Source organism: Anthonomus grandis, chromosome 21 (genome assembly GCF_022605725.1).
Source record: "Anthonomus grandis grandis chromosome 21, icAntGran1.3, whole genome shotgun sequence".
Classification (NCBI taxonomy): Eukaryota; Metazoa; Arthropoda; class Insecta; order Coleoptera; family Curculionidae; genus Anthonomus; species Anthonomus grandis.
In genome coordinates this window covers 1,791,603-1,863,691 of record NC_065566.1, presented here as the reverse complement: position 1 = coordinate 1,863,691, position 72,089 = coordinate 1,791,603, and the positions used below count along the sequence as shown (strand labels likewise).

The following is a 72,089-nucleotide window of genomic DNA, read 5'->3' as shown; positions in this document are numbered from 1 at the left end:
GTATTTGAATAGAATTGATTGTGTGTTTATTTTACTGATTTTTTTTGTCCTCTATTTTAGAGGCCCCTCTCCTTTTTCTCATCCTCTCCTCTATTCTTTGGTCTCTTCCTATTAGCTACCCACAGACGAGTGTTCATACTGTCATTCTTTACTTCAACATTCTTTCCTTTCATAAATCTGAATGGAAAATAAAACTGTAGTTGTCCACTAATTGAAAAACTTATTGGGCGATCTTTCCTCTCAAACTTTCATGCAAGTCTATCATTTCATATTTGACATGGATAATAATCTCTTCATAGTCCACTAACAAAAAATACTGTGACGCCTCAATTTTATAAGCAAAATCGATTTCGCTGGAATGAATGTCAGTTAGTGGTCAGAAATATCACTTTCCTTACAATTTATCGTTCTATTCCATCCTTTTACTGAAACGAAGAGGATTGGTGTTTCCTTTCAAGATTATTATAAGTTGCAAGGGTCACTATTCGATTTTCTTCTTAGTGCTAAACTAAAAATGAAGACTAAAAGAACAATAATTGCGTGTGTTAGACTTGCTAGTGAGTTTCTCTTCAAAAAAAAAGAAGAAGGAAATGGTCAAAATCTTGGCTACTTCAGCGTGAAGTTTACAGTCACATGAGCCTCCTGCGGGAGTTGCACAGTCTCTTGGCGCTATAACTCCGGAAACATGTAAAGCAATTTACCAAGTTCTACATAAGGAGTATCTAAAAGTAAGTAAAACTACATCCATTTTATTCATAATGTTTCATTTTTGTGTAAGTCCCTAGAAACATTAGTATAGAAATCCTTTAAATTTGGGGAAAAGAAATCTTGCATTTCTGTGGCGGTAGCCGCAGTATTAGAAAGTGTTTGTATTTGTGAGGTACCATTAAAAATTTCATTTTGTGTTTCTGTGGTATTTGGACTGAATGGTATTACTGGCGATGAAGGAGAATTGATCATAGTTTATGAATACTGAGATGTTGTGGACTGTACAGATGAACGTTCGCAAGGGTGATATGTCCGTGAAGCATTAGTCAAATCTGTAGGTTCATCTAGTTTATTCATTATAGCTCTATTCACCACTTTTGTCATCAGCGTTTTGGCATACATTTTTTGTTCCAACTTCGTAACTTTTTCGAATTTGGCAGCGATGTACTGAGCTAACGCTTCACTTTTAGTTGGTGTGGCTGTGAGGGCTTCTGTACATTTTTGAATGAATATTTTTCTTTCTCTTCCTTCATTGACTTTCTGTTTCTTACCAGTAACATGCCCGTTTTCTTCAGTATATTTCCTTTTCCCTTTTTCGACAACTGATGGTGTGTTCATCACCTTAAAAAAAGAAAATCAAATTCCTATTTATTTGAATGAGAAAACATCATAGTCTTTACTTATTTATTATGTATATAAACAACTTTACTGCGGCCTTTTGCCTTACTGCTCATTTCAGATAATTTTGTGGACCTTACAATTACATTTCTTAGTTAACTAGTTCTTATTAATTTAAGGTTTCGACAAATTTCTGTCTAGAACACAAAATTTAAGTAAAAAAATCTATAGGTATAGTTTTTCTTATTCTCCATCGTCTTGACTCCGGTCACCTAATGGGTTTACCAGGGCCCCGTATCGGTCCTAAATCAATTAATTAGGGGTAAATAAGGGCCTGGTACGTACTTTAACCTACCTGCCACAATACCAGAAAATATCGGTGTTCGAGAAAATAACAGGCAATACGACGGAGTCTATCATATTATTATGAAAATGTAAATACGTTAATTATTCTGCTAGTTTTTGTACAATTTTATTAGTATTGTGTAGTTAAAGTTGATTCGTAGGGTTTCTTTAGGGTTCTACTTACGTTTGGTTTATTATTTTCATCTATAGTGTTTAGTTTTTAGGTAGTTCATCTTGTTCGAGAGCCCCATTTTGGCCCCAATTTAGGTTATTTAGGTTATATTATTGTAAATCCCTGTAGTTCTAATTTTCTAGAATTTGTATACTTGCTTGCTTTGACTGTCAGTATTCTCCTAAAATTATTGGTCTCTTTGGGCAAAAACAATGAAGATAATTCTAAATATTTCGAAACTGTTCCATCGGGTTTTAAAAAGGACGCGCTTCGTGACAAATCATTCAGTTTTAATTGTTTAGTCAGTTTTTACCTTGGAAACAATTAAACGACAGTCAAAGCGAGTTAGGTTAGTGTTTTTGACGTTGACAATAAAAGTGTGTTCCCGAATTTCGTTACAATTGGTGTCAGAAGTAAAGGATATTTGGAAGCTCATTTTAGTGGATGCCTTTAACAAGAAGTCAGGCCAAGATGGAGACCGAGAAATTGATGGAGCTGCTATTAAGGAAGTTTGACGAGCAAAAAGTAGAACAAGAAGAACGAGACCGTAAACAGAAGGAAGAACAAGAACAACGAGACCGTAAACAGAAGGAAGAACAAGAAGAACGAGACCGTAAACAGAAGGAAGAACAAGAACAACGAGACCGTAAACAGAAGGAAGAACAAGAAGAACGAGACCGCAAATAAGAAGAACGAGACCGTAAACAGAAGAAAGAACAAGAAGAACGAGACCGTAAACAGAAGGTAGAACAAGAAGAACGAGACCGTAAACTGAAGGAAGAACAAGAAGAACGAGACCGCAAACAAGAAGAGCGAGACAAGAAACAGGAAGATTTACTAAAGACAATTAAATCTGACCTGAAGAAGGAAAATGAAGACCTGATAAGGACCATGAAAGATGACCTAAAGAAAGAAAATGAAGACCTGATTCGAACCATGAAAGATGACTTACTTAATTTAAAAAATAATCTTAAAAAGGAGCAGGAGGAACGAGACAGAAAACAAGAGGAACGAGTTTTACAACTTAAAGAAGATCTGGAGAAGAATCAGAAACAATTAATGACTAACTTTGAAGCAACAGTAGAAGAAGAATTGGGGCAAGTACAAAAAAAGATCCAAGAACTAGAGATGAAAGTAAAACGGACTCCTCTTCATCCCGATCCTGGAATGCAAACAATGATGAAAGTAAAGCCACCAAAATTCGACGGCAAAGAAGCTTGGAGTACCTATTTGAATCAATTTGAGGCCGCTGCTAGGGGAAATCGCTGGGATAACGAAGAAAAGGCAATCAATCTTAAGCTAAGCCTTAGAGGAGAAGCTACAGAAATATTAAGAATGGTGCCATCTGAGGATCAGCTCAATTTCGACGTACTGGTGCGTACCTTAGAGATGAGATACGGTGAAGCCCATCTACAACAAGTGTACCAGGCTCAATTGAAATCTAGAAGACAACAACCCGAGGAAGGACTCCAACAGTTTGAGGCCGATGTTGCTCGATTAGTAAATCTGGCTTACCCTTCAGCCCCAACAGAGTTCCGAGAACAAATTTCTATAAATTGTTTTATTGACGGAGTTCGAGATCCAGATACTAACCACGCTCTAAGGATGGCTCATCATAAAAGTATATCAGAAGCTTTGGCCCATGGACTAGAGTATGAGGCAGCTTTTCAAGCAACTAGAAGGCAGACACGAATAAGACAAATCAGAACTTCGGAAAGTGATCTCGAAGACCGCCTAAAGAAGCTTGAATCATTATTAGCGAGGAAACCTAAAAGACCATTGCAATGCTGGAATTGCAATGAGGAGGGGCACCTTAAACGTCAATGCCCCAAGCCTTTAAGAGATCCAAGGAACCAGGAAAACTTCAACTTCAAGCTGGCTGGGTGCTACCAAGCCCCACGTATAAGACTAAACCGGCTGCCACATCCTGGAGAGAGCTTGGTAGTACCGGGAAAAATATGCGGCCGTGAATGTGAGATGGTAGTGGATACAGGATCAAGTCATACTATCGTGAAGCCGAACATCGTAGCACACTGTAGGCTCTCAGCACCACCCAATTTAATTCTGGAGTCTGCAAATGGAAAAAGGATCCCGATTCTTGGATTGCACGAAGCTACAGTCACCATTGGCTTAACAACATTCCAACAGCCAGTACTAGTGGCAGAAATCATGGATGATGTCATATTAGGATTAGATGTTATGAATGCTCAGCAGTTTAAAATGGATGTATATAACCGGATATTGACGACGAGAAATGAAGAGATTTTTATGCACCACCTATATGAAGATAAAGTAAATACCAGAGTCGTTAAGTTATTCAAGGATGTTACTATACCAGGAAATTCAGAGGTGGTGGTTTATGCTACAACTGGAGGAAAAGAGGGAGAAACTGTTTTGATTGAGCCCATGGAAAAATGCAAACTATATGGTCAAGGAATTTTTCCAGCCAAGACGTTAACTACGCAGAAGAAATCTACTATTTTGGTTCGAATGGTAAATTTAAAAGGATATGATCAACACCTGAAACAAGGAGAGAACATTGGCGTATGCTCTGAAGTAGTGGCAGTCATGAAAAATGCTGATAGAAGTCGTTATTTAAACAGACCTTTTCCTGTATGTTTACAAAACCTATTTGAAGAATCTTCTGCCAATTTAACCATGGACCAGTGTAGTAAATTGCGACGTCTTCTTGAAGAAAATCAAGATGTGTTTTCCTTGCACGATAAAGACCTGGGAAGAACTGATTTGGTGCAGCATCGAATTAACACTGGAGACAATACTCCGATTAAACAAGCACCTCGAAGAATTCCGATAGCTAAACAAGGAGAAGTTTCCTCAATGCTTCAAGAAATGAGGACACAAGGAGTGATAGAGCCTTCTCAGAGTCCTTGGACATCTCCAGTTGTGCTAGTGAAGAAAAAGGATGGATCCACTAGATTTTGTGTAGACTATCGGCGACTGAATGATATTACCAAGAAAGACAGTTATCCCCTACCAAGAATTGACGACACCCTGGACACGCTATCAGGTTCACAATGGTTCTCAACACTCGATCTAAAGAGTGGATACTGGCAGGTAAATATGCACCCAGAAGATAAGGAAAAGACCGCATTCTCGACTGGAACAGGACTTTGGCAGTTTACAGTAATGCCCTTTGGACTCTGCAATGCTCCAGCTACCTTTGAGAGACTTATGGACACAGTTTTACGTGGAATGACTTGGGAATCATGTTTAGTTTATCTGGATGACGTTATCATACTGGGGAAAACATTTGAAGATCATTTGAAGAATATTCAAAAGGTATTTGTTAAACTGCGAGAGGCCAACCTGAAGCTAAGTCCTAAAAAATGTTGCTTATTTCAAAAAGAAGTTCGATACCTTGGCCATGTAATATCAGAAAAAGGTGTCAAGACTGATCCAGATAAAGTAGAGGCGATCGAAAAATGGCCACGACCCACTGACAAACACCAGTTAAGAAGCTTTCTGGGCCTTTGTACCTATTACAGAAGATTTGTAAGAAATTTCGCTAATCTTGCAAAGCCTCTACATAAGCTCACGGAGGACAAAGTGGTATTTAGTTGGTCAACAGACTGTGAAGAAGCATTTCAACAGTTAAAGAGAGCACTTTGCACATCTCCAATTTTAACATATCCGATTCCTGGACAAACTTTTATTTTGGATACCGATGCGAGTAATGTTGGAATTGGGGCCGTTCTATCACAAAAATATGAAGATGGCGAGCAAGTAATAGCTTATTTCAGTAAAACATTATCAAAACCAGAAAGAAACTATTGTGTCACTAGACGAGAGCTATTGTCAGCAGTAAAAGCTATTGAACATTTCCATAAATATTTGTATGGTCAACGATTTATCCTTAGAACCGACCATGCTTCGTTGAAATGGCTGTTTCAGTTTAAAAACCCCGAAGGACAAATAGCAAGGTGGCTTCAACGATTACAAGAGTATGACTTTACAATAGAACATAGGAAAGGCGCATATCACCAAAATGCCGATGCTTTATCGAGAAGACCCTGTATTGAAACATGTCAACATTGTTTTAAAAAGGAATCAAAACAGCATCCAGAGATATTTACTTGTAATCGTATTGGCCTTCACAGTTCTAAAGAGTGGGATGTAGCTAGTTTAATCCAAGATCAGTGTGATGACCCAGTATTTGGTCTTATTTACGAACTGAAATCTCGAGAAATTTCAAAACCAGAATGGAAAGACATTTCTGACAAATCTCCAGAACTTAAAGCTTATTGGTCTCAATGGAATTCATTGGTTATAAAAGATGGAGTATTAAAAAGAGTCTGGGAGAGCGTAGATGGAAAAGAAAAGACATATCTGACAGTCCTTCCTCGAAAACGTATTCCGGAAGTTCTTGAAGCTGTTCATGGCGGTGTCGGCGGAGGACATTTTGGAGTTAGTAAGACCTTGGCAAAAGTGAGAGAACGGTTTTACTGGCTGAACAGTCATCAAGATGTTGAACGCTGGTGCCGACAGTGTGAGCAGTGTTCGTCAAGCAAGGGCCCAAAAACCCGGACAAGAGGAAAGAGGATGCAGTATCTTGTTGGTGCACCTTTTGAACGAATTGCCATAGACGTAGCAGGACCCTTTCCTACTAGTAGCTCCGGAAACCGATATGCTCTTGTTGCTATGGATTACTTTAGTAAGTGGCCCGAGGTTTATCCGATTCCAAACCAAGAAGCAACGACAGTAGCTGAAGTGCTGTTCCAGAACTGGATTTGTCGATTTGGTGTACCCAGAGAGATACATTCAGACCAAGGAAGGAACTTTGAGTCACAAATATTCCAACAAGTATGCCAGTTGCTGGGAATCAATAAGACCCGTACAACCCCACTACACCCTCAGTCTGATGGAATGGTTGAAAGATTTAACCGCACATTTGAAACCTATTTAAGGATGGTAGTAAACTCTAAGCAAACCGACTGGGATACCTGTATACAACCATTCCTATTGGCATATCGTTCTTCTATCCACAAGTCAACTGGAAAAAGCCCGGCAAAAGTTGTCTACGGTGATGAACTTCGTTTACCTTTGGACATTATTACTGGAAGACCCCATAAGTCTGAAACCCTGGAGGAGTACGTCGACCATTTACAAGAGCGTTTACAAATTGTTCACGAACAAGCACGGGATAAACTTCATCTAGAAAGTAACAGAATGAAATCACGTTATGACATAAAGGCAAATTCTACCGGTTTTAATCCTGGGGATAAAGTCTGGTTATACAATCCACGGAGGACGAAGGGCAAGTCACCAAAGCTCCAGAAGGATTGGGAAGGTCCATTCAATGTGGTCACCAGAATCAACGACGTGGTGTACCGTATCCAGCGACATCCGACAGCAAAGATGAAAATTGTAAACATCGTCCGGCTGGCGCCCTATCATGACTCAGGTGGTCCCATGTTTGATCGGGACGATCAAACTTGAGAGGGGAGCAGTATTATGAAAATGTAAATACGTTAATTATTCTGCTAGTTTTTGTACAATTTTATTAGTATTGTGTAGTTAAAGTTGATTCGTAGGGTTTCTTTAGGGTTCTACTTACGTTTGGTTTATTATTTTCATCTATAGTGTTTAGTTTTTAGGTAGTTCATCTTGTTCGAGAGCCCCATTTTGGCCCCAATTTAGGTTATTTAGGTTATATTATTGTAAATCCCTGTAGTTCTAATTTTCTAGAATTTGTATACTTGCTTGCTTTGACTGTCAGTATTCTCCTAAAATTATTGGTCTCTTTGGGCAAAAACAATGAAGATAATTCTAAATATTTCGAAACTGTTCCATCGGGTTTTAAAAAGGACGCGCTTCGTGACAAATCATTCAGTTTTAATTGTTTAGTCAGTTTTTACCTTGGAAACAATTAAACGACAGTCAAAGCGAGTTAGGTTAGTGTTTTTGACGTTGACAATAAAAGTGTGTTCCCGAATTTCGTTACAATATTATTTGCTAATACCTGTGGTAGTTACCCCGGCTCTGACGCCCGGTTATGAATTACCAAATTAAAACTGACCAAAGCTATCGTAAATGCATTAGGTGGCTGAAGTCAAGACGATAGAGGGTGAGACAAAGTATACCAAATGTGGTAATATGTCAAATGTCCCATGTTCTATAAAAATTAAATTCAGATGGGTGACGCCGAATTTTTTTTCAGTTTCCGAAAACTAGACATGAATGGAAGCAGATTGGACAACGATTCGACTCCCGTTGGAAGTTTCCTAATTGCGGTGGTTCAATCGATGGAAAGCATATTATAGAATAACATGTCCATCAAAATCTGGCGCTTTTTACTATAACCACACAAAATTTTCTAGCATAGTTTTGATGGCTTTGGTAAACGCTGACTATGAATTTATATATGTAGATATAGGTAAAAATGGGAGAAACTCTGACGGCGGCATTTTGAAGTACACCAATTTCTACGACAAATTAATGAAGGATCAACTGAATTTGCCAGGTAAAGACGAAAATACAAAAAAACTGAATTTTGTATTTTTGGGAAATGAAGCATTTGCTCTGCACGAACACGTCCTGAAACCATTCAGTCAATTCGAACTTACAAAGGAAAAAAGGATTTTCGATTATCGGTTGGCAAGGGCTAGGAATGTAATTGAAAACGTTTTCGGAGTTATTACCTCCAGATTTAGGTTGCTACATACTGCTATTTCATTACAACCAGAAAAAGCTTAGTATGTCATAATGGCGATATGCGTCTTACATAATTTATTACGTCGTAGAAGTAAGTCGTACTTCAATTCGACTATTGTAGATACAGTAAATAGAATTATTCATGCTATCAGGCAAGACGGTGAATGGCGTAAGGATAACGTGGATTTGCATGGATTGCAGAAAACGCGAAGTAGGAAAGATTTGCTGAATGGGAAAAAATGCCGGGAAGAATATCTTTAATTCTTTAATGGATATGGAAGCGTCATCAGGCCAGAACAAATGCATCAGAAGAGTAGAGCTTGAATTCTTTTAAAATGGAGTACTTATTATTAATAATATATATCATATTTACCTCATTTGTTTCTTCTATTCCTTCATTATCTTCTATTCCCCCAGTATCTTCATTTACTTTTTGATTAGCTTCCTGACTTTCACCAACTTCAGTCAGATTTGGAGTTACGGACGTAATATTATCGATACTCTCTGTTGGTCATTCTTGGTCTATTAGGAACATCATTAAGTTAAAGTACCACAAATGTGATTTGTAGATTTCCTCAGTTCCTTTGCCGGATCGCTTCGACTTTTCAACCTTAAAATGACATTAATATCAATTTCTTTAATAATTAAGTGCATACTTGGCCAAAAATGGCACATTTTGAATTTAATAAATAAATCAATAAATACATTTTTCGACCAATTTAACGACCTCGCAGCTCTAACCGTTTCGGAAATAGCAATAGTGGTATCAATTAAAAAGGACATCCTGTACATATTGACGTACCACTTTGGAGTTATTATTAGTGAATAACAAGTTTATTAGGATCTTACCTTGAAATCACCCAGAATATCTACTTAATAGTTTTTATTACAAAACGAGACAAAATAAAGTCGAATAGGTACTTACCTTTTTTAGTTCCTTTCGGAAAGATCCTCTTAGTGACTGATTTTTTTATTTTACGGTCTTTTGGTCGGCTTCGGTATCAAACTTCTTCCAAATTTTAAGTAACTCGTCGTAAGCATGATTCTTTAAATTCCTGTTGTTCTAAATTTCTTTATTTTTGATTTGCCACAACTGGGGTAGTTCACGGTATTTTTCAATAAATTCCTTCAAAATACTCTTGGGGTATTTCGGATGTCGTATTTTTCGCAACTTTCATCGACTATGGAGCTTTGTGCATTATCGTCCTCCATAGTAGTAGTTATATACGAGTAGGTACGTACAAATAAATATGTGATAAACCAATTCAAAATGAAAATAATACTTGAGGTGACACGCCAAGATACAACAAAAGTACCTAAAATAAACCCGTCAAGACAAGTAATAACACACTAACTAAAACGCCAGTCATCACTTCAAGACGGCGGGATTTGCCGACAGGAAAATTTTGAGCGTCGGCCCGTCATCTCAAATCTCACTAACCGGCATTCATTCCTTCGCAATTAGTATTTCCTTGCGGAATGAATGTTGGTGTATGGGTGGCTATTCTCTGATTTCTTCTGGTCATCTCAACACTGTTGGCAACCGGCTGAAGTGAGCCTCAACACAGCCTGGACTGAGCATTGTACTGTGGCTCTGCGATTTTGGATTGGAACTTGCCTGAAATCGACTTGCCTATGTGGTCGTTACCCTGGTTGTAGCTGACTGGTTCCAGAGCTGTCGAGTTAAGCACCTTAGCCAAAATACACAAGAGATTAGAGGACACGCAAGTTTTTGCACATTTTATTTTATTATTCTTTTATTGAACGGTTTGATTTAGGGTTGGTGGTTGATTTATTAATTTGAATTTTATGGGTTTATTTTCTTTTATGTAAAACAAAAACGTTAAGAGGTTCTTGCTAGGTCTATTAATATTAACCTAAGGGTTTTCATTTGAGTCGAGCATCGACATAATTGATTTTGACACTGAGCCTGGATCACCTTGTAAGGGGATCGGCTATTTTTGCTACAAATAACCTATTTAGTCATAATGTTGGTTAATAGGTTTTATTGCACCAACATACCATTAATAGGCTTTCAAATTCGAACCTTACTATTTAAAAGTTTTATTTAGATTAATGTGACTCGACTAGAGTTTGTAAAAGGTATTTAGGGCCAGTAAGGTATTGTGAATTAGGCTCCAAACATATACTTCTTGTAAACAACACGTGATCACCTTTTGGATTTTCCCCTTAAACAGTAGTTCAGTGCGGTTTTGTTTTTTTTTTACTAATTCCTCGCCTTAAGCATACCTCAAGTAACTCTTAATTCTTTTATCAATTTTTTTTATTTATTTAAAATTACTACAGTATAACATTTTGAATAATTATCTAAATTTAAATATCTCAGTGGTATTTAATTTTTTTCTATATAAGTGGAAGTGACTATGTAAATTCTTGGATGATTATATCAATCTGGTGGACCTATGGATTGTTATTTGAGTTATTCCCAAATTATTTTCAGCTTTTAGGATCTAGGTACAAGCATAAATATAGGTCATCATTTTCTTGATTAATATTTTCTTTGGGGGCTTATATTACCATTATAATATATCAGGGTTTGGTGTAAAATATTTAAATCAAGTGGCGCTCTTATTAAAATTTCTGCCACTACCTTCTCCACTGTCTAAAAGCTGGCGGCCACCAAATCTCTGAATCTTTTAAAACAAAATTTGCTTGTCTAGACTTAGTAATTTTTTTGTGGTTGGATAGTAGGTATGACTCATACGGGTTGGAAATAAATTGGTTTGAACTGAGTTACGCGCTACACAATTACCTTAAGTATTTTCGGACTTTCTCGATCAACTCTTTTTAATCAAAAATTATACAAAGTAAATTTAAGGGATGTGATTGTTGTTTGTGCTTTCGATTAACGATATATTAAAGTTCAATTTCTCATTAAATATATATTTATACCTAAATATAAAAATTTAACATTATGTATGCACATTTAGAATTTTGTTAGTTTTAGGTTGTAGCGTTTTTTAATAAAACCGTTATAATTATTTTTACCTTTTATCAAATTAGGCATTTTGTTAAAAATCTTGTCTAGTTATTTTTGCAAATAATAATAAAAACAACATTTTGCATTATTAGATTTATAACATCTCATGTAATCGATATTTTTAATTTTAAATATATCGTATGCTTGTACTGTTTTACAATATTTGTGTTTTAATAAAAATTTCTTCTCCATACGTACCTCAAGTAAATGTTTGTTCTAGCAGGATATTTAGTATGGTTTGAAACTAGTTTGCTGTATATCCAAAAATCTGGTTCCGAATTTATATCTGCCAGAACCTCTTTTTTACATGGTATGAAATAATTGACATTTGAATGACACATGGAAATTTGACAAACTGATATTTTGCAACTCGTAACGGCTAATGCTTGTTGGTTAGATTATGTTAATTATGTTGAACATTTTTAGATGAGAACATCTAACGTATAAATTTTTTCAATAAAAATATAAATTTTGCTATATAACTGTGACACAACAGTAAGATACAATAACTTCAAGGCAGCATTCGTTTTTTGCTTCATGTGGCCTTGGAGTATATATATATATATATATATATATATATATATATATATATATATATATATATATATATATATATATATATATATATATATATATATATATATATATATATATATATATATATATATATAATATAAAATAAAATATTTTTTAATAACTAAAATATTTTATATATAATCTCTATCATATTCACATAATTCATCGAATGACTAGTTCATAGTCACTTAATCCATTATTTGAATTTAAACTTTAAGACATTTTGAATTTTTTTTTACTAACAAAAGAGGATATTTATATACCCAATAATGTAAAATTACACACAATTTTGTTGAATTCTTTAAGAGTTAAATTCCAGCCCCACTTTACTAAAATTTTTTTTGGTGATCTTCAATGCGGATTGCTTGCTATTTTAATCTTAGGCTTGATTACAAAGTCCATCGCATCTGTACGTAACTATTTTGTAATTATATTTTTTTTTACCAAATTGCAAGTATATTTATTTATGATTGTCTAAATAACAAACAAAAAAAGAAAAATGTCCTGATATAAAGGTTACGCATGTCCTAAAACGGAATCTAGAAAATCCTTGAGAATTCTTTCGGTGGTCTGAAAACAATTTTCAAACTGAAATTTCTTGTTGCTGGAACAGCTACTTTTGCTAGAACGCTTACTTTTCTGGAATTTTATGTATTGTTCGAATCTCTGCTAGAGAAAACAGTGTGAGCAGTGTTCATTAAGCAATGACCCAAGAACCCAGACAAGAGGAAAGATGATGCAGTATCTTGTTGGTGCACCCTTTGAACGAATTGCCATAGACATAGCAGGACCCTTTCCTACTAGCTCCAGAAACCGATATGCTCTTGTTGCTATGGATTATTTTAGTAAGTAAGATTCCAAACGAAGACGACAGTAACTGAAGTGCTGTTCCAGAACTGGATTTGTCGATTTTGTGTACCCAGAGAGATACATTCAGACCAAGGACGGAACTTTGAGTCACAAATATTCCAACAAATATGCCAGTTGCTGGGAATCAATAAGACCCGTACAACCCCTCTACACCCTCGGTCTGATGGAATGGTTGAAAGATTTAGCCGCACATTTGAAACCTATTTGAGGATGGTGGTAAACTCTAAGCAAACTGACTGGGATTCTTGTATACAACCATTCCTATTGGCATATCGTTCTTCTAACCACAAGTCAACTGGAAAAAGCCCGGCAAAAGTTGTCTTCGGTGATGAACTTCGTTTACTTTTGGACATTATTAATGGAAGACCCCATAAGTCTGAATCCCTTGAGGAGTACGTTGACCATTTACAAGAACAAGCATTTTTCAAATGTAGGTTTGTTCTAAAAAACAACAGTGCAGTTAGGCCCATGAAAAAAAAACTAAAAGTGACTAACTGGTCTGACTAATTATTTATAGACTGATTGTAAGTCACCAAAAAATATCTTGTGAGGGTCTTTAAAACACATGTTATTAAAACGGCATAAACATGTTTATATGTCATACTTTTAGAATTCTTGAACACTTTACCATCTGCCATCGAAAAGAAATTATGACATTTCAATTCTTCGCCATCAAGTAGTTCTTCTTCTTTATCATGTGATTCTTCCAGTAGCAGCGAGTCCTATATACCCCATAGAGAAAAAGAATCAGAAAGCGATATAGAAGGAGATTCAAACGGGCACATGAACACAAAAAACGAGCTAGATATTATACCTGCTTACAGTGATGTAGATTTAAAGCAAGTCAAGATGGTAAACAGAAAAAACTTGGAAAAATTAAAACTGCCTTTCTTGCAAAGCTAGGTTTAACAAAAAGAATGATCGATTGGGTTAATAAAAATCACATACCAAAGTATGCTGTACAAGAAGTGTAATTCATTTTTCTCAAGTTTTAATTTTAAGTAGTTTGTTTATACATTTTCGTACTATTTTTTTTGTATGTATTACTAGGATTTTTTTTTTGCAAAATATTAAAATTTATCTTAATTTGTTTCAAGTTTTGTCCGTATATTTATAATTTGGTAAAAAATCATATGCCAAACTTAACGAAAAGCCAAAACTAACATTATATCTTTACGATATGTTATCTTAAGGTTGTAATTGGTAAATTTATTTTTAACAAAGCAGCATTATTTTGACTTAATAAAAATCAATATCAAACGCGTCATAAGTCTAGTTTTTAATATTGCAATATTATCTTTTAACATTTTTCGGATTTTTATAGTTATTGTTCAATATTATTATTATTAATTCATTTAAATTTCCGAAGAAATTTATTATTATGCTTTTTAGTTTCTAATAAAAATCAATTAAACATTTAAATAATCGATTTTGAAAAATGCCTATTTTTCAGTTATGCATTGAGCGATATAATTAATTTTTAAAATTTCGTTTGTGAAGGGTAGTCCTTTATTTGTATAAAAAAATAAAACAATTAACCATATATTTTATCAAGAATTTTTTTTAAATTGTATAAACAGATCTTATTAAATGTCGTTACAACGATTCCAAAAAATATTTTAATTATTTAAAAATTATTAAATTAAGACATTTTGTCATTGAACCTTAAAAAAAAATAACAATAAATATCGGTGTAATAGCGTCTTATTAAAATTAAATAATAACTAAATATTTTTTCTTCGATATTTCAGGCTACGAATAAGATATCGGATGCGGTTTTCACTGGCCTATTTTGCTATCATTTCACTACATTTTTGTCAAAAAAAAGTCATTATTGCATTTAATTTCTTAGAGAATTTTGCAGTTTTCCGTTATTAGATCAAAAAACGTGCTCTGTAGTCATTACTAGACATATCACAGATAAGACGGATTTGATAGAGCAATAAATGTTTTTCCAACGAGACTAAGTTTGTTGAAATCCATTTAGTTATTACAGCTGTTTATTTTTAAAAAAATTAATTACCCCCACCACTTTATTTTAATAGATACGTCACAAAGTGTTAAACAAAAATTACTCGAGTAAAGCTAAGCTTTAGAAAGCATATATTTTTTCGTAACATTTACTGGATAGATTTCAGTAAAAAATCATTTAAAAAGTTTAAGATGGCGGTTACGCCCTCTGGCAACCAATCTTGCAAAATCTAAAAATATTTTCCACTATATTTTTTTGACCACTTAAGTCATACAATTTTTTACTGCAAGTCTCTACGACGAATAGTTTCCAAAATACAGCACTTTGCATTCTTATCTGGTCACCCTGTACAAATAATAAAGAATATTTGGATGAATTTTAAAAATTTTGAAAATACTTTTATAAACCCTAATTTTGGAAATTTTAATTTAAAAAATAAGGCTTCGTTTTGTCACTTACGTAGTTTGTATAACAACAATTAGGCCAATTAACAAAAAAAGCATTCGGATTAAATGATAAAACACTGTTCCGAAATAGTCTTAAAAGGCAAAATGTTAATTTAGTTGAAAATGTACTTCACGATTCCACATCAGTCCTTCAAGGTTTCATTTCTTCATAAAAAAGAATGATACTGTACGCCTTTTATTCTGAAAGTGACTCAAAAATTGAATTTATAAAAAAAATTGTCGAGTGGCTTGATGTATGGAACAACATTACCAATTGTGTAAGTCTTACAAGGGATACATATAAGGCATTAAGCAGAAGTAATGAATCATATATACTTCCAGGAAAATTTCAAACCGACAACCTCGAAAAGAGATTTGGTAGGTATTGAAATCTCTCATGACCAGTTTTTGTCTGTCTTTGGCTTCCGTTAAAATCAAATATATTTTTTTTCATCTCTGTGCTATTTTTGAATATAATAATATCGAGCAACTCTTTTTTATCTCAAGATAATCACAAATAAATTTTAGCTGAACTATTACTACTTTAAAGGCAAATAAATTTTGTATTGATTTCAATGCTGCTAATAAAAAAATGTATCATATGGCCTCTTTAATATTCAGTAATATAATATTAAATAATTACACTAAAAACAAAAATAGTTAGGTACCATGATCTTTTTAAAAAAAGTGAGAAAAAAAGAAAACTGTCTGCTTTTCTCTAGAATTGTTTCTTCAATTTATAAATAAGTTACTGGTCAAGGTACCTTGTGTTTTTTAAAAACTACTACTCCCTACTTACTTTGGATATAAATTCTATAAATATTAAATACTGTAGCGGGGTTCTTTACGTACTTGCCGTATGTCCACCTTCTAACCTTTGACATCGCAGGGTATCCGTCAACCCCCCCTCAATATTTCTTTGTACAGTTGTAGGAGAAAAGCTGACATGCCTCGTGTGCCACTCTAAGTAATAAAAGGAGCTTAGAGTCGCCTCTAGCCTCTCGCGTAAGCCTTTAAACAGTGGAGAAACCAGGTAGATATTGAAAGTAAACTGTCCAGTTACAATAAGATCTTATTGCTCTTAATCTTTATTATTACAAATACTAGTAATTAGGTAACAGGTTTGGTTGCTTAAAAACTAAATGAACAAAAGTGTCCTTAAAATCTAACAATCCCCCATTACCAATTTTTATGATCAGGCCCAGGCAGTCATTTGGGAAAATGTACCGGAAAATTCGACACTCTATTAATGACGCAAAATAGTATGATTTAAGGGACAGGGTTATGATGTTTTGTACAAGCGGTTACGGATGTCATTCGTGAAGCAACGCCGGAAACTCCACACAATTAAGCGAAGCGATCTTAATCAATCGCTTAGCATTTATCTTTGCTCTGTTGAAATACGCATAGTAATTATGACATCACGGTCTTCGTTATTACTTGGCTCTCACCACTTTGAGAAGCCAAGTAATAATTAATAAACGCGGCTATTGCCTGCCCTACAAAACACGAAGAAAGATAGTGTCCAGGCACCAGTTAATAATATTTCGCATCTGTGGCTTGCCTTACAAAACAAGAGGAAAAACAAACGACCACACTTTTAAAGGTTCATAAAGCGGAACGGAATCAATATAAATATTCTAATAGCAAATCACAGACAAAAACTCAGAGTGGCAAAATAAAATACCGCCGTCTTCCAAGCATGTAAAATTGGAAACTAAAATACCGTAACGCGGATAATTTTACGATTATTTTATTAATATAACCCGCTTACTACCTGCCCTACAAAACACGAAGAAAAATGGGGCCCAAACAACAGTTTCAAAATTAAATAAAACGGAACGGAACGATATCAATAGCAACAGATTCGATAAAGATCTTAATACGCGAGCTTGGAAGCGGCCGGTCAACTGTCAACAGGGCTCTTACCTAACCCAATTCACACTGTCAACGTCAATACAAAGTTTTAATATAAATATTGAAAATTTAACAGTATTGAAATACGGAAGTTACTGGTACTTCGCTCGAAAGGTATGGTACGACCTTACTGCGACGAAAGTGTCACCTTGGTAGACCTGGAACCTTTTTATACCCATCGCAGCAATTTGGATGCCGACGACTCACGAACATCCTCGGAATCACTCGTTGGATAAAAATGCAATTGGGAAAACTTAATGAAAATAGAGTTTTTCCTCATGACAACGGTACGGATTTATAGGCTATGACCTTATATGGTAAACAAACTTAGTTTTAGCTCTCAAAACCGGGTATATCTAGGTGAAAACAGCGGGACAAAAGCTGTTCACATGTGTACAAGAAAACTGGATTTTCAGGAAAACCGCGGAAAACCGAATCATGATTTATATTATCTTTTGCCAATCAAGGCATGACCCTTCATTATAACAGGCTTTCCAAGGTAGGTAAACCTTGAAATTTGCATAATAGAACATGTAAACAATGCAACAGCATGAAAATAACCGGAAAACTGGCAGCATAGTGATGAAAAACCTCTCAGTTTTAGACATTTGTGTTGTATCTAAGAACTATCCTAAGAACAACCAGGGCTGAAAACAATGAAGGCCAGGGACTACAACATACTCAACGAAGAATTAGGTATAACCTATAAGAAATCGAACCTTTCCATAGTACTATCTGGCTAGAAACCTCTTTAAGTTGGTTTCTTTATGTATATTTACGATTACAAGCCCGTCATGACTTACAGGTAAAGCTTAAAATGTACCTTTTGGTTTTGTAAATTATAAAATTAGAGGCTAAATGTTAACGGAGCAAAATTATCTAAGATTTCTTATAAAATACTGCCTGGGCTTGCCCTTATTGCTATAAAATAAAGACAAAATCTTGTAACTTTGTTACAATACATTAATTTTGTTATTTTTAGGAGCAAATATATATAACAGAGTCGAGAAGCCAACAATTTGGAAAGATTGTGTACACCAATGCATAACAATTCATAGAGAAGTCATCAAGAAATCATAAGGGGGCGGTACACCAAAATTAGGAGTTGTTGGCTCCTTCATGAATATAAATATGATGATAGTTCAATATGTTATATTTTCTCTACACCAATAATAAAATAACTGATTTATCTCACTGGTGTTACAACTCTTCCTCTTAAATAATGTTCAATAATAATAATCTGTTAAATACCTAATATTTATTCCTCTTGCTATCAATATACTCATCTAAATGTAATTATATTTACGCCTTGCTCTCATGATCACACTGTAGTACATCATCCGCTGGAACGGCGCACGAACCGGTATCAAAGCCAAAAATCGATAACCCCCTGCTAATACCCACACTACGCCGGCAACCCTAAGTTTTTATTTTCGTGCGCTTGAATACGGTTGTATCGTCCGGTTCCCGGTTCTATTTGTTCGTAATAAGTGAAAATGCCTAATCGACGCCATCGTCATATTTCTTTATCATCTTCAGACAGTGAGTCCTCCGACAGCCTTCGTAAGAAATGCAGAATTAGAAGATTAAAAAGGAAAATACATGAATTGGAAAAGGAAAATATATCTCCGAGCGCCATAAAACACAGTAAACGTCGTCGCCGCCGCTCACCCTCGAGTTCGACCCCTTCTTCTACCTGCTCGAGGCAAGGAAATTCTAAAAATAGAAAGGATCGAGGAGGAGGAATCTTGCTCCGATTCCGAAGCGGAAAAACCCAGCTTGCCCAACAGATGGGCGAAGGAATCGGTAAAGAAATTTCGACGCTTGAGAAGAGTGATATCTGACACTTCATCAGAAGATGAACGTAAGTGGCTACTCTTGAATAAGGGAGGCATTTCTTATATCCCTAGCAATTTTGATTAAAATTGACTAGAAGATCATGAATATGATACTGCACAATCATGATCATGATTGCTGCTAAAATGCTGTATTATTCACCTTATTTTGGTTTTTCAGATTCTCCTGCAGAGGGTACCTCGACGAAGGTTTTTAATGAAAATATCCTTAATATTTTAAGAATGGATAAGGAAAAGGATTGTTTTTCCGCCTCAATTCAAGCAGACGTAGCACAGCAATGGGAGCTTTTGTTAAGAAAAGGTCTTAATGAAATTGACAGACAAAATATTTTGGATAAATATAAAATTCCTAGGAACTGTACTGCTGCCATTCCTCCTAAATTAAACCCGGAAGTTAAAGCAGCTGTGAATGACACGGCGTTAAAACGTGACCTTAGGTTGGAAAAGGTTCAATCCCAGATGGGATTTGGCTTAGCTGCTCTTTCCAAGGCTATTACTTCTCTCATGTCAGTGGAAGGTGAAATGAATGTAGAGGCCATAGAGGCAATTTGTGATGGGGCTAAACTTTTAGCTGATATCCACCATGACCAGTCTGTTTCTAGGCAGAATGTAATCTGTACATCTTTAGACAAACATTTGAAATCAGTTATTGAAGGCGAAGTCATCTTCTTTAAAAGGCCTATTAGAATGGATACAAAAAATTTAAGGGCAGCCTCCCAGAAGGCACACAACTCTGGGAGGATATTATTAGACCCCCCGGAGCAACTACAAAGGAAAGATGTCGGGTTCCAGACCTCTGCAGTCGTACAGCAGAAGAAACCAGTACATGAACAAGAAGGAAGAGGAGAGGGGTCGACCACGCCGATTTTAGATATAACGGGGGTAAGTGAAGTGTTACATGCTGGAAGATTATCAACATTTCAAAAACAATGGATAGAAACCACTCAAGATCCAGTAAGATTATCATGGGTCGAGGGTTATAAGTTACCTTTTAGTAAACCAGTCAGACAAGAGATGTCTTATTGTTCAAATAAAAGCTGGTCTGCTTCAGATAGACAACATATTCGACTAGAATTATTTAGGCTGCTAAAAATCGGAGTTATAAGAAAGCGTAAGCCTTGTAAAGGCCAGTTTCTATCCAGAATTTTTCTAAACTCTAAACACAATGGTAAAAAACGTTTAATTTTAAATTTAAAAAATTTAAATAGCTTTCTGATGACTCAGCATTTTAAAATGGAAGATCGCAGATGTGTGCAAAAATTTTTGTATCCCAATTCATATATGGCATCTATAGATTTAAAAGACGCATATCATCTCATAAAAGTAGCCAAATGCCATAGAAAGTATTTAAGGTTTAAATTTGAAAATCATATTTATGAGTATACATGTTTACCTTTTGGTCTTTGTAGTGCCCCTATGGTTTTTACAAAGCTGTTAAAACCCGTACTCCATTTATTAAGATCAAAAAATCTTCTATCAGTAGTCTATTTAGATGATTTTTTACTAATTGGTGATTCATACCATGACTGTTTATATAATGTTAAAACGTCTCGACAAGTATTGGAAAAATTGGGGTTTATAGTCAATATCGAAAAGTCTAGTTTTACACCTAGTAAATCATGTAGATTTTTGGGTTTTGTATATAAATACCTCTAAAAAGACCATTGAACTTCCTTTAGATAAACGCCAAGAATTGCTTAATTGGATCAATAACATTTTGGATATTAAAAGTTGTTCTATTCAATACTTTTCTAGATTTGTAGGCAAAATAGTTGCAGCCTCTCCAGCACTTAAATATGGAAAAATGTACTACAAAAATTTTGAGCGTGCAAAGTATTTAGCCTTGGAAAAATCCGAAGGGTCATATAAAAGTAAAATGCAAATTCCTAAGTTCATTCTAAATGACCTGATGTGGTGGAAATCTAATGTTCTTTCTGCTAGCAACTCTATTAAACCTATCCAAAATTATGTAATGGAAATATATTCAGATGCTTCTCAAAAAGGGTGGGGGGCATATTGTGAAGGTAAAAGAGCAAATGGCCAGTGGAGTACTGTGGAGAAACATTGGCATATTAACAGTTTAGAACTGTTAGCAGCCTTCTTCAGCTTAAGTTGTTTTGCGCGTGAAGGTAAAAATAGCAATATTTTATTACATATTGATAATAAAACAGCCTTATCATGTGTTAATCGTATGGGGAGCATTAGATTTCCAAGGCTTAATGAAGTTGCACAAAAAATTTGGAAGTGGTGTGAAAATCGAATAATTTTGTAGTAGCAACCTATATACAATCAAAACTTAATAAAGAGGCAGATTCTGAATCAAGAAAAGATAATTCGGACATAGAATATGAACTATCTTCACCAGCCTTTAATCTAATTTGTAAAAACTTAGGAATTCCGTCTCTTGATCTTTTCGCTAGTAGACTTAATGCAAAATGTAATTCATTCATCTCTTGGCATTGGGATCCCGATGCTTTAACATATGACGCGTTTACCCTTTCTTGGGGCAATCAGTCTGGTTGTTATGCGTTTCCTCCATTTGCGTTAATTCCGAAAGTATTAGAAAAATTAATATGTGATAGGGCGACAGCTATCGTAGTCGTACCTTTTTGGCCGACTCAACCTTGGTTTCCGCTTTTTACTAAGTTGATTAAAGGGAAACCACTATACCTTAATCCTGATAGGCACTTATTAATTTCTGTTGATAGGAAACCGCACCCCCTATGGAGGAAGCTTTCCCTGGTGGCAGCCATATTATCGAGTGCGCCTTTAGAAGGAGAGGATTGACAAAGGAAACCATACAGATTATGATGTCATCAATCTCCCGAGCAACCATGGCACAGTATAGCAGTAGTTTGAAGCTTTGGTGGAAATTCTGCTTTACCAATAACACCAATGTATATTCTAACTGTACAAAACTTATCTTAAGGTTCTTATCTGAAATGTTCCAAGAAGGGGCAGCACACGGCTCTCTAAATTGTGCCAGGTCCGCTCTATCCTTAATTATATCATCAGAAATAGGTTCAGACCCTGAGATTAAGAGGTTTTTTAAGGGTGTTCAAAATTTGAGACCAGGCAAACCAAGATATAACTGGACTTGGAATCCATCTGTTGTGCTAACGTACTTAAGAAGCCTCTATCCAAACAAAAGTTTAACTCTACAGAACCTCACATTTAAACTTTCTACTTTATTAGCCCTAATTACTGCCCATCGGGTGCAATTTTCCTTGATTGAACTGGAAAATATTCATAAAAATCAATCAGGTTTTCAAATTTTAATTAAAGACCGAATTAAAACTAGCGGTAGGAATAAGTTACAACCAGTTTTACGTATTCCATATTATTTAAAAGATTTAACTATATGCGCCGCTACCACCTTGGATGATTATTTAGAAAAAACTTCTGTTCTAAGAGGGAATGTGTCAAAACTATTTATAACCTTTAAAAGACCTTACAGAGCGGCCAAAAGTCAATCTATCAGTCGTTGGATTAAGGTCACTCTTACAAAAAGCGGAATTAACACTGAAATATTTTCGGCACATAGTACTAGACATTCTGTGTCATACGTCGCTAGCGAAAAGTAAAGGGTTGAGTTTAGACTTAATTAAAAATACTGCAGGTTGGACTTCGGACTCAAATTCTTTTGCTAAGTTTTACAACTTACAAATAAAGAGGATTTTGCCCTTTCAGTCCTAGAAAGCAATGATCGCTAGGCTGCTTGTATATCTAGTATACTTACATACTTAGTTCGATTTTGTATAATAATTACTTAGGATTTGATTAAATATCTATATATAAATATCTATATATATATATCTATATATATATAAATATATATATATATATATATATATAACATGTGTATATATATATATATATATATATATTGTTATTATAGGTTAGAGACCCTTGCTATTTACTTATATTTGTTAATCTGTTTCGATATTTTTTGAGGAAGTAATATAATATGTTTTCAACTCTTGTGTATAGAACTATTTATGCCTATGGCAGTAAAGTATATAGATAATAAAAAAGAGAGATCTCAAATCGCTCTAAACATCTACAGTGTGATCATGAGAGCAAGGCGTGAATATAATTATAAGATTAAACGAACTTACCTAAGTGAAGTTCAATCTTAATTATGTTCACGCCTTGCTTGAGTGATCACATCCCGCCTCACCCAAATTATGTTACGCTCGTGATATCCTCGCAACCCTTGTGATCACCGATTTGAGATAAAACCTCAAATAAAAACTGAGGGTTGCCGGCGTAGTGTGTGGGTATTAGCAGGGGGTTATCGATTTTTGGCTTTGATACCGGTTCGTGCGCCGTTCCAGCGGATGATGTACTACAGTGTGATCACTCAAGCAAGGCGTGAACATAATTAAGATTGAACTTCACTTAGGTAAGTTCGTTTAATCTTATAATTTGCACTTATCATGGAAACTGGCAATATAAACTCTATAATGAAAATTGCCATTGTAGATTTTAATGAAAATCAGAGTTTATATCAACATCAGAATTAAAGATTTAAGAAACTGGCTGTTTCATAGTTAAAGATATTTATGAATTTTATCATAAAATCCATATAATATACAAATCTTACCTTCTTTTTACACTCACTCTATTACAAAACACATTTTCCTTTTTCTTATGCACGTACACTTCCATTGTGATGACTTCCTAGTGAAAAACCGGTAAATAATGTCTACTTTGCTTGCACGGTACGGTACGACTCAACTGCAACGAATGTCGGTATAGGTATTGGAATCTGAACGGCAATGAGACTCGGAATCGAAGTGGAACTCGGAATCGAATGATACCAAGTCTGATAAACTTGGTGCCTTTTATATCCTCGGCAGAAATTTAGAAACGCGATTTTTTACGAACCATCTTCAGGATTAGCATTCGGGTAAAAAAAATGCAATCAAGGAAACTCAAAAGAAATTGAGTTTTTCATCGCGAAAACGGTATGAGTGAACAAGAGGAGACATAATATGGTAAACAAACTCAATTTCAGACATCAAAACCAGATATTTTAGGTAAAAATAAGAGTAAAAATAAGTGTTGGCTACACGTGCCGAAGATAACCGGACTTTTCGGGAAAAGTATGGGAAACTATACCATAGTGTATTATGCCTACTGCACAACAAATAACGACCCTTCTATTAGGAGGCCTTTCTGAGATATGTAAGATTTAGAACTTGTATGAAAGAAGATGTAAACAGTGTATATAAAATGAAAGGAAATTTATGAAAACAACTCAAAAACATAAACTCTTGTGATGAAAAAATATTGGTCCTACTCCTAGGAATAACCAGGACTGAAAATAATGAGGATCAGGGATTACAACACAGTTGACGGAGGACTGAGTACAACCCATTAGAAATCTAACCTATATTGGGTACTAACTATCCGGTCTAGAAATCCCTTAGGTTGGTTAATGTACATAATTACAAGTCACCTATTACCCATAGTTTAAGCTTAAAATACACATCATTTTTAAGATAATTATACATTCTGGAATTAAATATTAATGGTGCAAAGCTTTTTGGTAAAATACTGCCTGGGCTGACTCAAATGCCTTTAAAAAAAGTAGAAAAACTGGTAACTTCTTTTAAAGATCAATACGATCCACGATGTATAAATAGCCAATTTGTTTGTGAGCCACACGGTTTGGCCTTCTATTGTTTTGGTAGGAATTTTTGTAAAACACCAAAACTGTTTCGATTTTTTCTGACCGCAATACGCAATTGATATACAAATATTCGGAAAAGTCAAAGCTTTAGAACACCGTCAATAACATTTTCCAATCATTTCCACCCATTTTAAGCCACTAATTCTCAAAATTAAAAAGTCAATACAGCAATTCCCATTTGTCGAAAACCACGCATTCCCATTTATGTTTTTTGTTCCAAATTGGTTGACTATTAATAAAACTATATGCTAGGTTCACACGCATAGTATTCCTAACAATCACTAGTAAAAAGAACACCATATATTAAAATTGACACTATTATTACTGTTACTTTCTTTACATAATTTCAAACCTTAACAAACCCTGTATATTATGACTACTATATAGGAAACCGATGAGCCTTTATACACTTGTATACTTATGACGTCGATTCATGATCGTGTGCTGCTATAAATCAAAATTGATCAGGTCATATTGTTTACTTCAAATATTGTGGTTATCAATAATAATTAAAAAACTTCTACAACGCAAATCGAGCCGTGGGTTAATGCTAGTTAAAAATAATATTGTCCTTATAAATAGCTTCAATATTTCGCTTTTCTTATATACGAACCTGAATATACAAAATACTAAATTTGAATAATCGGTTCTATAGGAAGAAAATTATGATCAAAAAAAGCCCCTAATACAAAATTTCACTAAAACCGGACCAATAGAGAAAAAGTTTTAATGATGGCATGATCCTAAAACTTAATATTTTAAAAATTTGTAAAAAATCAATGAGTCTTTAATAAACCTCAAATATCCAATTTCAATCTAATCAGACCAATACGAAAAATGTTATGATGATCATGTGGCTCTAAAGTCCATAATTTTTAAAATTATTGAATTCTATACTAAACAAATCCCAAATCCACAAATGCATATTTTCAAATATTTTTGAAATATCATAGAACTCCCTTAATACCAAAATCTATATTTTAATTGAAATAGATTAGTACGATCCACGGTATATAAATCCGATTATTTTTAAATGAATAAAACATAACAATTTGTTTTTGGGTCACTCGGTTTGGTCTTTTATTGTTTTGGCAAGTAAAAGGGAATTTTTTTTTTTCATCTGAACGATTTTTGAGGTTTTTCATAGAAAATGGCATTTTGCTGGAAAACGGTATTATTTGAAAAAAAAGGTCGACAGTGGCCAGATAAATTCCTGAGGATAAAACTTATTTTTGTATGTGCTGTAAGTATGCCAATATTAAGCGTCAAAGTAAAAAAACAGCAAAAACTACTCTACGTAGATAATTGTAGAGTATACTAAAAAAGAGGTTTTAAAAGGTTATACATTTTTTTTTTAAATAATATTTACTTTTTTACTGAAATAAGTAGTTTGGTGCTCCAAATATGACATTTTTCTCAAAAAACTCATTCTTTTCGCCGAAACACTTTTTTTTATAAAATGTATCTGTTAGCCTCTAGACCAGTTTGAGTTTTTACTCAATTTTGATTGCTTATAATTACTCACCCTTTATACCGATCTACCCCAAAAAGTATACAGACCTAGGTCTCCTTATAGGCATTTAGGCTAAAAACTTTCAATTAATTTGATAACGTCCAAATTGAGTTCTCGTGACAAAACGAAAAATACCAATTTTTTTGCGAATTTTTGACTTTAGGGCCCTGGCCTTTTGAGGACGAGTTTGGAACTCTTAGGTCTTGTTTTTAAAGAACCTTAAATGAAGCCATTACAGGTTCATCAAAACATAACAGGTTTTGCATTCAGGCCAAATACAATACTTTAACCAATTTTGGCAAATAAAACAGTTATTAAAATTTTAGGTGTCTACATTACTACAAATATTTGTATATAAATTTAAAAATAGGAGGGATTCAAACAAACAGTGTTCTTAAAATTTTTCTAATTAGCAACATAAAATTTGTTTGCTAATTAGCTAAGAAACCAGAGAAATTTTATTGGGTTAATTTTTTTCTTTGGTTTTTTAGCCTTATGTTTGGCACTTGTTTCAGTATAGGAACAGATCTATATCAAAAAAAGTTGCTAATATAGCATTCAGCCAATTAAGGTGCAACTATTGTGCAATAAAATAACATTGTACTTTGCACGTTATCTAACTTTTAAAAAAACATAATAAAAGGGAAACATAGCCATTTGGCTAACTTACATTATAAAAGTCTCAACTTGCATCCTTAGAGTTTGGCACATTAAATGCCAAACACCCTATGGAAAAGTATAACATAATTTTGTCTTTGCTAACTACCTACTAAATATATATAGGATGAAAAAAGGCTTAAAAATTTAATCATCAAAATCAGTCATCAAAAGAATACGCCATTTTAATCCAAAGCTTAGACAATAATCAGGTACGGCAAAAGTCGAATCAAATAAATAAATTAAGAAATAATCTTATAAATAGAAAAATAAAATTATATTTATAATAATCATAATATAATTTTCTTAAAAAAAATTAGACTAATTAAAAGCTAGTATTTTATTGTTATAAGAAACTATTATATTTGATTTCCCTTTAAAAGATTACATAAAACTTAAATACAAAAATCAACTGGCCAGTCTTTTTTAGCTTCGATTTCTCTTTGATCTCATATTTTTCTAAATTTCCAATCATTGGCATCTTTGATTGATAATAGCCTAGAACTTGTCTATTCTCCACTAACACTGGTAATATGTTTTTGTGTCACCTCAGTTTAATAAAGGTAAATCAATAATAATAGACAAAACAATACATTTAAGAAAAATAATATGCCTATATAATTACATTTCATTTGGTTACCTACATGTTAATCTTGGGTTGTTATACGGATCGTGTTTTCGTTCGTTACTTATAAGAAACCGCATAGAGGCGAAATTTTGAACGTCGCGCTTGTACGTAATTGTGCGGGACTTACTTTCTAATAATATGCAATATAAGATTTTTTACAATCACAAGATATAGAGGGTAAAATGTTAAGAATTATAATCTAAATAGTTATTCCATTTTGCCTTTAATACGCAATTGTTTTACCATTAAATATGGTACAATTAAATGTTTTTCCAAAAAGTGGATCATGTTTAGTAAATCTGGCAACATTACGTTCCTACTCCTCCTGAACGCTTGTGATTGGTTTCCCTCGCCGCACGTGTTTTTGTTATGAATTATTTCGATAGTTCATTGGACAGCGTCTTTGTCACCTGTTTACAATGCTTGCTGCCGTTTAAAAACATTGATTACAATTTTACCATTTTTCCTATTGAAGGGTGGACAGTGGCGTAGGTTTTATCGTTGATTTTTGGATTCCGTTGATTTTATATGTTATTTATTATTTTGTTTTATTTGTGGCTATTAATTAAAAAAACTGATATTAGGGTTGTGTATACCTATAAGTAGGTAGTGTAATTCTCGTAGGTTTGGAGTTTCGCTGTTTTATTACTTACATGAAATACCTAATATTTATTTTTTTAGTTTGTTTTATTATTGTCTACATATATACGAATAATAACATTTATTATAATTAATAAATTCACTGAGGGTAAGGTACGTCATAGTCAAACGAGGGAAGTGATAGCAAACGTTTACAGGTTATAATAATTTATTTAAAAAAAAGTGAAATAAATTGTGTCTCTTAAAAAAACAGTAGTTTATATTATATTTTATTACTTTTTGTATTCCAACTATGTATTCAAAATGTTGTTATTAGGATTTGCGATGAAGAAGCTGCAAATAATTCGATGAAATTGCCTCTTAAGCGTAACTTGATCGCGTTTTCCTTTATACCGGAGTCTCCGTATCATCTGTGAGAAAAATTCACAAGGAAGATGAAGAAAGGCGACAAAATAACCCTGATGAAATGTTAGCCAGTCCAGGGAAAAAACGGCCACGGAAAACTGTCGTCGAAAAAGATGAAAGTTTTCATTTTCAAATAGTTAGGCATTGTATCACCAGATTTTACCTGGAATATAAAGTGGTTCCGACAACTAGAAAGTTGTTAAGAAAATTAAAAGAAGAGGCAAATTTTTCTTATTCCAGCGAAACGCTTCGGCTTTTATTAAAGTCAAATGGCTTTTTTTGGCGTAAGTGTCAAAATAAGAGGAAAATCTTAATGGAGAGGCCCAATATTCGTTCCTGGAGATACAAATATCTTCGCGAAATACGAAAATATCGTGAAGAAGGCCGAAACATTATTTACTTGGACGAAACTTGGGTGGATAACGATTTGACGTTCAAGAAATGTTGGCAGAGCGATACGGTTACTGGTGTTTTAAAAAATATTAGTTCAACGGGTAAGCATACAAGACAAAACAGTGTGTATAAGTTACAGTCATATATTTTTTCACGGGTAAGGACCCGTTAAATTTGAAAAATATATATATTTTAAATGATATTTTAGGTCGGCCAATAATTGTTCATGCAGGTTCCGACAAGGGTTTTGTGGACAATGCCTGTATAATATTTAAAGCCGGATTGGCCACAGGTGATTACCATAGCCAAATGAATAGGGAAAATTTTACTAGATGGCTCACGGAAAAACTTCTCTCAAATATACCTGCCAATTCGGTAATAGTGTTAGACAATGCTCCTTATCATTCGGTGCAGGACGATAAAACTCCAACAAAATCCTCTTTAAAAAGAAATATAATCGCGTGGTTAACTAAGAAAGGTAGCTATAACAACTTAATTAAGCCCTTTGAACTGATAAATTATAAATTTGAATTATATAAATGTACCTACATAAGATGTACATACACGATTAGCTAATGAAAACTTTCCACCACAGTTTCTTCAGATATTTTCTTTAAAAAAAAATTGTTGATGATCTTTTTTTGACTTCAGGCGAATAAATTTATTTGGTATTTTCAATCCCTTAACTCTAACCTCCATGCGGGGGTGACTATCAACCCCAAAATCTTAAATAGGAAGGGGTGTCGAGTGATACCCTTACCATTTAAGATTTTGGGGTTGACAGTCACCTCTGCGTGGAATTAAAGTTAAGGGGTTAAAAATACCAAATAAATTTGTCCCTTGCAGTCTAATATCAATTGACAAAAAAATTTTTTTTTAAGAAAATGGCAGAAAAAAATGGGGTGGAATAAGGTTTATCCTGTATATTATTATATATTAAATATACTATATGTTATAGGTATAAGTCACGATGCAAGTGCCAGAAAATTTGATCTTTTCGATTTGGTTTTACGCCACAAACCACCTGGTGACCAAAAAAACTATATAGTAGATCGGATTATAAGGTCCCATGGGCATACTCCATTAAGAACACCGCCTTATTTATGCGAGTTAAACCCAATTGAATTAGCTTGAGCAAGACTCAAATTTTTAATAAGAACTCGGAATACTACTGGCCATTTTAACATTACAACCTTAAAGGAGGTTACTGAGGATGCTATATCCTCGATTTCCGAAAATAATTGGCAGAAATTTGCCAGCACGTCAGAACTGTGGAGGATAAATTCTGGGAAACTAACCAAATCATGGAAGAAATCGAGCCCCTTGTCATTACAATAGAAAATGAGGACAGTGACACTAATGGCAGTAGTAGTGAAGACGATAGTGAATACGAGGCTGAAGGTAAAGAAAACGAGCTCGCTTATTTCACCAGTGAAAATAAAAACATGTTTAAGTGAAGTGTGTGAGACTTACAAAAACATTAACATAAATAACAGTAAACGAAAAATTACGTAAGTTATTTACCTTATATTTTTCTCAAATTACCTTACTTTTTCGGAAATACCAAAAAGAGTGAAAATTTCGCATAAAAAAAACATAAAAATTCCCGTTACTAGTTTAACCGAACTTTTATCATTGCCAAAACATTTATGCAGTTCGTTTTTTATAATCTATACCAGGTGGCTCATTTTAGTCGACGTTTGACTTTTGTTTTGTTTTTTTAATGACCTTAATAATTACCAAAATACACGTACTACTGCAGTGACGTGGCCCCTGTGACCTTAGCAACTTTTGTTTAAACTTTGTTTTTAAATTCGGCTTAGCAACAGAGATATTTGCGTGCGACCCTGTATACAGGGTGTTCCATAATCAACGTCACAGACTATAACTTTTTTATTTTTAAGTATATTTTTTTTTATATATTTTTAATAGCTATAGAATCACTACCCAAAATTACTTAAAAAAAACTACCCCCGACAAATTCATTTTTGGGGGATGTATTTGTTGGGGGTAGTTTTTTTAAGTAATTTTAGGAAGTGCTCCTATAGCTATTAATTTTTTTTTCTAATTTTTATAGTTAAAAATAAAAAAGTTATAGCCTGTGACGTTGATTGTGGGACACCCTGTATACCAAAAAAAAGAACTTATTTCTAAAGCCATAAAACATCATACAAATGAATAATTAATTAGGAAAATTTATTTCGATAAATTTTAAAATTATTTTCCTTAAATCGAATTTAAATAGTTTCACATAATACCACACGCCACTGTCCATTTTATGAATGAAGTCGGCCATGTTGTCTTCACTACTGCATTCCTCTTACCTCAGGCCAAAGTGTTTCAGATCCGTCTGCCACACTGTAGATATTTGGCTGATATGAAATTATTAAATTTTGCTCTGATAATATAAAATAAGTCTTTTACTGGGACATTGCTGGTTATACTGAAAAGTATCATCCCATTGCTTTTATAGTATTATTATATAATTTCTCCACGAGCTTTTAATAACATCATTCGTATCATTGTAAACCAGATGTATTGTAATTTAATAGTACTAACGATGTAAGGGTCAACATTGCAGTGTCGAGCATATTTTAAGTATCTCTTTAATTTATTAGCACACTAATAAAGTTTCAAAGCAAGAAAATATTAAGAAAATATCTCGTTTTCTATCTGCGTCGTCTATTACTTTACTTTCATTATTCTAATTCGTGAATTAACTAAAGTCCAGTTCAGAGTCCTATTAGACTTAACTAGTTCTTAACTAGTTATTAGATCTTAACTAGTCCTAGTATGTCGTATTTATTGTCGCATGATATATATGTTTAAATGACAAAATTTTATATAGTTTATCTATGAAATCACTTTAAATATACATAAAACCCCATGTTTTACACTACTTTTGATTTTTCTTTCGAAAATGTCCATTTTCAGAAGAAAATAATATCAAAAAATTGACCGCGGACTAAAATCCAAGCATCTTACAAAATATTTTAAACACTTCCAGCACTCACAGTCTTCTCACCTCTTTTTAGCCAGTCTATTAAACAAAGATAAAACACCTGCGTTCTGGCGATTCCTACTTTATGCTTGGCAAGTGATTGTGTATCTCTCTCTATCTTACTGATTTTGAGGATTACGGGGCCGTAACCAAATAAATGTTTGGGCGGTTTTTGTATTACTTTCGTCGTGTTTTCAAAGAGATCTTTAAGGATGGGTCTATCACCTTTAATAGTTGGGAGGGGAGTCATGTGAGTTTGTTATTATTTGATGGGTTTTGCCGGTTTGGCTTTTTACACGTTTATGAAAGTAAAGAATTTGGTTTATATTCATCTAAATTTTTTGCAGTTTTTACTGTGAGGAAGTGTGTTTTTTAATTTGTGTTTGTGGATTTGTTTTGGTATTATACCTAAGACCTTAAAATGTTTCGACCTTGGGAAAATAGCCAAGAAAATTTGGCAAGAAAGTTTGGCAAGAAAGTTTGTGCGGGCTAATGGAGACCGTGGGCGCACAAGAAAGACAATAACATTTGTGATGAAAACAATAAGAGTGATCTGGACAGTGATTTAGACTTACATAGTTCTGATAGTTCATTGTCTAGTGTGGAGGAAGCAAAAAGAAGCTACAGGGGAAAGTCAGCAGTTTTAAAACGTAATTGTTTAAATACAGACGTCAAACAAATTTATCTAATTGTGCATAACAATCTAAGGAATGATCCTAAGTTCACAAATGATTGTAATGCTTTGCAAAAAACATCGTTTTTAACAGCGATTCCGTATAGTCCAATATGCTATTTTGTAAAAAAAGGGATTAAAGACAGAAAAAAAGGAAAGATGCAGGACAATCAAAGGGACTTGACACGGATATTGCTAAATTGCTAACGAAAGTTGTGTATTCTAAATACAAAAACAATGAAGTACTGACCAAAAAGACGGTTAAGGACACGGCAAGGAACTAACATTTGTCAGTCTCTCCTTTCGGAGATACCTGATAAAACTTGGATTTAAGCTTAAGATGGTTAACAAAAGAGCTGCTGTAATGGAACTGTCAGGTGGCGTATAGAATATTTAGAGAAAATAATTTTGGGAGGAAGAAAGATCCATATTATTTAGCTGAAACATGGTATGATAAATTTATGATTGATGTATGATTTCCGTTCTCTGGGAAAAAGTCTTGTTTTTGCCATAGTAAGAAAACCAAATTTTTATAAAGATAACAAGTTTAAAATGTTGGTTCTGACAATCAGACTTCTGATTTTTTGTCCATGATTTGACTTACAGAGACATTATAAAATCAGTTTAATTATTTTTTTTACAGTTATTACCATACTTACCAGAAGACAATTGGCAATTAATTGCCAATCAATCAGGTTACAAGAAAATATACCAAATATATTTATAATGAAATGCATATGCCATATCTTTCGCCTTAAGGTTTCCTATGCACGTCAAAAGCTACCCGAGGAAGTAGGAAAGTTAACAAGGGATAAGATATTTATATATTTATATATTTGTATACAATTTTAGACAAAAATAGAGAAACTTTTCAAAATTCCTTAAAAAAACCTTCCTTGTAAAAACTTTCAGTATTCAAATTACTATTTTCTAAAAATATTGACCCTCTTAACAAGTAAATATTTGCATTGAACAACCAACGACTGGAAAAAAAAATTTTACTGATGAATAATTTTAATTTTTTTGTTGAAGGCAATTATGAAAGTTATTAACGTTTTTGTGGTATTTATAAAAACAGAATTATACATTCTGTAAAAATAAATATATAAAAAGAATACCCACACGTATTTGCTTAGTAGATATTTGTTACGAATTACATAAAATCCGACAAGTGTTTGTCGTATTTCAAGACTTCCCAAATCTACAATTCATCAAATTCAACAGGGAATCTGTTATATTCTTATCATGCAACTAGTACAAGCTCTTCTGGCTGATTATTAAAAATGATTCAGTTTTTTCGAGAAATCCTTCATTTTGGGACATGTTAATCCTAAAATAGTGAGATGTTCTCGCTTTCAGCATCAGTTTTCAGTCAATCTTTGGGCGGGGATCATTGAAGGCAAATTAATTCGACCATTCGAGCTACTAAGAAGACTTAACGGCAATATCTTGATACTGCTTTTAATAATCGACAGATCGGAAAGGGAAGAACTATCCAATGGCTACCGCACTCATCTCACCTGAATCCCATAGACTTTTTTCTGTATTTGAAACATTTATTGTCATGCTCAGCAATAAAATTTCTTTTTTACATTATGTAGAATTAGTTGTGAGCTAAAGTGATTTTCGTACAATAAAAATGTCAATTAAAAAAAGACTTGTATCAATTATCTAGAAGTAATTCTTTGTTTAAGAATCTTCATAAAATAAATAACTTTTCCTAATAGTTAGTAACTTTTTGTAGTAAGTTTCTTTTTGCTAGCGTTCCTTGAAATGTAAGTAATTTGTAGCATAAATTTATTGAGATTTTTTTTTGACTTTAAGAAAGAAACAATCTCAATTTAAGACTATCATGTTTAAGTTAATTTTGGTGTTTATTTAAAAAAAATTAAATTGAAATAAAAAACTATAAATTGGTTTATTTTTAAAGTGTAAGATATTTACCATATGAGGCAGTAATTAATTCTTGATAATATGGTGACAAAGAATAAAAATAAATGCATAAAGACATTTTTAACCTAATATTATCTTCACTATTAATCTTTTGTACAAGTACAATAGTGTATGTAATTAGAGCCTAGAGCTGACATCTATTGCTTGGCTGCTTAATCAACAAGGATGCTGTTCCTTGCAGATATGCACGTGTGCAATAATTTCTGTCCGGATTCCAACAATTTCTAGAACTGTTTATTGTTTTTTAATATCTTTAAAATGTAGTTGATTTAACTATCAAAGCTTTGGTTGAAGAGTTGCTTTTGATAAATATAGGTTTTGTGATGTTCTTATTTAACAACTAGTAGATTATTGAGAAAAGAGCCTACACGTCCTATAGAACCCGTTATGGCCAAAATCCTACTTAATTCGAATTTGGAAGGTTCCAAACATTGGTGTTAGCTTCTCTTAATTAGTACATTACTACTGTCTTTAAATGTAAAATAAATAATAATGTAAAACTGTCTTTACAGTTTTACATATTTCTAATAGTATTAAGACCTTTTCAATAAGAGAGATTAGTTTTCTCATGCTTTTCCCTACACATGTCCTACAGAATCTAGCATTCTGAAGGCTGATGTATGATGTATGATATCTGCGGTATTTAGTAAGATTTTGTAAAAAGTTTAGTTATTTTATAGTTTATATCAATTTTGTTACTGGATAGTTTAAGATGCTTATATACTTGAGTTGATTGCACAAATCACTGCTTTAAGTGAACACATCGCAGCAAGAACCTTTTTTTCCTGCTTCTTGACTAGAATATATAAGCAAATCTTTTAATCTTATTTTTGGTCAAAGGGAAGATGAGTTTAGGCTCGCCATATCCCTGATCTTAAATGAAAGGTAGATTCCGTGTAATGAACATAGGTCCTTGGTAATCTTAATTGACAGCAAGTTAAAGTCTGAAACCTATACTAGTCATTTGTGTAGTAAGGTATCTGCTAGTTTTTATAACGTCCACATTGTAAGCATCGAGGTTAGTACGGCTCTGGCAAGAAATTTGTATTTCACTCTTGTTGAATCATATCTGAGATGGAATATATGCTTTGTAGTACAATCTTGTATTCAAGTCTGTGATTATCTTGTATTTTTATTATGGAATCTGCTCGATTAATGGATACAAAGTCCAGCCAAACGATCTTCTTCTGCCAATCCTCTACACCTCCTTGACAAAGAAGTCTGTCATTTATTACGGTAAAAAACTATTCAATCATCTACCAAACGGCATTATGCGAATTGACGACTGTGGAAAAAATGATAATTAACATTATTAAAATATATCTGGCAGGACATCTGTTTCAGTAGCAGTTTAAACTTTCATAAAACGAGGACGCTTCAATTCACGCTTACCTTCAGTTCGCCCAGGGAATAATCGTGGACGACGCATGAAACTCGAGAAGGAAAATTCGGTTGGCATTTCGCCGTGTCATTGGCGTCCATCCTTTTTTTATTAAGTTGTTTAAATCCATTATAAAATATTAGTTAACAGTTTTTATTGGGTTTTTTTTCCACAAAACATGGATATTTTTTGTTATTTATGTATCTGTTTTAGAATTTCGAGATAAAAAAATAAACTTTGAGCCTTTCCCTTTTGAGCAACGTCTGCACATCAGATAAGCGAGTCCAGTATACTATCCAGGACCCACTTATCTGATGTGCAATACTTTAATCAGAATTATATGAGAGGAAAAAAGTCTCATTTACAAGGAGAGCATCTCTCTTCCTTTTATAAGTTCTTATGGGAAGTTCACGAGCCCCGGCCATCTCTCTTTTTATCTCTGTTGCTATTTAATATTTTGAAAAAGTAAAACAGTTTTTATTGGGTTTTTTCCACAGAACATGGGTATATTTTGTTATTTATGTCTCTGTTTAAATGTCGAAGCAGCCAGTGCCAAAAACTATAAATTATATTGTACGCCTATGATTAAAATCAGATTCAAATACGAAGATATTTAAAAACAGATGCACATAGTACCTTTATAAAAAAAAACACTAACATGAAATTATAATTTTGTTATTTTCTTAAATTTAATAAATATACATTCTATTGTGCAAACAAAATTTACTGATTTTATTTCATATCTCAAAAGTTGTTGTAATAAATACTCAAGTTAAATAACATCCTAATCGTAAATATTAAATAAAATATTTAATATTTTTTCGATCATTATTGCTATAGCTTAATTAATTGAATATTTTTTCATTCTTGCATTATTTTTAGATAATCCTTTAGCTTTCTCAATAAATAAGTACTGATTTCTGCAACTTTGCATTCATTGAAGTGCGGCCTCACCAAAGGTGTCTACTTCATCTATAATTAAAATAATTAATTAAGGTTTCAAAAAATATAATTGATAAATATGATATGATTGATTAATGAATGTTTCAATCCCATGACATGACTACACACAAAAGCAAAAAAACACAATGATGAAATTACAAATACGGTAAATAAAAATAGTTATTTTGTTTAATAAATAAATTAAATTATGGAAAATCTTCCTTCCACCTTTAATAAGATCATTGAAAAACTGTGATTGACAAAAGCTATTGAGTGGGTCAGACGCTTAAAATGCTGCTTTAGAGACCTAATTGGCATTGTAATCAATTGGCTCTAATCACCAATCTCTGGAAGGGATCAGAGTATATAATTTGCAAGTTAGGTTTCCCGCAAATGATATGATAGTGACTATGATTATGATGTTTCTCATCAGTCAGTACTTTTAACCAGCATTGCAAAATAACATCAATTATGATTTTCAAAAAATAAAGGACTGATTTATAGCAACTTAATTACATTTACTCACTTTTAGATGAAACCTTACCGTTGTTATTATTGACACAAAGAAATCAAACAATTCAAAAAGTTTAAAACTCTTAGGTATTATGAAGTAAATGTAAAAAGTTTCTGGCTGACAGAGCTTATTATCCTATGGAGAAATATTTATTGATTCACTTTTATGACTAAACATCTTCATTTTTTATTGCATTCAAATATGTTATACATAGTTTATCATATTGAAACAATTGTCGAGAATTAATATAACAAATCGGCTGTCCACGAACTCCACCGACAAACTTTACAGTCAGATTCTTTCTTCTAAAAAATACAATAACAACAGCAACAAAGAAAACAAAAAAATAACATTAAGTGTTCTAATTCAATACATAATGTAGTTTTTTTTTAATAAGAAACAGCGAATTTTTTTACTACTGCCGAACGTTTAAACCAAAGTATGCGAGACAGCCATCATGCATGAACCAATCATTTATACATAGATGGATAGGAGTTTTCTTTATGAAATAAAATCCGCAGAGATGATTTTTGACAAATGACTAACCGCAGCAAGGCTTTGTACACTAATTCTAGGATTTTCTTTAACCGTCGCTAAAATAATTTCCGTATCATCAACGTTAATAATAAGATGTCTGCCTATCTCGGCAGTGCATCAAATAAAAAAAAATCAAGAATCCAAATTCGAATTTAAAAAACATATTATATACATTTTTTAACACCCTACAGACTCGAAAATAACGTATTTAGGCCATTTTTTTTTTCTTATTTTTAGTTAGAGAATCACCTTGTAAAGTTTGTCAATTGTCACAAAGTCTACAAAATCTCACCTAATATTTCTAAGATCAAAACAAACCAATTTAAAGCGATTTAAACTTACCTTAGTCCGAAATTATAGAATGAAAAATGTAAAAAGTGAAAGTCAATTTTTTAACGTATATGTTTAATTATATTCATGGGACTTTCGGGATGCGAAACGCGCACACGCTGCTCTTCTGCAACGTTTAAAACGTAAATTGTTTCTAAGTGCACTTTCTTATTTTTTCCTTAAATAAACAATTTCTTCGTCCTTTAAACACTTTAAATTAAAAAAATATATACTTTTAAGCACAAAATTAATTTAATTAACAATACGAATTTTGTACAAAATTTACCAAAGTTCTCCATTTTCATTCATTCATGAATACATCATTCTCTCCAGATCTCATCCATTCTTAGAATAAATTAATAGAAACAAAACATTTAAAAAGTAGAACGCAACAATATAGACTCATCGAGAATTGAACCTGGTACCACAAGATTAAAAGTATGGGTGTAAATGTTATCAACTATGTAGACCTAAATGTCATCAAAAGTTATCCAGGTGAAGATTATGTCTAAATAAATGGTAGGAAAATGATAAAAATACTAAACTAAATTATTAAAAATTAACTTGGCTTGAAAGTAAAAACGCCATTCACACACATAAGAACAGGATTCTTTTGAGCCTTTGTAATTTTCTTTTTATAGAAAAGGCCAAGCTTCTTAGCTACCTTTATACAAATATAGACATATATGAAGGAATTCAGCCTACACCACTGAAGAAATATTTTAGCCTGTTATATGTTGTAAGACCGTGACCAATGCTTTCGCCAAAGATTTACATGCCTTATTTATTCACATTAAAATTAACTCTCTGCATTAGTTCGAAGATTTTTGTGATTTATTTCCCGTGCGCTTCATTTTTTGTTGGAACAAGTGTGTGTGTGTGTGTTTTTTTAATAACATTTAAATTTTTATTGTTTTCTTCATCACTTAACATGACAACTGTACAATATATCAATTCTCTGAAAGGTTTTCAAATGCCTCATGCGGGCGATGCTGTAAGTACTAAGTAAGTAACTAACTAATAACTAAGTACGGCTATTGCAAATAATCATCTATTTATTTATAAATTGCGTTAATTGGTTTTATCACTAATTGAATTGGCAGCCGTCTTTTTGAAAAATTGTTCATTTAAAAAAATAAATATGAATCGACTTGTCCGAGCGTTTTTTAGAATAAGCCCATATATTTTTTTTATCGAACTTATTCCATTATATAATGTATATGATAGTTTCAATTTATATAAATATACACATTCTTATAATAACCTACTAAGTATAAAAACCTAATAATTAGGTCCAAGTTAAAAATACCCAATGCATATAATGCGCAAGGTTGAGTTAAATAGAATTTTTCTAATATTCAGGCAATTGAAGAGCAGAATTTCTAAAGGGTCCAAGTGCCAATTTTGACCAATTTTATATTTTGTTAGAAAAAGGTTTTAATTGTTGGCCGCAATGCATTTAAAAAGGGTCTAAGTGCCAAATCGCAAGAATGTGCTTTTGCAACGCGACGAAAGATGGCGCAAGGTCTAAGTCCCAGCATTGCGTTTAAGTTAAAAGGGTCTATGTGCCACCAATGTTGGTCTGTTTATTTAATCATTAAACTTCAGTATAACGTGGCGCTGCGATGGAAAACAGAAAACATGCTGTGGAAAATGCTGCTGGCAGAAAAAGGCAGAAAGAGAAGAAATACGGAAAGTATACTAAATGAAAGAAAAAGATTGAGGCTATCTGGAAAGCAATATACAAACTATAAAGGCATTTTAGTTTCCAAAAGAAAAACACCAACAGACAACATGGTAAGTCAACCTTAATGGATTATTTATAAACCGGTGTATCTAAATATTTTTTTGTTTGTTTTAGAAATGCAAATGTAATAATTTAAAATGTAAAGTGATCTCGGCTGCACAAAAGATGCTCCTGTTTGATGAATTCCACAAAATGGAAGATCATATTAGACAAAGTTCTTACTTATTTGGATTGATTCAAGTTGTACCGGTGAATAGACGAATGGCGAATATGAAAATCCTAGGGAAAGTCGCAGGCAATGTACAGTATACTACACCATTCCTAATGGTACTAGTAAGCATGTCCAAGTTTGTCGTAAAACATTTTCAGATATATTTGCATTGTCCCATAAAAGAGTTCAAGTCTTAGTTGAAAAGAAAAAGAAAGGGTTGTTGGTTTATGGTCTCCCCAAAATCCATAAGACCAATTTCCCATAAGACCAGTGGTTTCCTTTGTTAACTCCCCATGCTATAATCTTTCCTCTTGGTTGAATAATGTTCTCATGGAGGTGACCAACTTTAAAAGTATTTATTCGAGTAAGAATTCTGTTGATCTAACCAACAGTTTGAAAAATCATATTATCCCTTATGGATCTAAACTTATTTCCTTAGATGTAAAAAATCTTCTTCCCAGCATCCCTCCCAGATTGTTTAAAGTTAGTGAGAACTCTCCTATTAAAAACATCTTTTAGTCGTATAGTCATTGAGGGTCTTTTAGATTTACTCGATATAGTGATCAACCAACATTTTTTCCAGTTTGACAATAAAATTTTCAGGCAGGTCTCGGGTTTGGCTATGGGTTCTTGTCTTTCCCCTCTGCTAAGCGAGATTTTCATGATTCATCTAGAAAGGAAAATAGTTGAGGGTAGGTTTAGAGATTGCCTAACGATATATAAGAGGTATGTGCATGACATTTTTATAATCTGGAATGGCAGGGAGGAAGACCTACCAAATTTTCTTAGTTTCGTAAACTCCTTACACCCTAACATTTCATTCACAATCGAAGAAGAAAAACATGGTTGTTTGTCTTTTCTTGACCTTCTAGTTAAGAAATGCAACAATAAACTTATTTTTGAAATATATGGTAAGCCCACTACTACCGATAATGTAATTCAGTACTATTCAAATTCTCCCTACTCATATAAATTTGCCTCCTTTAATTCATTTTTCTATATATTGTTTAATATCCCCTTGTCAAAAGAAGCTTTCGCTAAAGAATTGAATATTATAAAATATATTGTTCTCAACAACGGATTTCCCCTTCATTTAATAGACAAAATTTATTACAAATTTTTTAAATAAATATAAATTGACCTACAATATTGTTCATAATAACGACTCAATAAGTTCTTTTAGATCCTTGACCTTTTTTGGTTCGATCTCCGTAAATTTAGTAAGATTCTTTAAATCCCTAAATGTAAAAATCGCGTTTAAGACAGTCAATAATTTAAAAAACCAATTGGTCAGTAGAGTGGATAAGGCAGGCATCCTTTCTAAATCGGGAGTTTACTCTTTAAAATGTGACGATTGCAACGCGGTATACATTGGCCAGTCTGGAAGAAAAATCTCTACACGCATTAAAGAACACGTAGCGCTTTTTGAAAAATTTAAAAATACCAATGTCAGTGATACCAAATCAGCATTTGCGAATCATTTGCTGGCCTCTACTCATAATTTTTCTCTGGGGGTGGGAGCTGAAATGCTTCATGAATGCCCTAAAGGTAAGAAGCTTGACCTTCTGGAGAAAATGGAAATTACAAAAGCTGAAAAGAGTCCTGTTCTCGTGTGTGTGAATGACGTGTTTACTTTTGAACCTAATTTAAATTTAGCTAAGTATCGTTTAACATTTTTCTTGTAGTCACTTTCTTCAATTTACATTGGCTAACGTGTTAAGTTGTTTCAGCACTAGGTCCATATAGCCGATAGGTTTTTACACTTATAACCTTGTTGTACCGGGTTCGATTCTCGTTGAGTCTATGTTGTTGCGTTCCACTTTTTAATTTTTTATTTCTTGCTTTGTACAATTGAGGCTATGAGTGCAACAACGGACTAACCCACAAAAATTCAAAATTTGTTTTATTGTGGATTCTTTACCGTCATGTCGCCATCTATCTACTGCAAAGTAGACCAAGCGACCTTTTTTACTCGTTACTAGATGGCAGCACTAAATTGGATTTGCACTATAATTTTTGAGTAAAATGTAGAGAAGCAAAATGGACTAAGCGCGGTTAGTCCGCTTTGCTGCTAAAAGTTAAACTGTTGGAGTATAGTGTTTATGTTTATAACCAATCGTTGTGTTGTTGTGTTGAATATTTCGGTTTTATTTTATTGTGTGTATTATATTTAAAGAATATGGATGCCAATGAGGATGTTACAAATGAAGGTTAGTACGCAACGACTAAATTACTATGTATAGTTTGAAATTGTAATTTAAAATAATTATACAAAAATTAGGTTAGGTTTGTAATTTAAATTTAAACTTTCTAAATTGAATAATTTTCTGTTAGTTTTGCTGTTCATAGTGTGTTCATAATAGTTTTGTATTATAGATAAAACCCATGCACTTATTATTTTTAGTAACTATGCACTCGCTAAGTTTTTTTTAGCGGGTTGGTCCACTTTTGCTCTAAAACCTTTTAAAAACAATACTTGTTTTTGTTTTATTTTCTTGTTGTTTTTATAAAAAACCAATTTGCATCGTGTTTTTTTTTGTAGACGGCTCAGAATCAGACCCATTTGCGGATTCAGGCTCCGAGTACTTGCCATCTGATGAAAATTTGGAAGAAACTAATAGAAATGAGCTGCTAGACAATGCAGAAGCTAACATCGAAGACGAAGATTCCGAACCGAGTTTCGAACAAACGACACCCAAACATTTTAAACCCAAAAAGCGTGTTCGCAATCCTGAACTATGGAAGAGAAACCTAAACAAAAAAAGAAAGTGCGCTGGACATGAATATACTACTAAATCTGGTAAAATTGTTCCAGCAAAGCTTTTTACTCCATTTCAATGCACTTGCAAAGGTAAGTGCTCTGTCTTGATTCCAGCAGAACGACAAGAGGAATTGCATAGAAATTTATATGCCTTAGAAACCTTTGACTTGCAGACTGCTTATTTATTTGCTTTGATTAAAGTAGTAAATAAGTTGCGTACCTACACTCAGAATCCCGACTCTAAGAGAGAAAAAACCAGAATTTACTATTTACCGGATATGGAAGGTGTAGAGCATAAGGTGTGCAAGCCATTCTTTCAAGCGGTTTTTCAAGTTTCTGTCGGTAGACTAGACAGACTACTAAAACTCAAGTCAATTGGTACACCACCACCATGTGACAAACGTGGAAAACATCTACCGCACAATAAAACAGCTGACGCAAAAAAAAAGTGAACTAAAGAACTTCATCGAAAAATTTCCCTGTTATGAAAGTCATTATTCCAGAGAAAAAAGTAACCACAGAAAATATCTCTCTCCAGATTTGAGTCTTGGTAAAATGTATCAGTTGTACACAGAAGAGACAAGCGATCCTCTATCATACTTTATTTTTCGAGAAACCTTTAACAAGGAATTTAATTTACACTTTCATCAGCCAATTTCGGACTCATGTAAGAAATGTGATTTATTTAATGTTAAAATAAAGGTTGCCAATGAAGTTGAAAAAAACCAGCTCGAAATTGAACAAGAACGTCATCAAAGAAAAGCTCAGAGTGCTAGAGATTGCCTAAGAAAGGACACCGAAATGGCGAAAGAAGAAAGCGCTGCGGTTATTTCTTTTGATCTAATGAAGACTTTACCCACACCTGTTCTTACAACAGGGATATGCTACTATAAAAGACAGTTATGGACTTACTGCTTTAACATTCACGAAATGGGCACCAACAACTCATTTATGTTTGTGTGGGATGAAACTATTGCCTCTAGAGGTCCCCAAGAGGTGGGATCTTGTATTTTATTTTACATAAAACATTTCGTTAAATCCAAACGACTTATTATGTATTCCGACCAATGCGGTGGTCAGAATCGTAACATTAAGCTATCGCTGCTGTGTAATTATATTACCGCATCTCCAGATTTTACCGTGGAGGAAATAGATCACAAATTCCTAGTAAGTGGTCATTCTTACTTACCATGCGATCAAGATTTCGGACTTATAGAGAAGCAAAAGAAATTCCACCCGCATATCTTTGTGCCTCAGGACTGGCATGCCGTCATAAGGCAAGCCAGAAAAAGAAATCCTTTTAGATTGATTGACATGCATAAGTTAAATTTTTTTTCTACAAAAACGCTTGAAGATAATATTACTAATAGAAAAGTTAGTCAAGCCAAAACGAAAGTGGAGTGGCTGAAAATCCAGTGGTTAAGGTTTAGGAAAGGTTTTCCTAATACCATCCAATACAAATATTCAAACCAAGAAGGAGTAGCCTTTGAAACACTTGATGTCAGTAAAAGGAAATCGGTGTCCAAGGAAATATCCGAACTCCCGCTTCTTTATCCAAATGGAAACATCATTAATGAAGCCAAGAAGAAAGACCTTCTTGAGTTAATGGCATTTATTCCCCCAATAAATCAGGAATTTTACAAAAATATAAAATCGTCTTCACAAGCAACTGGGGGTGAAATAGCTGGCTCATCTGAAGACGAAGATAACTAACAATAAAAATTCCAAGTTCGTTTTTTTGTTATTAAATGTTTTAATAGATAAATAAAGTTTTTGAAGTAAATTTGAGTAAATTATTATGATAACCCACCAATAAACTATAACTATTTTAAATGCAAAGTGGACCAACCCACATTCAAAACTCAAATTTAGGTCTTATCCAAAATAATTAAATATATTCATCAAATAGTAGTAAATCTTAACATATTCTAATTGATCAAACCACCAAATATTCTAAAACAAAGTTATTTGGCTTTAACTAATTTTCACTTATTTTTAAAAGCTAAATTCCTGCATTTCTTAATATTAGAGTTAGTCCGTTATTGCACTCATAGCCTCAATTATAACCTTAAAATTATTGTTTATTTATGTACTATGAAGTGTGTGGATGGCTTCTAAAGGTTTTTTTATTGTTTTATGTAAGTTTTTAGTTTTATTTAAGTAGTATTTTTATTTTAGGCCTGATGATGCTCTAACTAGAACGAAACACGTGTAGCCCGTTTAATTACATGTTGTGAGACCGTGACTTTGTGTTTTTGTCAATAGAGTTATAGTTTATTTAGAAAAAAATTAGAACCATTTTTTCGAAATTTTTCATGGCTATACCCCTTTCGATTTTGAAGCAGAAAAAAATATTTTTTCTTAAGTTTTTTTTACGGGAAATTGCCAACTTAGGGCTTACATTATAATTTGTCGATTATCATTTTAAGGAAAAAAATGGTACCGTAGGAAAAAACGAGTTTTCTTTTATTTTTTTTTTTCACATTTTTACTAATATCTCGACTTCTATAGCTTCGATTTAATTCGTTGGTGGTTTCTATTATTCCTTATTCTCCTCCTGTTCTTTTTATATTTTATTACAATTGCCTTTCGAAATAAAACTGAAAAATTTAAAAAATCTACGTAAAAACCCGGTTGTCTTATACATTGACTCTTATGGAACCTAATTTTTCCCTTTATATTATATGGCACTTGTATAAATCGTGGAAAATTTTGTCATAAAGCGTTTTTATTTGTTTTTAAATGGTATTTTAAATTCGGAGCTTATTTTGAAAAAATGCTCATTTTGAGCCCGGATTTTGCTTCAAAATAGAAAAATGCAAAAAATTGGTTTTCCGTTTATTTTAGAGTCAAATCGATAATAACCTTTTTTAAAGGTACTTAAAAGTAGTACATGATAGAAAGATAAAAAACCTTAATTGTTCCATAGGACCTTTGATAATTCGATATTTATGTTTCATGGTTTTCCGATTTTATGATAGCTAGAACCGATTCGTTTTAACGTACGGATACCTCGTTATATTCCTCATAACTTTTATAAAAGACAAAATGTTAGTCTTATAGTTTATTTAAAAAAAAATAAAAACCGTTTTTTCGAAATCATACCCTTTTTGATTTTGGAGCAAAAAAAATTTTTTTTCTTGGGCTTTTATCCCTCAGGATTTTCAGTTCAAGGTTTACATTGAAATTTGCTTTTTTTTCTTTGAATTTGGTATTTATGATTTATTTAGGATACAAGTAATAAATTATGACAGTATATTATACAATACCTAACTGACATTTGAGTTTCAGCCTAGGTCACGTGACTACCGTAACTTTTTTGCTATTGGTCCGGTTCTGTTGGAATGTAGTATTCAGGCTTTATTTAGGATACAATTTATATATTTTGACAGATATTTGAAATATAAGACAGTATATTGACACACAACGCGACTATATAAGAAATGATGGTTCTTTGAAGCATGATGCCCCCGACTGACCAGACCTAAGTACACCTGATAATTTTTGTTTTTTTTTTTTAAGAATTCCTTTATAGCCATTCACAGACAAGACTTCAAGGTTCCAAACTAGACCAAAAGTATAGGAGCGACTAACCACTCTTTTTGAACTGGTTTTATAGCGTCTCTGTAAGACAAATCATGGACAAAAACTCAAAAATTTTAAACTTGTTTTCTTAATAAAAACAGTGTTTTTCTTACCTTAGCAAAAAAATGATTTTTCCCAGAGAATGGAGGAAGAAGCAGTCTTTATTGTTTCACTGAAAGACAAACAGGGGCAGTAAGCTGTAAAAAACAAAATTTTAAACCTGTTTAATTAATAAAAATATGGTTTTCTTACTATGGCAAAAAAGGGACTTTTTCCCAGAGAATAGAAATCATACATTAATCATAAATGTATCGTCTAAATAATATATGGATCTTTCGTCCTCCCAAAATTTTTTAATTTTCTCCAAATATTTTATACACCACCTGTAGCGGGGTTGTTTACGTATTTGCCGTATGCGCACCCTCTAAGTAATGGAGAAACTAACAGTGGAGAAACCAGGTAGAGAATAAAAGTAGACTGTCCGGTTATAGTGAGATCTTATAGCTTTTAATCTTTATTATTACAAATACTACTAAGTAAGTAACAGGTTTAGTTGCTTAAAACTAAATGAACAAAAGTGTCCTTAAAATATAACAATCCCCATTACCAATTTCTACGGTTAAACACAGGCAGTTGTTTGGGAAAATGTATTGGAAAATTCGGCACTCTATTAATGACGCAAAATAGTATGAGTTAAGGGACGGGGTGAAGCAAAGCCGGAAACTCAACACCAATCAAGCGAAGCAATTTCAATCAATCGGTCAACATTTACCTCTGCTCTGTTGATATACGGATAGTAATTATGACATTACGGACTCGGTTATTATTTAAATCTCCACTTTGAGAAGCCAAGTAATAATTAACAAACGCGGATACTGCCTGTCCTACAAAACACGAAGAAAGATATGTGTGTGAAGCTAGCGTCCGATCAATATCCAGCAACCAAAATCGAGAACGCAGCATATGCCGGTTGCCAGCGACCAATTTATAGTCCGCGCTCCCTGTTATTTAATCAATATAATGCCCGTATTTCCTGAAATTCCCAAGGAATTTTAATAATTTTTTGTCCAGATATTAACAATGAATACCTAAATCGACTGACGATGGTCTCAAGCCTCTACAAACTAAGGTTTTGTTGTGAAAATTAATTAAAGTCAAATGGTAAAAAAATGAAAAAGGCTCTAACTCCCAAAATTCCCAAAGGATTTGGATAAAACTTTTTTTTATAAAAGATAATAAATATCTAAATTGATTTTAGATGGTTGCAAACCTCTACAAACGAAAGTTTTTTGGTAAAAAATTATTGAATTTTTAGATGTACAGGTTGTCCCATGTTGGGTACTTTTGCGGGGTATCTCCGTTATTTTTAATGTTAGCGTGATGCGGTTTTCGCAACAGTGTGCTACTTTTTCGTGAAAATAACGATGCCGTTAACAAAAATTCCAAAGCCCTCTTAGTTTTTAAGATATAGTGGCTTTTTGAAAATTCGACATTTTGGGACTCCCCTTGTATTTCGGTTATTCTTTAACTTATCGAACATGTAAAAAAACAGTTTTATAGATTTTTTTCCGTAGAATGCAGTGGCGTAGATTATTTTTTTAAATATTTACTGTTTTTGAGTTATAAGCCAAACTTATGTTTTTTTTAATGGAACACCCTGTATATATATGCACTAATAAATTTGTCTTTTTTTTACCTTTTCAAAAATATATAATGGTATGCACTTTTTTTTAAGAAACATACAAATAAATGACAATTTTGTAAAATTAAGGACATAAATTTATTAGTAGGCCATGACTCTTGTTGATAACAAAACAAAAGTCAACTAAATGTCAAATATTTATATTTTACGGTTTCTTAAGTCAAATATTTGTATTTAAGTATTTGTTTTTTTCTTTATTTAATAAATTCTTTGAAAAATGGCAGCCTATGAAAATTACGAAAAATATGATATGTTGGTATGTTTTATACAAAGTAATGAAAATTCTGAAGAATTTTTCTTTTTTGAAGTTTTGAAATTTTTCCTTTTTTAAAGAAAATTTTTTTTAATAATATGCTTTTGTCTCAATAGGTCTATTTTGATTGCATCCAATGTATTTGCAATGAATCCAATTCTTTGTTAGTGATTTGTCTAAGTTTTATCTTTTTTATTGTTATTCATGGCCTACTAATAAATTTATGTCCTTAATTTTAGAAAATTGTCATTTATTTGTATGTTTCTTAAAAAAAAGTGCATACCATTATCTATTTTTGAAAAGGTCAAAAGAAGACAAATTTATTAGTGCATATATATACAGGGTGTTTCATTAAAAAAAACATAAGTTTGGCTTATAACTCAAAAACAGTAAATATTAAGAAAAAATAATTTACGCCACTGCATTCTACGGAAAAAAATCTATAAAACAGTTTTTTTACATATTCGATAAGTTAAAGAATAACCGAAATACAAGGGGAGTCCCAAAATGTCGAATTTTCAAAAATGGCCTAAATCTTAAAAACTAAGAGGGCTTTGGAATTTTTGTTAACGGCATCGTTATTTTCACGGAAAAGTACCCCGCAAAAGTACCCAAAATGGGACACCCTGTACAAAAAAATTTTAAAAGCTATAACTTCCAAAACTCCTACAGGATTTAAATAAAACTTTTTTTTAATATTAATATTAAACATTTTAAGTGATGAGATTTAAGAAATGTTGCAAAACTCTCTATTTAAACTCATTAAATTGAGTTATTTTAACCAATCAAAAGACCATAATAATTTTCCAATTATTACGTTAAAACCACTGGCTGGATTGTTACCAGGATGCCTAGAAAGTATACCCGAGGAGGTTTCATTAATTGTATTTAAGGAAAACTTACATAGGCCTCGTTTGTAACAATGTGTGGTCTCAGTTAAGATCCTTTTGAAAATTCATCCAGGAATTTGTATATGTTGTTAGAAGCAGTTAAGTTTTTACCCACTGAACTGCCCAGCAATAAAATTCTTTGCGCACTTTGGTGTAATTTTTTTTTAATTTTGTTTTATTACACGACGGGGAATGCATTTACGCACGAACTGGGACGCACAAGGCACTCCAGGACAGTGTGGGGCTCGGTGAAGCCACTACCCACTAAACCCCTCCGTAGGCGCCGATATGTACCCATCTTAACTCCTAAAAGCCAAACTAGTTTTATACACATATGGTTATTTGGGTGGTACAATTCCTATGAATATAGGCGATCATGCATCTTATTATCTTAAGATTTTTGTGGTCCAGCCCGCAAGCAATTTTGGGCAAAGCCAGGTTTTTGAGATTACCCAAAAAGCATAATCGCCGCATATTTATAAGAGCCCTCCATATGTGTATATATTTTGGTTTTTGGAAAAATCGCGCTTTACTAATTAGGTGGAATATATAGCTGCTGTTTATTGGCTGGTCGACGCAACTACCGACTTGACCGCAATTCTTATTCAAATTGGGTACGCCAAACTTCGCTCTAGAAATAAATTCGCATTTTTTGGTCAAAATCATTTAATTTAAAATCAATTTACCTGAATTTTGCAGCTAGCCCTCTACTCATTTTGAAGTCCGCTGAGACACAGTGGGCAACACTATGTCCAGCTTCTAGGAAGTCAAAAATGTTTGCCCTACATTCTTTGATATTTTTAGTGTCAATTTTTTGTTTATTAAAGAGCAGCCAAAACTGATTCTATTCAACGTCTTTTTTCCTAGATTAAATTAATTTATTAATATAATGGAAAGCCATATCAGTGAAGAGTGAGGTATGTTTTTTTTACGTCAAGGCTGTTAGTAATACAAACAGAAACGAAAATCAGATTTTTACAGTGGAGTTCTGCTCTCAATATATTTTTTTTATTTTTAAGGCTTAAATCTGTTTTTAAACTTCTACAATTAAGTTAAGAGAAAAAGTATAATTATATATAATTATATATTTATAATTATATGTATAGACTAAAGGGATGTAGATTTGATTTTTTTGCAGCATAAAAAAAAATTTTTTGTAAAATAATAAATAATTAAAAAAGACACATTAATTGTTACAAATTTTGTTACACCTTCAAATTCGGCATGTAAATAAAAGATTATAAAATACACCCTATATCTCAGAGACACATCCCTTTTCTCTATATGTAATTATACTTTTCCTCTTAACTTTATTGTTGAAGTATAAAATTAGAAACAATCCTTAAATATGGAGAAATATATATTGCGGCCAGAACTTATGTGGGCAACTGTAAAAACTTTTGATTTTGTTTCTGATTTAGCAACAGCTAACTTCCATGACTTTTTTTAATTTGTAAAAAATGATGATTTTTAAAAAAATACTAATTGTATACATATAAACTAATGTTTTTTCCCAATTGCAATCACATTTCGAGACAATTTTTTCTTTAAAAAAAAATTTATCTCTCTTCATGAAAAAAAAGTTTAATTAAAAAATAATATAAATAACCGAATAAAATAACTTACATGATATCAGTCAAGATATACAATATAGGTAGGTATATGAGAATAAAACTTCAATTGCTTGTAACTCAAAGAAAGCCAGAGCAATAAATAGACTAAAAGATATAATACCAAATAAAATATATTCAAATTCTTTTTCTTCCCACTCATACCCCTCCATCAACTAGACCACCAATTGAGTAGGCCGATCAGATTCAAAGAAAAGGCTTCCTACCTTGTTTATTTAACAAGACTCCACCTCTTAAACATGGCGAAATCCAACCGTATTGCCAGTTTGTCTAAATTTTAATTTAATATAAATGTAACTCATATTAATTATCTATATATTAGACTTTCAATTAGTGGTATGTCATAATTTCAATGGAGTATTTACGAACGGATTTTAAACGTAGGGATTATGTTTGCTTGCACAAGTGCTTGGATTTCAAGCTACAGGGTGTTGAGATTTTAATATTTATTGCTTCTTTTTATATCTTTTTTAAGCTCTAAAACAACAATCGCTGGTAGAGCAAACCAAACTTACTTATATTAACATTTTTTTAACATGCAGTTTATCTAAATTAATCATCGAGACCGTGAATTTTACGACAAAAGTGAAAGAGGCTTTTTGTAGTTGGTATTTGATTATGTTTAAGTCAAAATCTTTTTTTTTCGAGTCAGTAGCGCAATTGTTTTTTTTTTAATTCTAATGATTAGTCAAGCCATATAATATATTCATTCTAACGCACACACAAGTGTATGTTCAATGTAGAACGTTGTAACAAATTTCTAATTTTTTTATTCCTTATTTAGTAGTTTAATAATTAGAAGTAAACAAATTGACTTGGCAATGTTGTCTTACATTGTCTTGAAGACGGTTTATAGACATCATATAAAGCAATTGAGGAGCGGGGATGCGTAGGGGTAAATGCAGTTGCTGGTGACTTGAATCTCGCCGCCGAGCAGAAATTAAAAGAAAAAAGTTTTTTGGTTTAGTGGAAATTTATTGAGCGGCTACCGACAAAGGATTACTGACAGGTCGGCAAGTGATGTGATCCAATTTGAATATTCGTGTAACTTGAATATGTATTACATTATCATAGTCTATTTGAAGGCCTTTACTGAAAGTATTCTCCTTAGTTTTAAATAAGGTCTTTTTAAGCCCATCAATCTTAGTTTTGAGGGTAATGTTTTAAAATGTGTATCTCGCCATTGAAACACTTTCGTAATATTTAATCATATTTAAAAGATATTTATTATAAAATTAAAAGCTGTATGATTTTTAATTAATATCGAAAATGTAAAAAGGACATAACAACATTGTCAGTTTTCTTAAATATAAAATTTTATTTAAATATTTAAAATTTTAATTTTCCAAGTCATAATCATAAATAGAAATAATGCTTCGAAAACAAAAACAATAGAAGTACTTAATATGATATTGTTGATATTTTTTTATTAGTGTTTTTCATTTTAAATACATATTTTATTTACATATACCAAAATAAAAGAGCAATTTAAAAAATTAAGTTAGGAAAAATTTCTTGAAGGTTATTTACGAAAGGATGACTGAAAATAATTTTAGACGAGTTTTGTCTACTTGTTTTAATTTTTTTATTTTCATCATGGCCAAGTTTTATGCTATTAAAAGCATTTTGGGGTACTCTGTACGTCATTTTCTAGGGCAAGGCAATTATTATCCTGCTTTGAAAAAAATTATAAGTTTTAATTAGAAAAACTTTATCATTTTTAATAATTGTATTCCTCCCTCTAAAATAGAAACCGTTAATAAACTATATTATTACCATGACCTTCTTTTTTTTCAGAATAGGATGCCGCGTCAAATAGAAATAGACATTAGAAGACTTATTAATGTTCTTAGAAAATTAAACAGCATGAATCTTATGAATATTTTTTAACTTTGACTTTTAATGATCCTATTTTTGAACAGTGCTGTCAACTTCTATACGGGAAAAAAGCCAAAAATCAATATAATAAAAAATTTAAAATTTTTATGGCAATTAAAAGAAATCAAAGCAAATCAAAATAAAAAGCGCATAAGCTCGTCTTTTAATAATAATAAATTAATATTTCCAAATTTCTATAATAATCCAAGTGATGAAAATCTTAAAATTCCTGAGTGTAAAAATAATGCACAAGAAGACATTTTAAACGCGGAGAAGACATTTTATTTTCAAATATCACCCTTAAAATTAAATTCATATGATGAAATGAACCCAGCCCCTGGTATTGAATTGACAGAGGAAAATTTAAAAGAAAAAGATGTCACTTTGCTAGAATCTTACCAATCTTCTGTATCTTTTCCTTGTTTTTCCCTTTTATCAAAAAAGCCTTCTAATAATTTTGCCTCAAAAATTATAAGTTTAATAGAAAACGTGAAACCATCGGTTCGAAAACTATATTTTGGAAATCCTTCAGCGGTTAATAAAATTTTACCCCTAGGAGCTAGAAACGATTTAAATCTTATTCGTTTTTAAAATACGTTTTGATCGTTGCAACACTTTGGAAGGTGATTTTTTAATGTCCTTGAAGGAATTCCAGAGCATATATTCAGGAGGCTCTAAATTAAAAGATTATTACATTGTAATACGGCGTTAATTCGAGGAATTAAATAATACCTGCGTAATTAATTTTAAGCACTGCAAAGGTAATGCGTCCAAAAATAGATTTTATATATATGCATATTGTTCCCACAGAAACTGTAAATGTTTTAAAATTTTATTAGTAAAAGTTAGAAATTCTTTTAAAGGTCAGATTTACAGTTCATCACTAGATTTTTGTCACGGAATAAAAGAAAAAAGAACATGTTACGTAAGGAAAACTGAACGAAAAATTGTAGGAGAATTATTAAAAACGTCTACCCCCTACATGTACCGAATTAAAGATGTGCTTTCGACACCGCAAACTCAAATTACTCACTTGCCCAACATTAAATCGGCAGATGTTTATCGAAAAATAAGATTGGAAAACTCGGCGGCATTAGATAGGGACCCTGATGATATTTTAGATTTAATTTTAATGGCGAGGGAAAATTCGTACATATATCGTGTATTTGAGCCATTCACAGCTTATGTTTTTAGTAAAGAACAAATAGAAGTTGAAGCACTTCAAACAAAAATTAATAATGGCAATTAATTTAAAAAATAAAAATATTGTGTTTCCAGTCCTCGAACTTATTTCGGCCAATCATAATTTCTACGCTATTGGATCATGGCTGTATGCTTTTGAAAGTTTTTGTATTAAAGAAAAATTAAGTTGTTACGGATTTTAGTTTTGCATTAATTAATGCCATTAATTACACTTGGAACCATTTAGAAAATTTAAGCGTGTACCTAAATAATATATATAACTTAATTTCGAAATGTGATAGTAATATTATTAGGCCTAAAGTTTTGATAAAAATCTGTGTGTGCCATTTCTTAAAAATTATTATTGTTAATGATATCAATTCTTCTTGTGGTGATAATAAGGAACTTAATTTTTTTTAGAAGTCTCTAATAGCAGAAATTTTTATACTTACAACAATATCAACTGTGGAAAATTGGTTTTTAACATTAATTGAAATATGTTCGCCTTTAATTACCGTTAAACATTTAGAAAAAAAATATTAAAAATTGGGGTAAAAAGAATATCTCTGAATCTGAAAGTCTAAGTAAAAGTATATCCACAGATGTTTTAAACGAAAATGATTATGTCTATAATAATTAAAAAAACCTTATATAAAAAATCATTATTTTATCAACATTTAAAAAAAAATTTATTCTTAATATGCCCAAAAATGTTAAAAATATTAATAAAAAATTTTTTCACCCAGAGATTGCTACACTTGTTTTAAAAAGATACTTACTCTGCTTACCCATGTGGTCCAATATTATCTCTGAAGACACAGATTTAAAGAAGTATAGCAATGCACCTGTCGAAGGACATTTCAAACAATTAAAGTATAATACATTGCCAGGAAAATGGCTAAAATGTTGTAGATTTTTACGTTTTACAAGAGAAATGACCTTAGGTTTGCATAAAAAAATTTTATTTGACATTGAAAAAGTTCGCTGTACTGGAAAAATTTAAAAAAAATAAACAATATCCAAATTTAGGCATGTTGCAGCAGGAAAAGTGGGGAAAAAAACAAAAATCAAGAGATCCAAGTTATTTCGGACCAAATAATCATTTTCTCAAAAATATCACGTTAAGAAGTGGAACCTATCCTAATGGCTTAATTAAAGATATAAATTACTATAAAAAAAATTCAACACTAAAAAAATACGTGGTGGGATTCTATACGGGGGCGAAACCATTCGAATATTTAGAAAATACAGATTTTCAAACTTTAGATGAAAGAAAATGGCTTTCAAATTTTTTGATTGAGATGGTTTTGTTTCTATATAGTAAAACGTCAATAGTAACTTATATTAGTTCTTTTGAAGGTTGCAGCTTATTTAATGAAAATTGCACACCGGATTTAAATTTATCTGCACCTAACTCATATTTATATGCATATTTGCAAAATAACTGCCATTGGTGTTTGGTTTTCATAAATTTTAAAAAACGCGAGTTTTCTTTTTTAAATCCTTTCGGTAGTTCAGCATCTGAAACAAATGATTATTTTTTAAAATTCTCTAAACAGTATTCTTTAAACAAATCCAAATGGAAGATAAAGGTTTACGAGCACCCGAAGAAAAGGGACAGTTTTAATTGTGGGGTATATATTTTGCTTTGGGCTGAGAAATTATTTAAGGGGAAAGACGATAATTTATTTGTGTGTTCCGAGCCTATTCATCTAGCCGAAATTATTTTTTTGGAAAATTCTTATATGTCTCAAAGATATGTTATTTGCGGAGAGACTCAATTATTATTAACTGCTAATTGGATTGAATGTGATGTTTGTAAGCGATGGTACATGACTCAATGCCTCGGAGAGGAATACATCGAAAATGATTTCGAAGCTATAACTTACAATTGTCCTCTTTGTACCGAATTTATGAATATATAAATAATCATACACCTATGATTGTTTCAAAAGTTTCAAATAAATAAGTTTTTTAAATTTATTTTTAAATTGTGAAATTATGTATAATCTTTGTCTCGCAAATTCTTTCATTATCCTTTTAAAATCTTTCTATTGTCATTAAATTCTACCTAAAAAATACATTATTTATCTTCTCAAGTAACTGACCTACTTTCCTGCAGTCTTATTGTCTAGATAGTAAGAACCATCGATATAAGTTTATGAACTTTTAGGTTTTTACCGAATTCAATACAATATTCATACAGATATTTTTATTACGCTGTATTACTCTTTTCTTGACTTGGGATAGGCAACGGTGAAGGGGAGGAAGGAGCCCTTTTGCGGTTTTTTAATCATAATAAAGTACAAAGGCTGCTCACGATTATCTTTAAGTTCTAAATTATACCTTTAAATTATTGAGTCTATCAATAATAAGCATCGAATTGTTAAGAAAACATTAAAAAAAATTACACCAAAGTGCGCAAAGAATTTTATTGCTGGACAGTTCAGTGGGTAAAAACTTAACTGCTTCTAACAACATATACAAATTCCTGGATGAATTTCCAAAAGGATCTTAACTGAGACCTCACACTGCTACAAACGGGGACTAGTTTTCCTTAAATACAATTAATGAAACCTCCTCGGGTATACTTTCTAGGCATTTCAATAATTTTTTAACAAAAAACTTTCGTTTGTAGAGGTTTGCAACCATATTAAATCGACTTAGATATTTATTATTAGTTGTATAAAAAGGTTTGATTCGAATCCTTTGGGAGTTTTGGAAGTTATAGTCGTTTATATTTTTCTACATCTAACACTTCAAAAAATTTTTACCAAAAAACCTTCGTTTGTAGAGGTTTGCAACCATGTTAAATCGATTTAGATATTTATTATTAGTTGTATAAAACAGTTTCATTCGAATCCTTTGGGAGTTTTGGGAGTTATAGTCGTTTATATTTTTCTACATTTAACACTTCAATAATTTTTTACCAAAAAACTTTCGTTTGTAGAGGTTTGCAACCATCTAAAATCAATTTGGATATTTATTATCTTTTATAAAAAAAAAGTTTTATCCAAATCCTTTGGGAATTTTGGGAGTTAGAGCCTTTTTAATTTTTTTACCATTTGACTTTTTAATTAATTTTAACAACAAAACCTTAGTTTGTAGAGGCTTGAAACCATCGTCAGTCGATTTAGGTATTTAGGTATATTGTTAATATCTGGAGAAAAAATTAAAATCCGTTGGGAATTTCAGGAGATACGGGCATTATTTTGATTAAATAACAGGGACCGCGGACTATAAATTGGTCGCTGGCAACCGGCATATGCTGCGTTCTCGATTTTGGTTGCTGAATATCGATCGGACGCTAGCTTCACATACATAAGAAAGATAGTGTCCAAGCAAGAGTTTTTATCAGTAAAATAATTAAACGGAACGGTACGGCCACGGACAGAGCAGAAAATAAAAAGTCAACAATAAAAATTATCAATTAAATATAAAATGAATCCGCAGTGAGTATTTCTATAGTTCCAAGCCAAAATGTAACTTTTCTCGTTAGGTACTTCTCTCATTCATTTAACAGGAATTAATGAAGCGTTGGTTTAATCACCCGTATATATATCCTACAAAACACGAAGAAAGATAGAGTCCAAACCACAGTTTAAAAGTTCATAAAGCGAAACGAAATCATTATGAATATTATAATAGCAAAACACAGACAAAAACTCACAGCGGACAAATAAAATACCACCGTCTTCCAAGCATGTAAAAATAGAATCTAAAATACCGTAATGCGGATAATTTTACGATTATTTTATTAATATAAATCGCTTACTACCTGACCTAGAAAACACGAAGAAAGATAGTGTCCAGCTACCAGTTATTGGTGGCAGCTGTTGCTTGCCCCACAAAACACGAAAAAAAATGGGCCCAAACAACAGTTTCAAAATAAAACAAAACGGAACGATATCAATAGTAACGGATTCGATAAATATATTAATACGCGAGCTAGGAAGCGGCCGGTCAACTGTCAACAGGAGGTTCTTCCCTAATCCAATTCACACTGTCAACGTGAAAACAAAGTTTTAATGTAAATATTGAAAATTTAACGGTATTGAAATGCGGAAAAAATACTTACGTACTTCGCTCGAAAGGTATGTATATACCTTATATATATATATACCTTACTGGAACCTTTTTATACCCATCGCAGGAATTTGGATGCTGACGACTCACGAATATCTTCGGAAACAATCGTTGGATAAAAAAGCAATTGGGAAAACTTAAGAGTTTTTTCTCATGAAAACAGTACAGATTTATAAGCTATGACCTTATTTAACAGAGCTTCCCAAGGTAGGTAAACCATGAAACTTGCATAATAAAGCATGTAAACAATGCAACAGCATGAAAGGAAAATTCATGAAAATAACCAGAAAACTGGAACAGGAAGCATAGTGATAAAAAACTAGTGATGGGATCATTCGGATGAAAAATAATCGGTCATGCGATTATCGAAATATTCGGAATGTTCCGATTATGACTGCCAAATAATCGGATAGTAAATAATCGGTAAAATGACGTGCCTTGACTGCATGCGCAAGGATTCGAACTCGAATTATCGGAGCTCGGAGACTGGATTTCGATTCGAATGCGAAAAAAATCGAAATGGAAACGATGTATTCGTTTTTCACTCAGTCGTTTAAATTTTAAATTATGGCGTCGCCTATCAAATTCTTTTGATAATAATATTAATAATGATATAAAGTTAATAATAAAATATGGACACTATTAATTTTTTTCTGGAGAATTAGGTATTTTAAATAGATTAAATTCAGATAGCATATTTTTAATTATAGCGAGTATAATAATCTTATTTATATTAAAAAAAAAAAAATCTAAATTTTAGCTTTTAATAAAGGCATAGAAATAATTAGTAACAAATTTAAATGAAAATTTCTAGAGAAAAAATATAATATTTATCAAAGTAAGAAAACAAAAATTAAAACTAGAAATGAACATAGTTTAGTTTTCTAAATAAAATTCAAGTGTTTCAGACAAATACTAAAGGAAAACAGTATTCTAAAAAAAACATCAAGAACTACTAATATACCAATGTACATATTTGTATATGTAAAATAACAAAAATGTAAACTTCAAAAACAAAGGAAATCTTCCAAAAGAAAACAGTGATAAGAATTTAAAAAATGACTTAACAAAAATGAAATTCTTGAATAAAAAAACTAGCTAATTAGTAATTATTGTGAAAAATGCGAATTTAGAAAAATAATTTTATCTACATTATTCGAGGATGTTCGGTTTCTCCTCAAACTGGTCAATTCCCCTGCTTTGGAAAACACTCTTTCTGAAGGCACCGACGTTGCTGGGATGCTCAAATATTTGGTTGCTAGCTCATACATTTCAGGCAAAACATTTTTACATTTTGCCCACCAGTCTAATGGATCTTTCTTTCTATCAAGTGGGGGCATCTCCAAATATTGCCTTATTATCAAAATAACCACACTTGTTGGCGTTGAATATGTCTTGATATTGGAAATTTTCGTGTCAAAATGTGCCCAAATATCCGGAGGAGGTTCTAGGTTTGTTGAAGTAGCAATTGTCAATGTTTCATTCTCGGTAGTCTCTGAACTGGCTATTTTTAAATTTTTCGAAGCCAAAAGTTGAGTTAATTCTTCTTAACCATTTCTGAGCATTAGTGGCATTATCTTCAGAACCGAATGCAAATTTCTTAAATCTCGGATCAACAAAGGTAGCTTTAGCTGCAATTTTGCTACTTTCATATGCCCCAAGTCTTCTAGTAACTACTTCGAAAAGTATGTCTTTAAGCCATTTGCCTATTTCGGTTTCTGGTATTATGTTCCTCAGTAAATGTTGAAAGCCATGAAATAATGGAATGACCATTGATAAAGTAGGGTATTTTTCGGCTGATAAAATAGTTGACATATTTTCTGCCGACTTCAGTACTTGAACACAGTCCTCTATTATCTTCCATTCGTTGGCAGTTAAAATTTCTGGAGCATTTGGAAGACTTGCTATTGCAATACACAAGCTGTCCTTAATTTTTAAAAGCCTCTCCAGCATAAAAAAACAGGAATTCCACCTAGTGGCAACGTCTTGCTTGACTTTTAATATTGGGGTGTTCATTTGTTGTTGTGTAGATTTTAGCTTTTCGGCGGCTAGGACGCTATGTTTGAAATGTCCAACCAGGCCCCTGCATTTTTTAAAAATATTAACTAATATTTGATTTCCTTTTAAAGCCTCATTCACACTGAGATTTAATGTCTGTGCAACACATGGATGGTGATGCATGTTAAGGAAATCTTTTACAGCACACTTTATGTTGGCCCCGTTATCAGATACCACGGTTTTAATTTTGTCATAAATACTCCACTCATTTAAAATAGTTGTTATTGCCTTACTTAAGTGCTCAGCTGTATGCGAACTTGATGCTGTAAGTAATGCTGCATCTTTAGTAGCTAAAATCCGAGAAAATAATTTGTCATCGTTTATAAAATGACAGGTGATTGTTATATATCCTATGTTATTATCGGAGGTCCACATATCCGTTGTAATTGACATGTATTTAATTTTATTTAGCACCATTTTAAGATTTGAAGCTGAGTCAGTATATGCTTTTTGTAGAATTTCGTAGGCAAATTTTTTTCTGTTGGGTGGCTTATATAATGGATTTAACTGCTTGGAATATTCTATAAATCCAATATTTTCTACTATAGATATTGGCTGAAAATCAAGAACTACCATTTTTAATAACTTTTCGTTAATTTGAGCAATTTTTGGTTCCGAAAGCTCGTCAGTAGCTCCGTAGATTTTCATTTGTTTACTTGGTCTTTTTTGAATTACAGGTTTGTTTTTATTGTCAATACCTGGTCCAGTGTCTGCTTCGATCCCCCTATTTACCGATGTGTCTTTGGAAGTTGAAGGAGCGTCATTTCTCGATTTTTTTGCGACTTCTACATTTTTGGGTTCATTCGTGGGATTATTTTCATTTTGCATTTGAATAGGGTGGATTCTAATTAAAAGTTGCATTAAATTAGTAGTGCTTACAAAATACTTTAAAACCTTTTTGCAGAGGCTACATGTTGCAGTTTTGTTGTCAGTTTTTTTAAAATAGTCCCAAACGATAGATTTTTTACTACCTGCAGGCATTTTCAATCACCTAATAAAAAAACTATCTTAAACTGCCCCGATCTATTTAATCTAACAACTAAAACACGAAATCAAACTGCACTTTTTACTTTTATACTACACCAAGCACTATTATGTTTATACCACTGACATGACTGTGCCTGTCGCCAACGTCGTCACCCGCGCCGGTCTCCAATAATTCAAACGGTTCTTAGTTTCTTTGCTGTTCGTTGAATTTTGGTTGATTTTAAACATTCGGAATAGTTCGGATTATCATCCGATTATTAAAATACTCGGGTACCGAATAATCGATTATCGAGATCATCCGATTATGCCCATCACTATAAAAAACCTCTCAGTTTTAGGCATTTGTGGTTGTTTACTATCCTAAGAACAACCAGGGCTTAAAACAATGAAGGCCAGGGACTACAACATAGTCTACGGAGAACTACGTATAACCTATAAGAAATCGAACCTTTCCATGGAGCTATCCGGCCAGAAACCTCTTTAAGTTGATTTCATATGTATATTTATGATTACAAGCCCCTCATGACTCACAGGTAAGGCTTAAAATGTACCTTTTTGTTATGTAAATTATAAAATTTAATAAAATAGACGTTAAATGGTAAAGGAGCAAAATCTAGGATTTCTTATAAAATACTGCCTAGGCTTACCCTTATTGCTATAAAATAAAGACAAAATCTTTTAACTTCATTACACACGTAACAATTCCATTACACTGGCAGCTATTTTGTTAACCATCTTAAGCTTAAATCCAAGTTTTATCAGGTATCTCCGCAAGGTTGGGACTGAGAAATATTTGTCATAAGGTTTCCGATAAGGTGTCCTTAACCATCTCTATGGTCAGAACCTCATTATTTTTGTATTTAGAATACACACCTTCCCTTAGCATTTTGGCAATATCCATGTCAAGTCCCTTTGATTTTGCTGCACCTCTCCTTTTTTTTCTATCTTTATTACCTTATTTTACAAAATAGCATATTATACTATAGGGAGCTCCTGTTAAAAATGCTGTTTTTTGCAAAGCACTAATATTATTTGTGAACTGAAGATCATTCCTTAGATTGTTATAGAAATTTAGATAAATTTGTTTGGTGTCTGTAAACTATTACTGCCTTACCTTTAAAAGTGTTTGATTTTCCCCCGTAGCTTCTACTTCTCTTGCTTTGTTTTCCTTCCTCAACACTAGAAAATGAACTATCAAAACTATGTAAGTCTAAACACTGTCCAGATCGTTATTTCTCTTCCAGCTTTGTAAATAAGGGTGTAATACACTCTTTTGAATTAATTTTTTGAATTTCAAATATCTCAGGCAGTTCATTATCCGTTTAGAGAAGTTAAAATGTACAGGAGCAACAGTTTAAACAATAAATAAATAAACAAAACAAAAATGTAAACAAACACGTTCTTATTATTTTCATCACAAATGTTTATATCTTTCTTGTGCACCCACGCTCTCCATAAGCACGCACAAACACTTTCCTCTTCATTTGCCAAACTTTTCTGTCTATTTTCCCAGGGTCGAAACATTCTAAGGTCTTTAGGTATAGTACCAAAACAAATCCACAAACACACTTCCTCAGAGTAAAAACTGCAAAAAATTTAGATGAATACAGGCCAAATTCTAAATTTTCCACTTTCATAAACGTGTAAAAAGCAAAACCGGCAAAATCCATCAAATAATAATCACCTCACATGACCCCCCTACCAACTATTAAAGGTGATAGACCCATCCAACAACTATTTTAATAGATCTCTTTAAAACTTCGACGAAAGTAATACAAAAATAGCCCAAAAATTTATTTGGGTGCGGCCCCGTAATACTCAAAATCAGTGGGATAGAGAGAGATACACAATCACTTGCACAGCCTAAAGTAGGAATCGCCAGAACGCATGTGTTTTATCTTTGTTTAATAGACTGGCTAAAAAGAGGTGAGAAGTTTCTGAGTGCTAAGAGTGTTTAAAATGTTTTGTAAGTTGCTTGGATTTTAGTCCGCGGTCAATTTTTTAATATTTTCTTGTGATATTATTTTCTTTCTAAAAAATGGACTTTTTTCAAAAGTTAAAAAAAAAGTGTAAAACATGGGGTTTTACGTATATTTAAAATAATTTCATAGATAAACTATATAAAATTTTGCCATTTATGACAATAATGTAGGCGTACGGACTAGTTAGTGCGGCATCTGCGACACATCTGAAATGGACTTTAATATTTAAAGCCAACGCCTAATTAAAAAGATTACTTATAGAGAATTTTACTTTAAAACATTTATTATTTAATTTTCCTGAAAAAAAATCTTAAGATTCTCTTAGATTAGAAAAGGTTGAAGATTTTTGTGCTATTTTATCATACATCTAAAGACATTACCATTAGGTCAATAATATCCCTATTTTACTAACACAAACATGTATTCAATAGAGGATGAATTATCCTTGTTTAATATGTACTTTTTTCGGTTTCTTAAAGAAAAATTAAATAGAAATTAACAAGTAATTAAAAATTTAATAACATTATTATCCAAAGAAACAATATATCTTTCTACAAAACAAAATAAACTCCTTGAAAATAAAATAATTTAATTTAGTATAAACATATATCACTTACATAGTATATATTTGTTGGTCTCTTATAATACTAATATTTCATGGAACTAATATTAATAAAAACTGAATTGAAAGACACATGTCTACATAAAATAAAAAGAAATAAAAAAAAATACTAGTTAAAAGAAAAACATTCATTCTGATCCATTCTGGGTGCTCAGCTCTCTTAATCTCTATACCTATGTCTCGTTTTAAGTGAACACAGAAAGGTGTATGATACGAGCATGAAATAAAATAAAAAAAATAGGCAGTGCAAACATTATAAATAAATTCACTTAATGATTCAATTTGAAAAAAAAAAGAAAAAATAAATGTTTAAATAAATATTTATCCTATTGTAAAGCCGGCAGTATCAGCGTTATTAAAATTTATTGTAGAGAACTAATAGGAACATATTCTATAACTCAAAGTCTTAATAAAATTAACATTGCCTATCTCTTTTTATGTTTTTCTCGTAATGGGTACTGAAGGAACTTCAAAATAAAGGAAAAAATCTTTTCTTACTTTGTTTATGAGAATGACCTAAAATATAAATAGTTTTGCATAAAGGATATTTACAGGAAAATTTTTATCAACTTTTTAATTGTGGAAAAGAAAATGAGAAGCTAGACATTTTGTAATATGTATTTATAATAATCAAGTTAAAAAATTAAATACTTGAAAAGTGAGACTTCTTCATTGTTGCCTGGTGGGCCGTGGATCAGTTGCTGCTCTTAACATTGCCTATCTCTTTTCATGTTTTTCTCGTAATGGGTACTGAAGGAACTTCAAAATCAAGGAAAAAATCTTTTCTTACTTTGTTTATGAGAATGACTTAAAATATAAATACTTTTACTTAAAGGATATTTACAGGAAAATTTTTATCAACTTTTTAATTGTGGAAAAGAAAATGAGCAGCCAGACATTTTGTAATATGTATTTATAATAATCAAGTTAAAAAATTAAATACTTGAAAAGTGAGACTTCTTCATTGTTGCCTGGTGGGCCGTGGATCAGTTGCTGCTCTTAATCTAAAATGATCTTTCTCACTCAATATCTAACTGTCTAATCGCTAATCAGTATTTGATGAGCTCTTATCAGCTCATTACTGAAGATTTGAGCTGGTGTTAACCGATTTTTGAAAAGTCATGTACAGAAAATCATCCTGTGTTGTGAAACGGCACTTTTAGAAAAAAAGTCATGAATTTAAAATAACATCCTTAAAACAAATAGCAAACTCAACCCACGCTCCCAGCATTCATTGAAATAAAAGACAAACTCAAATGGTGTGACAATGACAAATGATGATCAGTCAATGTCAACAACTGTCTGTCAGCTCCCTGTCAATTTTGCCAACAAGATGGCCGACATACGATTCCGATTTTCACCATACCAGCTTCATACATGGGAAACTAACTTTAGTGGCTTTACATGAGAGATCATCTTAATTATAAATACTTAACACTCACGCCCACTTTATGCGCAAGAGACGGTACCTTTTGGCCTGAGATACTTACATATTTAGTTGAGCGGAATGGGTTATGATTTCAGTTCATAACACATGGATGAAACTTGTATGGTGAAAATCGGAATCGTATATCGGCCATCTTGCTTGGCAAAATTGACAGGGAGCTGACAGACAGTTGTTGAAATTGACTGATAGAACATCATTTGTCATTGTCATACCATTTGAGTTTGTTTTTCATTTCAATGAATGCCAGCGTGGGTTGAGTTTTGCTATTTGTTTTAAGGATGTTATTTTAAATTCATGACTTTTTTTCTAAAAAGTTCTCTTTCAATATTGGGAGTAGTGTTTTAATTAATTTGCGGCAAGCAATTCCAGGTTTCTGGTAAGAAAATCTAATTTTATTTATTACTATTATGTTTTTGTATTGTCAATCTTTAGTCTTTAATAAAATCAAATTCAGTTGATTTCAATGAAGAAGTTTCACTTTTCAAGTATTTAATTTTTAACTTGATTATTATAAATACATATTACAAAATGTCTGGCCTCTCATTTTCTATTCAACAATTAAAATTTGATTGAAATTTTCCTGACCTTGATGTAAGAGTATGTATATTTTAAATGTTTCTGAGAAACAATAATAAAAGATTTTTTTAATTTCCTTCAGTTCATATTACAAGAAAAACATGGAGAGGGATATGCAATGTAAATATTATTAAGACTTTAAGCTATAGAATTTCTTCTGATCAGTTCTCCACAAATTTTAATAATGCTGATACCCCTGGCTTTACACTAGAATACATATTTATTTAAACATTTATTTTGCCTTTTTTTACATGAATTGTTTGCACTATCTATTTTTTTATTTTATTTCCTGCTCGTATCACACCACTTCCTGTGTTCACGTTTTTCTTACAACATGTTTTTTTAAGAGTTTCTTTTTATTTTATGCAAACATCTATCCTTGAATTAAGTTTTTAGTAATATTATAGTTCCAAAATATGTTGTTAGTTTTATAAGAGACCAACAAATATATTCTATGTAAGTGACATATGTTTATACTAAAAAGTTGTTTTCATTTTGAAAGAGTTTATTTTGTTTTGTCGATGGATATATTATTTCTTTCGATAATACTCTATTATAGAATTTTTAATTAATTTTAAAAATTAATATGTAGATTATAATTTAAATAATCTTAAAATCTGTTTAATTTTTCTTTAGGAAACAGATACAAGTACATATTAAATAAGAATAATTCATCCTCTATTGAATCTATGTGTTAATAAAATGAGGATATTATTAACTTAATTGGTGATATGTCGTACACTTTTGTTAGTACACTTTCATAGATTATTGCAGTAAATTAACCTATTTAGATATGTAAAATAAAGCTGAAAAGTTTTATTTTTGTTCAGATCAATATCTGATGCTAACACTTAAACAAAAAGGCTCTTTTCTCTATGAGTAACCTTTTTGATTAGGCGTTTGCTTTAAATATTACGATTAAATGATAAGATTGTCAGATCAAATAGAATGTGATTTCCCGCCTTAATTTGGCCACGCCTTTCTACCATTTCGATTGGTCCAATTAGACACGTCAAACTGTCAAGTTAGTTACAACAGTTTCCGCTGCCAAGCGAGAGACCGCTAGCTAATTTGTCAGAAGAATTTCTTTCAGTTTGTATGCAACCACCACTTCTCTATATATTTGTGTTCTGTGGTTCATAACTTTATAGTAATTGTGACTAATTTATGATATGGCTATTGTTCTTTGCAATACTACGTTGTTACCCCTAGAAAGCGACGTAAACATTTTACTGCTACTGAAAAGCAAAGTATTATAAATATATTTATAAAACGTGAAAAAGGCCACCCTACGATTTCCAAAGATTTACTCTTAAGGCGGCCTTACACTGAGGCAACTAATGGCAATTAGGCCGCATGCGGCGCGATCGCATGCTTTGATAGTTGCGCGATAGTTGCTTTGAGCCGCAGGTTATTCAACACTCGTGGTTTCAGTTGCTAGTTGCCTGCGGCACAATGTATTGGGACCAGGAAAAGACAAAGGGGGATTTGCGCGATTCAAATTATAAAACTAACCGAAAAAAGTTTAAGATATTGGAAGAATTGTCAAAAAAATATGAATGTTGTATAAAGGATCTAAAGGACAAAATAAAAAATCTGCGTACGACTTTTCATCGAAAAAGAAAAAAGAAGTCGGGGTCACGCAGAACCGAACCATGGGTGTACTTTGAATCATTGACTTTCCTTTTGCAGGTAGATGTACCAAAACAAAGTGTGTCAACTGAGGAAAATTTTGATGAGGTAGGTTTTAATTTTTAATGATTTATGTTACCAAAAAGACATTTTTCCGATTTAAACAAACCTATTCCTTATCATTTTATTATCGTTATTAGTTAAATACATGCCTAAATGTAATTGTCCTGCCAAGGAACTTTGCCTTCTGGGGTTTTAAAATACGCTTTGAATTCATCTCTGATAGACTTTAGCCCTTCTGCAGGTCTTCTAGGTAGTCTTTAAAGTGGCAGAGTACCAGAATCTCCCTGCGTAATGTTTCTCTATATTCCAGGAATAACCTGTCTGCCACAGTCAAAGCTTCCTGAAGAAGCATATCTGTAGGCCGGAGGTATACAACACTATGTCACGATATAATAAGTTGTGGTAATTAACAAAACGATAAAAAAAATACATTGTTAGAGGTAGAATAGCATTTAATATTTTAATTATATTCTTTTTTATTATCATTGATGCTTTTATTGAATACATACATTTACAATAAAAAATATAAAAAAAAATATTAATAGGATTTTGATGGACATGGTTTTATACGCCTCTAAAAAAAAAATATGAAAGTAAGAAAGGAGCTAACACCATGATGTTGAATGTTGTGAAAAGTAATTGATAAAATTCACAAATTAGCAAAGAAAAAAGCTGTTAAATTGTAACTTATTTTTTATTAAGTTATTAGTTATAAAAAAATAATACATTAAGTATTTCTTAGTCACATTCATCACTCTCAGGGTAATCATGATTACTGCTGCCATGTCTCAGGTTTGTATAAAAATCGTGACAATAGACAATATATAACTTGTATATGGCAGTAGTGCTAATAAGTCTTGATACTTCTGCTCGGTGATTGGTTTTCCTGTCTCGCTAAGCACATTAAGTTTATCTGGCAGAGTAATGTTTGGACTCCTTACATATCTCTTCAGGTTGACCATTTTAAAATTTTCATCAAATTCTGTTTTAAAATACAACATTCCAATCTCTTCCTGTCTTACCTGTAGTTGAACAGCATTTGAAATTAGTACAGCCTGTTTTTCACTGTCGACTTTTCGACAAATGAATGGAGGAATGTTTGGAATGAATGGAATGTTTTCGGATTTTCGTATAGCTCCTTAAAGTTTAGGAAGTCTTGTATTTCCATACTATGTACAACATACTTACTATGAACCTGCCTTATAAATTGTTGCCAATCCCAAGGAGTCATAATTTCTAAGCGTGTTAAGTGTTTCCTTTTTCTTTCAATCAAAGCGTGGACGGTATCTGCTTCCATGTGTGTATGGCCTTTTAAGAGAAGAACAGAGCAGCAATAATTGCCATATTTTTGTTTTGTCCGGAACAGATATCTGACCAAATAGTCAGTTCTTCAATATTATTATCCTTAATATTAAGAGATAGACCACTTAATCAAAGCTGATGCAATCTCATTTCCCCCTGGACGAGCTTTGCTTTCATCCCACATCATATTGTGAGCTTGTCCCGTCGTTGCGTCATAAATAGTAAAATTTAAGGTCCAAAGCTTTCTTTTATAAAAGCTGGTACCACAGGTTAATAGTGGCGTCGGTAGGCACTTTTGTAAGTCAACGGTTAAAAGTTTAAGTGTTGGGTTATTTCTTGAGATTTCGATATCCTCATGTTTAAGCGCCTATCGGGTAGTTGATTCTTTTTGATGATTATCAAACTGTATTTTCAAAATATCTGCTTTTTCTAAGTCTGATGTTGTGGACTTGATTTTTGCAACGAATTGGTCGCAAGTATCACACGTATCTACTTCTGGTGCCTTTCCAAAAAAAGCAGACGTTGTGTCACTTCCACTAAATTCATGAGCAAAAAGAACTGCTTCTTTTGCATTCTTAAGGACATTCGACAACTGTAAATCTTTAGAGCTATAAATTCTTGCTTTTATATTACCTTGGGCCTTCCTTATTAGTTTAATATCCTTTTCAATTGGCGTTAAGGCAATAACTAAGGTAAGCAGATCGACATCATGTCCTACAATTCCGACCGTTTCAGACCTAGAAGTTTTTTGAATAGCAGTTTGAACTATAATTGTGTCAGCATCATCATTCGCAGTCACAGTTTGTATCTCTTCATTTTGCAAGGTGTGAACTAGTTGGGAAATAAATCGTTCTTTGTTGGCAAGGTTGCTTATTAATTTTTCTTTAGGGTCTGTAATGGTTGTATTTTCATCAAAAATAACAGCCGGAGATGTTCTGGTTAAAATTCTCTGTTGGCGTTCGATACTTTTTGTGCTGGTAGGATTATTACCGTAACCATCGAAAATAATTGTAACATTTTTCCCATAATGCCGCCTAACAAATTGAACGTATGTGCTGTAAATATCCTTAAATTTACCCTGACTCGGCCATACAACACCATGAATTAGATTTCCTCCATCAATTACATACTCACAGTTGGAGACATCAATCGGACGTCCTGGTACGGATCTGAAAACTTGAAATAATGATGACTTTTATCAGTCCTTTTTCATCAAATATAGATAAGGACACCGCTGCAAGTTCAAAGGCAAAACATTGTTTCAATTCATGTGCTGTGCGCACAGTGCATACTATTCTTTGAAATAATTGAGTAGAATCAACCTGTATTATGTCTTTATCTTTGGTTTTCGATAAGGTATCTATGAATGCTAATGGTTTAACCATGTTATTACGATTTAACTTGTATGTACCAAACGTGCATCCTTCATTTATGACTTTTTCCATAGATTGTTTCCCGATTTCTCTTGCTTTGTAACAATTGATATTATCAGCTCCAACAATACCACTTGACAAGGATATCAAATGATTGGATGTAACGAAACGTGAGTGTTGCTTGAACCAATTTACAAATATTTGTCGATCTTTTTCATCATTATTAACTCGCGAATCTCGCCATGTTGATTACTAGTTTTTGTGTGCATGTCACAAAAGTTTGCCATGCTTTCGCTCACATGATGAGCAATCGGCAAACCTAAGATCCATTTGTTGAGAACGCTATCAGTAAAGCCACGACCATGAGTTAGTTATACCACCAACACTTTTCATGTTTTTCATGAGGGTCTGTTCGATGGTCATATCGGACCACACACCAGACCAGTGTTTTTCCGAACGACGAATGGTAAAAAAACTATTTTTTGTGAAGTTTATGTACTCCTTTTCAGTCATCTGATCTTGAAGGGCTGTCATGTCTTGCAGGTAGAGTTGACATGATTTCACATATAAAAAGTGTCCACTGGCATAAAAGATCGGTAACATAGCTCTGATGCAATCCAAATTAAGTTTTCCAGTTTCCCATGCGTTCTGCCTGGATGAAAAGCATAGCAATTGAAATAAACTCAAAATACTGCAACCAAAGTTTGGCAGTATTACCTCTCTCCCCAAGTTGATTTAAGTGTTCGATAAATTGAAGTTTGAGCTTAGTAGTTATGTCATCGCTGTCCATAACATCGAATACGGGTGTTTTCTCCAAGAGATCAATTAAATGTGATTTGTCTGAATTGTCCAGTGGCATCTCCTGAAGAATGATTGTTGATAGTGCCGAATAAGTTAAAATATGCGCCCGAACCCCGCGAGCATAAGCATGACCGGAAATCATATGTGGAACCGATGCAGATGCGTAAACTATTGACCATAATTCCGAAAGTCCACTATTTCCCATTATAAAACCAACTGAACCTAAATAAGACATTAGGAGGTGAAAACAGCTTACTATAACATTTTTTAGGTTCTCTGATGGATCATTTTTCGCAGATTCTACTATATCCCTTGCTTGCCAATATAAAGGTTGGTCGAATGTAACAAAGCTGGTTCGTTGGTTGAGCGATCTCGTTTCTTCGGCTGCGTACTTGAGAACAGTATATATAGTATCATACTTGGTTGGAGGGTTATTAACAAAAGGTAGGGCCAGAACTTGTGACTTTTCGTAGGGTAAATTAAGAGTTGCTCTGTCCATGAAGCCTTGCCATGACGGCAAAGTTAAATATTCATGAAGAGTTCCAAATAACCAAAGAAAATCGTTATTTGAGGGTTTGGAAACTCGAGTAGATGCTTCTTCACAATATACATTTCTAACTGTGATTCCCTCTACGCCAGTCCCAGTTCGGTTGAAACTCTGCAAATCTATTTTCCTTGTATTTGCAATTTCATTCGCTGAAGTTACTGTGGCAAACTTAATTATTTCTTGTGTTTTAACAGCTTTATATGGGGTAACACAATGTATTCCGCCCATTGAATGGAAAGTTCCTTTGCCAGTCATTGTATTAATGTTAAAATCTGCGTAATCAAAAATAAATTGAGAAAACGCATTTTCATCAATTTTCGGTTTCCAATACTTTACAGCGGATTCTTCAAATAACGAAACGTCTTTATGTGAGGAACAAAATTTTAAGCTCGAAA

General features: G+C 32.6%; 1 protein-coding gene across 1 annotated transcript; it reads left to right on the top strand.

Annotated features, from left to right (window-relative positions):
* Positions 1-19,840: 19,840 nt before the first annotated feature.
* LOC126748093 (uncharacterized) lies at positions 19,841-29,267 on the top strand. The gene is made up of 3 exons (XM_050457092.1): positions 19,841-20,035; positions 21,862-22,557; positions 29,256-29,267. Exons 1-3 carry the CDS (start codon positions 19,841-19,843, stop codon positions 29,265-29,267), a joined length of 903 nt encoding a protein of 300 aa, XP_050313049.1.
* The last annotated feature ends 42,822 nt before the right edge of the window (positions 29,268-72,089 follow it).

What these genes read in the sequence shown, in the direction of transcription:
- LOC126748093 (XM_050457092.1), top strand. Translation starts at nt 19,841, where the DNA reads ATGGATACAAAAAATTTAAGGGCAGCCTCCCAGAAGGCACACAACTCT. An exon ending in CGATTTTAGATATAACGGGG is followed by an intron (nt 20,036 to 21,861) that starts GTAAGTGAAGTG and finishes TTCTGTTGATAG; the next exon opens with GAAACCGCACCCCCTATGGA.